This window comes from Durio zibethinus, chromosome 1 (genome assembly GCF_047325235.1).
Source record: "Durio zibethinus cultivar Kanyao isolate XHJ-2024 chromosome 1, ASM4732523v1, whole genome shotgun sequence".
Classification (NCBI taxonomy): Eukaryota; Viridiplantae; Streptophyta; class Magnoliopsida; order Malvales; family Malvaceae; genus Durio; species Durio zibethinus.
In genome coordinates this window covers 10,848,597-10,917,742 of record NC_143162.1, presented here as the reverse complement: position 1 = coordinate 10,917,742, position 69,146 = coordinate 10,848,597, and the positions used below count along the sequence as shown (strand labels likewise).

Genomic DNA, 69,146 nt, shown 5'->3' with positions numbered 1-69,146 from the left:
CTACGGTTAACTCAGAAAATAGGGTTTGAAAAAGAGCAAATTGAAGACAGCACAACAAAATCTAGTGATTAAGGTGGGGGCAGCGCCGGTCTCTACCATCAATTCATGTAATTAACCCCACCTTAGCCCAGACCCTTGACATCGATAGCTTTGTACATTTGTGAAAAAACCAACCAGTATAAGGCTTAGCATATCGAACCAACAGTCTAAGTCCAATTGTACCCTCCTAATCAGGACTTTGTTACATAAACAGGTTCTGTACTTTATTAGAGGGCTACCAGAATGCTACATCGATTTTTACAAAAAATGCAAATGTGTTTGTGTGTTTAGCACTTGAACGTAGATCTAATAGCTAAGCAAATAAGGCAAAAGAAAATGTGTTTTGCTTTCGAATGCATACAAGTAGTAAGGGAAAAGGTGGACAAGTTGTTAGCTGCAAGATACGCAAAAGAAGTTAAATATCTTGATTGGTTGGCAAATTTAATGATGGTAAAAAATGAATAACGAGAAACGGCTTATATGTGTGGGTTCCACCGAAACAAAGCTTAACTGAAAGATAGCTTTTCTTTACATTCCATTAACAGATTGGTAGACTTCTCTGCGAGCCACTAATATTTGAGTTTTATGGATGCCTTTTCAAGCTATAATAAGATTAAACTAGCATGGTCGGATCAGGAAAAGTCATTTTTTATCACTGAGAATGGTTTCTTTTCTTACACTGTTAAGTCATTTGGGTTGAAAAACGTTGGGCCACTTACCAAAGGTTAGTGAATAAAATTTTTAAGGATCTGAATAAGAGATCTTTAGTTGTGTATGTAGATGATATGCTGGTGAAAAGTCTTTCTTTACAACAGCATATATAAGACTTAGCAAAAGTCTTCTCCATTTTTTGCCAATACAATATGAAGTTGAATCTTGCTAAGTGTACTTTTGGCATGGAGATGGGAAAGTTCTTAAGTTTTATAGTGTCCAATATAGGTATCGAGGCAAAATCAAAGAAAGTCGGGGCCATATTGGAGATGAATCGGTCAAAGACTACTAAAGAGATGCAAAGGTTAATAAGGCGAGTGGAAGCCTTTAACTATTTTGTTTTGAAACTGGTGAATAAGTGACTCTCATTTCAAAGTTATTCAATGTGCCACTAAACTCAAGTGGGATGATCAATGCAAAAGGCCTTCAAAGAACTCAAGCCGTACCTTATTTTACCATCCTTGCTCGTTAGTCTTGTACCTGGTGAGCCCTTGTACGTATATGATTGCACTAAAATTCTAATGATTTATCATATCTTTTTATGGCATTTTTTAGTGAAAATTTGCTTGATCCTTGAGAAAATAAGGTTAAAATACTATTAATTGCTTAAATATTCAATGTGTAGATTAAAATATGAAAAAAGAGAAAAAATGCTATTTTGGAGTCATGTTAGATGCATTTTGGTGCAAAAATCCACAATTGGCCGAGCTTAGTGTTAAGCATGCTTAAATGGCATACTTGGGAGATTTTTCCTAACTTTACTTCATTACTTCCTTTACTTTTTTGAGCTTTTAAGTGAACTTCAATTCAAGCTTTAATCATCATATTTTTCTTGTTTAAATGTGCTTTTTCGCTCATTAGTGTTTTGTCATTTTTGTAGTAAAGTTACATAAACTAAAATGGATGTAATGCATAGGTATGGTATCAAGAGCTTGAATTGGAGCTAGAAATTTCTAGATTTTTACAAGGCTAATTTGGCAATTAAATTGCTCTCAATTGGCTGAAAATTGAAGATTAAAGGAAAGAGGCTTGGTGCCCAAATTTGAAGACAAGGAGTAAGTCTCAACCGTTGGATGCATTTAATGATCCAATGAGATGGGTGCCAATTCTTGGATTCAAAAAGGAATGCCAATGGGTAGCTACTTATGTGGCATTTTAGAGGCTTCTCATTGGTTATAATTCTGACTTTTTGAAGCTTAATAGATCAAAGGAACAATGCTTGAAGTGAAATGAACTAAAGTGAAGCAAACTAGGAAGCTTATGAAGTAAGATGGGATGACATGGAAATATCTAGTTTATGTGGTATCCTAGCTAGCTATTTCTTGTAATTTGATTAGTTGGAACACATCATCCTTGACCTATAAATAAAGATAGTGGCTGACCAAGGAAGGGAGTTTTAGGAAGTTTTAGTTTTTTTCATTTCTTGTATTTTACTTTCTTATTAATTTTCTTGCTATTAGTTTCCTCCTTATTCATTTAAAGGGTTGTTTAGGAGAAAATTATTTACATTTTTCAGCAAAATTTATTTTTCTTGCATTTGATTTACATGCACTATAAGATTTAAGCAATGCAATTTACTTTTCTTTAAATTTTCTCGCACAATTTTAAGCTTTTCCATTATTTACTCAATGTTGTTTGACAAATTCTTTCACTACACTACTTTTGATTTTATCATCAGATCTTAACAAATTCTTGTGATTTTTTATCTCAATTTTTTCTTGTAAACTCTCGATTCTTAGTAATTCAAATTTGAAAAGTTTCACTTGCAAATTCATTCTACAAAACTTTCTAAAATTCTTGAAAGTTTTGACTAGAAATATGATAACAAAAGTGGCATCAAGTGGTGATAATACTTGAGAAGTCTTATCTCATTTCTAGGCCTTCGGTCCACTTTATCCTTGATTTGGTCTTGTTATTTCACTTGGTTACTTGCTTTATCTCGTTTCCTTGTTTTGAATTTGTTGTTTTACAAGATTGTTTGGCTAATTTTCTTCCAATTGCTTTGTTTTTACATTTTCTGCACTTGTTTTTTTGTTAAAGTTGATTGAGCTTGTTAATGCATTATTTTGATTGGTTTCTTTGCTTGATCTTGTTGTTAACTTGTAGATCTATGTTGCATTAGCTTATTTCAAGTTCAGTCGCACTCTAGAATTGTAGATCTAGGTTTTAATTCTAACATTTTTACACTTTCAACTTAATGATTAGTTTTAATTTTCAAAGATTTTGGTTTTCCTTTGCATTTTCAATTGAGAAATTTTAATTCAATTACATTTTAAATTTTGTTTAATTGATTTTTTATATTTAAGATTATGTTTTAATATGAATTCATTTAGAGTTGAAGTGCCTTTTCATTTAAAGTTCAAGTGTTAGGTAGTTTCGATTTATAGTTGAATTTCATATTCAAGCCTTTAAATTCCTATCTTGTTTTAATTCAAGCTTTATAATACAAGTTAATTAGTTTAGAAATAATTTCCTTTAGTGTTTGATTTCAATTAATACATTTGAGCTACTGTTTTGGTTAGAATTACATGTTATGCTTTCTTTGCACTTATTTTAGTATACATTCAGTTTGGTGCATTTTAATTCCTTGTTCTTACTTTCTTCTTGAACTTAGATAATGATACTTCTTGTATTCAAAAGAATTAACTTTAGATAAAGTATACCAACAATAGTTACTTATCTAGGATCTCTTACTAATCCTCGTGGGAACAATACTTTGACTTCAATCTTTATTACTATTTGAACAATCTGTGTACTTGAAAAAATCTCCAATTAAGTTTTAAAAGATTGCTAGGGATCAGGTGTCAAGATTTACTTTAGGCTAATATTATGTTTTGACATACTCATCTATAGATTAATTCATCCTTTAGTGTACATATGCTAGGTTAGTTACTAACTTACTTTGAGTTTGTTTCTTTAAGGTGTACAAAAGCCAATTTTCTTTGTTGTCTCATTTCATTAGTTATACATACTTAGATCCTCTCTTTAGAATTCTTGCATTTGATCTAGTTGTTTTTATGGCCAATGTAAGCAATCAGTTAGGCGTCTTGAGTTAATCCCTCTAGACCCTAAGATAGAAAACACACTTAAAAGAATTAGAAGGGAAAAACAAGCCAATCTTATTCCAATTGCCGAACAAGCTAACATTAAAGCCCTTAGAAACTATTTTGTTTATAATCTTAATGATTTCCAACCCAACATTAAGAGGCCAGTTATTCAAGTCAATAACTTTGAGATTAAACCTGCAATCATCCAAAAGATTCAATCTTCAGTGCAAGTGAGGACCATAATGTTCACCTATGAGATTTCTTAGAGATATGTGATACATTCAAACATAATGGTATTACTGAAGATACCATTAAACTTAGGCTCTATTTATTTTGCAAAAATTGACTTTCAAAAATATTTTGTTGTTTGGATAAATTAATGAAAAATATTTTATATTGTTTGGTTGTTTAATGAAAAATTTGTTTCTTTTTTCAAATAATACTAATATAACTATTAAAATATTAAGATATATTTATTATTAAAGTATAGTGAAATTATTTATTATTAAAATTATTAATATTTTAGAATAATTATATGTTAATAATATTTAATATTAAAATATTATATTAATATAAAAATACTTAAAATAAAACAATTTATTTTCTTATATTAATATTTTAAAATATTTAAAATGGTATTACTATTTTTAAAATATTATTTTTTATTAATATTAAAATAGTAGTTTTTATTATTAAAATATTTATACTATTAAAATATTTATATTTTATACTGAAAGTATTTATTATTAAATCATAACAAAAATCTTTTCTATTTATATTTATTATTAAAATAGTAATATAAACACCACATTAAATCTATTATAAAATTGATTTAACCTTTTCTTTTGTTTGTTATTTTAAAAAATTACGCTCTTATATAAAGAGATTTGCGTACCCATGCCCAGTTTCATCAATCTCGCTATAAGATACATATATATATATATATATATATATATATATATATCCTTTTTCTCCTAAACAAAGGGGTAGCACAGAATTAAAGCTTGAAAGTGGTATAAAAAGTGGCTTTACTGTGTGATATCCGTTCATTGCCATGGATAAAATTTTTTTTTATCATTTTTATTCTATTGCTTTTTTATAAAATTTATTTAATTAAACAAAAAAAATTAAAATTAAAAAATAAATATAAGTGACATGTAAATATTTAAATTGATCTTTTATCCTCATAAAATTTATCTAATAAAAAATAAAAAATTAAAACAAAAAAATGAAAGTACATAAATGAAAATAATAATAAAAAAAACTCATAAAAAGCGTCATTAAATATTTTCATTGAGTATAAAATATTAATTTTTTAAATTAAAATATCAAATAATAATTTTATTAATAAATATATAATATAAATATAAAATAATAATAAAATATATACTTTTATAGATATTCCGAAATAGGTCAAAACAAAACATCCAAAGCATACCTCCATTCTAATCTTGTATCTTATAAAAAAAAAAATTCAATCCGTTCCTACTTGATCTTGATTTTAAAAAATCTCTTCTTATTAGATTCCAATTGATCAAAACCCGTAAGATAATCAACATATTTTGTTGTAAAATTTATCAAATTAAAATATACAAAAAAATAGGAAAAAAGCCAAATAAGGTACCATATGGACATTTCTATTTATTTCATTTTTTGCGACAAAATTAATTTAATAAAAGTATAAAAACAAATAATAATAATAATAATAATAACAAAAAAAAAAGCACATATCAAATCATGTCGAATAAAAGCATATTGGATATGAATTGTTTTCTCATTTTTATTCATTTGCTCTTTTTGTTTTTAAATTTATTTAATTAAAAAACAAAAAATCAAAGGAAAAAAATCAAATTAGAGTGTCACATGGACACTTAGATTATATTTATTTAACAAATTTACCTAAACTTAAAACCAAAAAAAGAATTTAATAAAAAATAGACAAAAGAATTAAAAAAATAAAAAAAAATACCTCACTTCACACCTTAAATGAAAGTCAAATAAAAAATAAAATAAGTAAAATTTATATAATGAATAAATGAATTGATTGATTACATCTTAATTATATATAAATATAATATTTTTATTAAATTAAAAAATTAAATAATAAAGTTATTAATATAATAATACATATAATGAAATATATAATTAAAAATATAATTTTATATATTTACTGCAGCAAAAAAAAAGACCTTAAACCCACTTTTGATTTGATTTTGATTTTGAAAAAGTAAAAATCTCAACTCAATCTTAGATTTATTGATTTATTTTGTTATCTCTACATCTATTAATTTATTTTTTACAAAATTTAACTAATTTTAAAAAATTAAAAAAAATTTTAAATAAACAAAAGAAATGAAAGAAAAAAAAAAGAAAAGAGAAAAAGACTAAATAAGGATTCCACGTAGATTTATTAATTAAGATATTAAATAATAATTTTATTACTGTAATAGCTATATATAAATATAAAATCAAATAAATAATAAAACATATACTTATATATATCCAAACTAAATAATACACACTAAACTCGTATCTAACTAACCCCAAATTTTTTAAAGAAAAAACTTGATCCAATCCAAAATTAAAAAAAAAAAAAAAAAAAAACCTCTCCTGTTGGATCCAAGATGAATCGAAATTGATTGAATGCAAGGTTGTTTTGTCCTACATATTTTCATTGACATTTTTCTTTAAAAATTTATTTATCAATTTTTTTTAGGATAAAATTTATCCAATTAAAAAACAAAAAAGGTAAAAAGCATGGAATAGGGTGTTGTGTGTACCTATTCATTGGTCTTTTTTCAAAAAAATGATTTAATTTTAAAAATAAAAATAAAGGAAAAAACTAAAAATAAAAGAAAATAAACGACAAAATTAAAAAATAAAAAGAGAAAATAGTTGAGTTGCCACACAATATTACTGATGATGAAATTTTCTTGAAAATTTTATATCATGAATTTAAAAAAAAAAACTTAAAAAAATCAAAGTTCGATATGATGTTAACACTTCTGCTAATATTCTTTTTTTAAATTATCAAATTTTTAAAACAATAAAAAATGAAAAATATATATTTTTAATAATAATATCAAATTGATCCATATTAAAAGTTTTCAAATATTAAAAAATACTTTTAAATATAAATAGAAATAAATAAATAAATAAGAAGTAAAAACAAAAAATGAAAAGAATGAATCAAATAACTTAACACATGATATATTTTGATATCAACTAGGCCTCACAAAAAAATAAAATGTAAAAAATTGCTTATTAAATATATAAAAAAAGAAAAAAATTAAATAAAAAAACACATCATATATGGTCAATATCAAGTGAATCTAAAAAAAAATTAAAAAAATAATTAAAAAAAAAGAAAATTTTTTTGGTATAAATAGATGCCACACACTAAAATAAAATTTTTAAAAATTATTCATTTATTTATTTATAATTTTTAAAATAATTGATTAAAAATTAAAAAATATGTGAAAAGTAAAAAAAAGGAAAAAAAAAACATAAAAAACCATTTGACGTAAGTGGATCCAAAACAATAAAATTAAATCTTTTAAAAATATTTATTTTTTTAGTATTTTTTTAAATTTAATTAAATAATAAAATATATTTAAAAACCTTAAAATTTTCAAAACGTAATTTCTAGTCCAACCGTACTTTAAAACTAAATAGATAGATTTGGTTGAGGGCTTGAAAATTGAGTTGAAACAGTTGGGATATGGCTGTGGGCTGCGGCTTATTCATTGGGCTTGCTTTCGTTGAGACAGGCTTACCCTCTGGGCCTCTACTCAGCTCAGAACTTTGAAGTCTCAAGTCAACGGGGTTGAAGTGATACTGTCATGGACGGAAATTAACCTTGTGTTGCATTCAAAAGTTGTTTTTACTCAATTTTAACGTTAAATAACAGAAAATATAATTTTTTTAATTTAAAATTTAATTTTGTAATTCAAATCAAAAAGTTATTTAAGAATTATTTTTAACCTAAAAAATATTTTTAGGGTAAAAAATTACTATATAATCTTATGTTTTTAATATTTTATTATTTTATACATATCATTTTAAATATTTAAATTATTCACTCACTTTTTCATAATAATTTTAACATTTAAAATTTTTAACCATAATTTTTTTTTTCACTAAACTTTAAAAAGGCTTGTAATTTTTTTTTATGCAACACCTATAATAGAGGTATCAAATAAGTCAATGGCCCATGACATGATATAATTCGTTATGATATAAGTCATGTTTGATACGATTTATTGTTAAATAGTCAAGTTGAGCCAAGCATGATAAACATATATGTACTGTGCTAGATTAGAAGTTTTCAAGTCCATTGGTCGATGTAACTCAATCCATTATGGGACAATGCCAACATATAGTATGTATGTTGGTACGACATGATACATAAATCTAAATATATCGTGTTATATTAGTTCATAACTATTATCAATGGGCTTATAGCTTTTAAGTGTATTTTTGTTGTTTTTTATATCCTAATGAAATTATATTTATTTTTTAATAATTTATAAAATAAAATTATATTAAATAAATTTACTTTTAAATATTTAAATTATTGATAGATAAATTATATCTAACTAGTTTTCAAATCATTTTATGCATGCATTATTTTTATTCATTTAAATTTGATTATAAAAACAATTTAATATTATTTTCAAAGTTATATGATTGAAATTTTTAAATTTATAACATATATATATATAATTTTAGTTGTAAAATAAAAAGGAAGGATTGATCATCGGCAAGGTTTAAGGAAAAACATAAAGCTTCGTCTACCACTTCTAGTGATCTTTCACAAACTATACTCAGTCAGTATGTTAATGAATTTTTAGGTACATTTTATTTTTTACAATATAATTGATGTAATCAATTAATTAAAATTATAATGCAATTTATGCAACCATTTGTTTTGCAAATAATAAAAGTTTTTAATTATTTAATTAAAAATGATATATTATCTAATTATAAAATAATTTCAAGAAATACCGTTAGATAAGATGCTTTTAAAATATTTTCTCTTATAAAGAAATTTTAATATATAATTTATCAAAAAAAAAAAATAAAATTTCACTTACTTTCTAATATATGAATCAATCAATAAAACTTTCACTATATGCATATTACTAGATATTAGATAAATAATGTGCGTGTACCTCTTTTCAAAAAATATTAGAATTATAATTTTAATATCTTTATGTAGTGAATTTTATTATTCATTTTTTGAATATAAATATTTTATTATTGAACCACATAAATTATGTATTTTTTTTTATTTTATTATATATTTATTATCTTCTCAACACAACCCATGAAAATTATTATGTGTCATATTAGACCATTACCTTAACCTTTATAAGCGATGACAGCATACAGTAATTTTTATAGTTGGATCATCATGATTAATTAACATATAAGCTAATATTAAATGACACAATTAACATATAAACTAATATTTAAATAGACTGTGCGGGTCCGCGTCCACCTATTTGACACGTCTAAGATGTAATGTTAAATTAGCCCTAAACCAACCCAAAAAGAAGAATTTAAGAATCCAGAGGCAGAGGAGTTGAGTTGCCCGCCGCGCGAACCATCACAAATGTGGAAGAGAAGAGGGACAACATATTCTCCAAAGTCATATAAATCCAACGACCCCATCCCCATCCCCGTCGATGTTGCTATTCCTCTCGCTAATCTATCCCTCAACTCTGTGAGTTTTCCATTCTTCTTTCTTTCTTTAGACTCTTTTTCATTCTAATAATAATACAAGTCAATTAAAAGATTATGTTCTGTGATAATTGAATATTGGGGCTACAGGTGCTGTTGCATGATTGGTGGCTGGACATGGCGCATCCCAGTGGTTTAGCTGTTGGAGGATTTGAATGCAGAGGGTAGCCTCTAACTCACCTTCAATTTTCTTTGCTTCATACATTTATTCACGCTTCCCCAATTTCACAAAAATCCAAAGAAAGGGTTTTCTTTTTGCAGCATGATTCCGAGTAATCATTTTTTTCTTCTTTAAAAAAAAAGTGGAAGATGATCAAGTTCAAACTCTGACCACATTTGTGAATTTGTGATGAACATATAGCTTTTTCTTGTTTTAGTGCTTTTATATGTATATTGGGTTATGAATGAACAGGAGACAAGGACAAAGGGTGTTTTGCTCTGCAGCCATCGCCAAAAGACATGATGCCACCACTCTTGAGACTACAGATGGCATCGCAATTGCTATCAGCGGCTTCATCAATACCTCTCGTTCACTTCAAAATGGATTTCCACCTGAGGTATGTAATTACTGCTTCTATTCATTCTATCCTGTATATTAGCCAACAATATTATCATGTCCTTAATTATTATCTTCGTTGAGCTGTGCGTTGCTGCCTTGTTTATTTAAAATGGATCTTAGTGATTTAACTTAGGGACAGATAAACCAAATTGATAGACAAAACACTACCAAAACAACTACAAAGTATAAGCTGATGATTCGCAATGCAACTGTTCTTGTCATGCACATTTGTAACTCCTTGCTTTTTTCGCAAGGATTGGAGCTCAAATTTCTCAATCTTAATCCTTGCAGGTTTGCAGTCATTTCCTCTTTGGATTTCCATATGATTGGGAGGAATATGCTTCACAGTTTTCTAATGAAGATCCTTTTAGTCTACTTGGAGATAACAGGTCTTCTCACAGCAATATGATTTCTTTCCTGCCAGCTTCTTTAGAAAATCTCCCTGCTACTAAGATACGTGATCTACTAATGTTTTCTGCTGGAGATTCTCAAAACTCTATTCTGAAAAGAACTACTTTTTCTCACTTGCTGGAAAAACTCAGTACCGATGCAATAATTTCAGTTGATTCAAACATGGGAAACGAGCATCCAAAGGTCTGTCCTTATTCTGCTCATGCTGATAATTCAAATTGTGATAAGAAGGTTAAGGTTATTCAGAAGCATGTAGATGATAACATCTCATATTCAAGGAGTAAAAGAACAGTGGATTCCCAGAATAACGGTCAGTCAAGGATGGGTGTAAGCATCCTTACCCCAAGTACAGGTGTTACCACCAGAAGCATGAAAAGGCTGAAGTTACTTACAGAAAAGCATGAGTGAATTTCGTCAAAATCTTCTATAAAGCATATAAAACTCATTCAACTTTCATCATCAGAGACCACGGAAAACAATTACGGAGAACATTGATAACACAAGCAGGGTAAGAGTAAGAATCTCTCAGCCAAATCCATCGTCATATCTAAAATTAATCCTCAGCTTTCAACATCAGAGCCTTGCACAAAGTCTTCCAGGGAGATAGGAACTAGAAGTGCTTTAAGAGGGAATCGTGCAACATCACTGTCAATCACCAGAGGCCATTGAAAACCAGTCTGAAGAGACTCTAGAGAATAAGCAGGCTGAGAATCTTTTTAGCCAAATCCTTCATTTTGCCTCATAATACTGCTCAACTTTCAACATCAGAGCCCTCCAGGAAGCAACCTATGAAGATAGGAACTTGAAGTGCATTAAGAGAGATGTGGTCAACTACATAGCTAGACGGAAAGGTAAAGTGGGACTTCCTTATAGATCACTAGAGAGAAGATGCAGAGATAGAACTGCTTCATGTGGCCTATCTTGTTGGTAAGCTACATTGATTAGCTTATGAATCAGCATTGCTGTGAGAAACTACAACTGATTAATCATTTTCCTACTTCAGTTAGATGGGCTAAAAATTCAATAATGTTGGGGTGCTTAGCAGTAGCTCATTGGAACTATGCCAAGCTTATTTGAAGGGCTTAATCATTGTGAATCATAGTAATTTGTTATGCATTTTGCTTATCTTATATCATTTATATCAAAATTTTATGTTTAGGGAGAACTTCTTGTGGCTTGCCAAAGATGACTCACTATTTCAAGTTTCACAGTGGGCTTTTTTAAAAGATAATGACTTTCTATTAGCGGAATCCACTCTTCTGATGACCTCTTCCGTTATATTTCTCTTGACCAAAAAAGAAGAATGAATTCTCTTCTAGCCCTAACCTCCGTGGAGAACATAACTGGCTGGTTGGAACATGATGCTATGAGCTACGTGCACGGTTGCTAAAGGGGTTCCCCATGTATGTAGCGTCTGGCTTGCTGAAAGGGCATTGTGCATGCGCTTTGAGTGAGGTATTATGAAGGTGCTTATCTGTTATTCACACTGCTTACAAGTTACAACAATAAAATAAATAAATAAATAAACCGAAAATGAGGATAATTTTGACGGTGCATCGACTTAAACCGCCTATAAGTTATAGGCTTTCACAAGCAAAGCAATTTAAAACAAGAAGAAAGCAAATACTAATATTTACTTTATTTTCATTTTAAAGCAAAATGGCTGAATTATCGAAATACGCTTGAAGAAAGTCATGTCACCTGAAATTTTCCATATTTGAGCATCTTTTCTTCCTCTCCTAATTATTCCCAACACTGTAGTAAAGCATTCTGTTTTTCTAAAAATAAAAAGAATTTAAGCTATCTAGTCTATTGGGTAAAAAAAAATATATAGAGGCTTTTGGCTGGCAACAGAGAATATGTCAACAGGCCAAACCCAGAGCTTCTGCCGCACTTCTTCGACTCTCTCCGCTACAAACCCCTACCAGCATACCCATCAGCAATTCCCTCTGCTCCACCTTCAAAATCTTCTCCAATCCTCGAGCCACCATCTCCATCTCAGGCTGTGGAAATAATTTAAACCCCAAACTTAATATGGGTTAGCAATCATCAAGAAAAGCCTACAAATGGCAGTTTTGAAAAGTTCAAGAAAAACATTGCCATAACTATCAACGTGAACGGTAACTTTAAAAGGTAAAACAAAAATAAGAAACAAAAAGTAAAACAAAAATAAGAAATTCCCAAAAAAACTTTAAACTTGATATAGCAATTTAGCAACTGACAAAAAAAAAATCAAATTACATACCGAGGACTCTTCAGGAGGAAAGATTTGGTGTACAAGACATATCTTCATAAGTTCCAAAACTGCTTCAGTATGTTTACCTTGCATTTCAAAAGCCTGCAACCAAATGGCACCATGAAAATCAAGAATTCAACAAAGTAGCCAAAAGGGTAAGATCATGGTTCTCTAAAGTTATATAAATAGGAGAAAAAGGGGGTGAGGGTAGGAACCCTGTAGCAAGCTGCAATAACTCTATTAAAAATTTGTGACAAAACTGATACCACAAGTACTAAGCATCATATAAATTTCGCAAAGCATGCTGTCAAGAACTTGGATGATAGATTACACAAAATATAGGCTTCTGGAAAACAGGACACCACTGCCGATGTTAATCAATAAATTTCAACAACAAAGTTGCTAATGCTCTTGCTTCTCTATTGATGTGATGATCCGGGCAAGTACGGCCTCATTGGTTTTCAAGGAACACTCAGCTTCAATATTATTCTTGATACTCTAAACAAATTCCTATGAAAATAGGAAAGAAAATCATCTAAATGTGCAAAAGCTAGCACATACAAGAATAAGAGTATGAAAAATTACCCAAGCCTGCAAAAATCCTAAACGTGTTCGTGCAGCGACACCAGCAGATACCATTCTAGAAGCACGGATATTGTCAAGTCCAATATTTTCAGCTAGCCCAGAAAGAAATTGCCGAGCATCTTCACCATCAATCTGAACACAGGTAGAGTGACTTGGCACCCTGCAAAAGTTCTAAGCATGTTACAGGTTTACTGATATCGTAGCAGCACAAGATTATCTAAGTCATGCAAAATATTTAAACAAGTTAGAAGATAAAGTCTCATACATTAAAAAAAAAAAAAGAAAGGAGGAAAAGAAAGAGAGAAACAACACAAAAGTGTAGAAATTTTGCCAAAAAAAGAAAAAAACTCTATACCTGCAGCAGACGTTTAAAACCAACTCAATAGATGCACGATAGAATGAATCCCGTGTGTTAGTTGTGTCAATGGAGACCCGTACACCAGATGTCCTGCATATTTGACGCAACTGCTCACACATACAGGCAAAAAGAAAGGACAGTACACATAGTTCAAGGATCAGCTAATCCAGCAAAGGAAGTGCAATTGCAGTAGAACATCAAATCCATTAGAAGTAATTTGGGAATTTTGTCCAAGGTCAAGAGAACACTAATATCTTCCATTTCCAAAGAATGAAATAGTCACTAGATGCAGGTTAAAATGAAGTAAGTACATATTATGCTGCATAAAACACAATCATCAATCATATTTTTGCATGCATATTAATATCGTAGAAAGAGTACAACATTTGCAAGGAATTTAGTATTCCAACTTGCGGTGACTCAGTTAACTATTCTACATAAAAAAAAACGAAACCTCATAAGGAATCCTGAATACATCATTTTCTAAGCATAACACTGAGATAATGCGTGAATGTGGGAAATAAATAAATAAGGTTAAAAAGGCACTGACTTGAATTATATCATCCTCTGTAATGTCTTTTCCACCCAATCTGTTTTCGATGATTGCTGGAAATGAAGTAGATAAGTTGCCTTGAAGATGTCAAACATGAGTATCGAGTATATATAACAAGTAGAGAAATTTGAAAAAAAGATCAACTTTTACCTGCAAACCAAGGGGGATAATGTTCAGTCTAATACTGAATTTTCAACCAAACATTACGTAAACAAATATGAATTGAAATTAGTTAATAAAAAAGAATGGACCTCTGATCAATCTGTTGGCCTGAGTTTGGTAATACTCGGAATTGAAGACAGAACCCCCTTTAGGCATTGAATCCGGTTGAGGCCACCATTTTGGCAACTTTTCCCTAACCTGGAGGCGTGGAGAATGGGTCTTATTGGTAACAGTGGGAACGGTGGACAAGGATAAGGGATTGTGCAAAGCCCTGCAATTAGAAGGGTGATCCTGGTCCCTGTTTGTCCCTACAATCACCTCTCTTCCTCCAAGACTCCTATCCCTCCGGACAATAACCTTGTGCTTAGGCCTAAACCGAGCCTTGAAGGCCAAACCCATCTTAACAAAAACCCTCAAAGCAAAAGCAATGAGGAAGCCACAAGTGAGGAAAGCGGCAAGAAATTGAAGGGTGGACTTGCGGCATGAGAGTTGAAGGGTGCGAGCTTGAGTATTGATTTGAATCAAATTTTGGAGGTCTTGGAAAGCGTCAGTGGAGAAAGAGACGAGGCGGTTTACGGTGGAGGAGGACAGGGACGAAATTTGGTCAAAGTCGAGGACCAATTTGACATTGTGGTTATATGGGGATGATTCGAACTCGATGCTCCGTCTAAGGCCGAGGCTAAGGTTGTTGTCGTTGTCGTAGTTTCGATTCCTTGGGAAGCGAGAAGAACGAGAAGAGCGAGAACGGCGAGAACGACGCGGAGTGGGGAAGGATAGCTGCGGGCGATATGTTTTAGATTTGGTGCAGCCCAATAGAAACAGAGGAGGAGAAGCAGATGGAAATGGAGAAGGCAAGGACAAGGACAAGGGCAGGCCGCGGCTCTTCACACACTTCATCTAATCTAAACAAAAAATAATAGTATTAACAAAGAATTAAGGAAGGAAGACTGCTTTGCCACTGCAATTATACAAATAAATTTCCAATGAAGCAGCCAAAGGTACTAATAACTAAGGTTTCATTTCTGGTTGTGGTTAGTTACGAGGAAGGAATGAAGACCGCCACACAGGGCTTCACCTGGCAAAGGGAAACACGGTTTCGTCTGTTCTATTCTATTCGTTGCTTCTCAGTTCCGCTTCTGGCTTGTACTTTCCGAATTCAAGTAGTCTAAGGTACTAAACTTCTAATCCACACCTTTCCGTTACCTGACCTATCTATCCTACGTGGCAAAAATAAATAAAATATATTATTAATCTTGTTTCTAAAATAATCCCTTAATTATTAAATTTTTTAATTTAATTATTAAAATTTAAATAAATATTTTTTATCAGTCAATCGTTTAATTTGTAATGATCATTTCACTTAATTATTAATTATCACATAATAATATCACATCATTTTATATAATATATAATATTGTTATCGTGATATTATAAATTTTTAAAAAGTAAATTTTATTTATGTGATAATGCATGTAATATTTAGGAGTTGATGTAAAATTATAAAAATATCACATTAATATATCGTAAAAATTAATGATGAAATGATAAAAAATATTTAAATAAAATTTAATAATTAAATTAAAATATTTAATAATTTAATATCATATTAATTTGTCATTAAATATTAACGATTGAATGATAAATTTTATTTAAATTTTAATAATTAAATTAATAAATTTAATAACTATTTTAAAAATAAGATAATAATTAAATGATGAATGATGTAATTTATTAAAAATTATTTTATTTTTCTGTTTTATTAAAAGCCAAAAAAAATTCATCACTTTAAGTTCTTGCTTTATATTGGCCAAAAAAAAAAAATTCTTGCTTTATTCTATTTTTTTATTATTATTATTTTTTATTACATCATGAAAAGAAAATTCTAATATAAATAAAAAAAATTAACTCAAAATTAGACTTTTAACGTCCCCTAAACGTCAATACAAATGGAGAGCTGGCTGTATCTATGTTTTCCACATAGCTAGCTTGCGTAGACATGGACATAGAGGTAGAATAATAGATATTACCCACATTCAATTCAACCTCAAGAAGACCCATCCTATCATCAATTGCCATGCCATGCATCCACCTTACCAGTTGAGGAGCTTCCTATCGTCTGACCACAGCTTTTTTTTTTTTAAATTGCCCAAGTTCCGCTGTTTAGGGTGAAAAGATTGGACAGGATCGAATATAGATTCAAAATTAAAATATTTAATTTTGATTTTTTATTTAATTTAAATTTAATTTAAATTTAATTTAAATATTAAATATATATTAAGTTTAAATTAAATTGAAAAATAAAAATTTAAAAGAATTGAATTAAATTGAATTATATATTTTTATTAATTTTTATATATTTTTAAAATTTTTGTAAAATAAAATTAATTATTTTATATCTAAATTTGTTTAAATATATTAAAAATTATATTAAAATAATATATAAAAATTTAAAATTTAAAAATTGATGAACTAAATTAAACCGAATTAATAAAATTTAATTCAGATTGAATTGAATTAAAAAAAATAATTTAGATTTTAATAATTTATAAAACTACACATTATTTAAAAAAATCAAATCAAATTTGATTTAATTCAAACTATTATCACCTATACCTCTATTTGAATCACTATATATATTAAATATCTAAAATGAAACATGACTAAAATAATCCAAAATAATCAGTATATTTTTTAAGTTACAATCATAATTAAGTATTATATTTATATAATTAATTGAATAATAAACTATTACATTATAATTAAATCATAATAACTGAATAATTAACTAACAAACTAAAAATAATTAAACAATCAAACCCACACATGATAGAATTTGAATATAAAATCTAAAAGTTCTAAGACCTTTTGCTACTAAGTTAAGACCTCAATGACAAATAATCATTATACTTAATTGTATGGTAAATTTTTTTAAAAAAAATTATATTTTAAAATGCACAATTTGAAAAAATTAACATTTGTAATTGAATTGTTTGAATAAATATTTTTAAAAAATAAAATATTAGAATTTGATGCAATAAAAAAAATTAAAATAAAAAATAACGATTTTTATAGTAGAAAAAGAAAAATATTGACTTAAATATGCAATTCAAAGATCATTATTTGTAAAAATGCATAAATTAATAAATATTACTAATAATATAAAAAATAAATTTTTTATAGTTAGAATTTAAGAAAATAAAAATTGCTTAAAAAACATAATAAATGTTTGTATCTTATTAAACAAAAAAAAAAAACAAAGAATTTGGTAAATTTTTACTTCTTGAAATAAATTTGAACCGTCTAAATTTTTTTTTAATTTAAAAATTTTCGATAATTATAATAATTATTTTACCAAATAAAATAATTTTATTTTAAAATTTTAAAAATATCACTACAAATAAATTCCCACTTTGAAATCGAGGTAGGTATGATGAAAGATTATACCATTCATTGCTCTCCACACCAAATTACAATTAAATAGGTATCAATCCATGACCAGAGGAAAACCAAATGTTTTTCCATTAATAGTTTTGTATTCTCATTCTCATGTCAAAATAAAACGAAATTTAAACCCTATAAAATCAACTATCTAGAAAAAGAATAATACTTGGCAAAAAGAAGAAGAAAAATTGTTCTCTATACCTGCTCTTATGATAATAAAGAATACAAATAACACATAAATCTTTGCATATGGAGGGAGGGAAGGCAGAGGAATCACTAGGGACTCACAGCACCAAGCCAACCGCACTTCTCTTCTCTAACCAGTATCCCAGAGCAACAAGTACTGGATGGCTCCAGCATCTGACCCGAGTAAATTATAACAAAAAATAACCTCATTTTTAAGGTTTTATTCGATTAAATGTTCCAAAATCTGGTTTATCTCTAGCACCACCCAACATCACCTGCCAAAAGAATTCCTTCTAACAAATTTCCTGCAATCAATTACAACAACTGTGTCACATTCATTTGTAATACGCCAATAAAGTATAACTTGGTGAGGGCATATTCTACATCTAAGATACCGCTAGACTTGCGCAGTTCAATCAGAAATATCTATCATACTAATACAAGGCTTTCCATTTATTTATTCAGCTCTTAAGGCCTTATAATCCACTGAGAAGGACGAGTTTGGTCCAGGTTCTAATTTTGAAGAGAAAAAGATCAGAGAAGGAAGTAGTTAATGCAAAATTAGCAAACACAATTCACCATGATAACCCTCTACTTCTTTTCTAAGGAACTTGGTGCAATAAAAAAAAAACACAGAAACATTTCAAAATTAAGAAACACCAAGAAATAAAAAGGTCGTCACATACTCCAAGAAACTTCAAGTGGGAAGAAGTGGTTGTCTCTCATCAGATCCAACACGATGACTAGCCTGGAAAGAGACAAATTAAAAACATTAAGTTGGAGAACAAAAGACCCTCTCCATGGGAACAACAAACACTTTCACAGAAAATTCATACCTCTTCATTTGCTCCTGCTGCCATATTAATGAAAGATTCTTTGGACCTGAATTTACATAATAAAAAAATGAACAAAAATTTGTAACCGCAATGCAGGAGCTAAGTTAATTGAAACACTTTTCCATATATTGTACAGATAAAAATATTTGACTCAGGCAAAATTCTAGTTAGAATGCTGCTAAATCAGGAGCAATCATTATCCCCGCGGAATTCATCTGAAGCATGAAGCAGGAACAGTCTAACTTAAACCATCAAGGACAGGTAAAGTCAAATGTACAAAAATTAAAAATAAAAAGAACACCAACTTGAAGCAATGGCACAATCACTATACTAAAATTCATCTTAAAAGATTTGTTAGGAAAATGGAAAAGAGGGGTATATTTATAAACCTGTGGTTGTCCTGATAATCTACCAGTTCCAGCTTCCCATTCTGTTGTTCATCCTTGACTTTGGAAAGAGGTGAAAAGAACTACAAAGGAAAGTAGAACATCAAACTAAAACCACAAACAAAAGGTAGAGAAGCAGAATGCCCTAATTTTCAGAATAATGTTAGCCATAAATAAGGCAGCATCCTTACTAATTACCTGGTGCATTGATATGAACACAATTGAAATTCCTAGGATGAAGTTCATGGTCAAAGCATGGCCAAATAGTGCAGCAGATGCTATGCCAGTAAAGATTGTAGCAACCGTCGAAGAATACTTCTTCAAAATTGTATCTGAATGCACAGAAGAATAAGTTGAAGAAGACAAGTTATATGTCTGGAAAACATAACTGGTAGGATGCCTCATTGAAGCTATCTTTTAGTAAATTCTAATTCCATATTAGCTTAGAACAGTCCATGAAAATTAATGAAATTAAAAAATTACCAGCATATTTGAAGAAAAAAGAGGATAAAATTCCTTGGGCTGCATTGTTACATATAAGAAGCATGGTAGCTTTTGAATGTCCTTGTAGGATATCAAAGCTGCTAGGACCTGAAATAATAAAATGAGAACATCAGAATAGCAGATACACAAATGAAGATTTCAAACTGGCTTACTGGTTGCTTATTCAGACAAAAAATTATGGAGAAGTAACCAATAAAGTTTAATCATGAGTAAATATACTGAAGCATAAAGCTTGTTCAAAATTAAAGTAATTAAAGATGCATCTGAAGAAAGAAATTTAAATTTTAACTGTATAGCCAATAGCTCTTCTGTGTATACTTTTAGGTTGCTTTGCAGAATCGAATATCATAATGCTTTACCATACCTTTAACAACAGCTGTTCCCAGTATTGCCAGAAAGTTAAATATAGCACCATAACCATATAAAAATAAGTTCTGCAAACCAAACAAGAGAAAATATTTTAGAGGATAACCATATAAAAGTAAGTATTCTTAAGCCTTTCTTTAGGAACCAGACCAAAAAGAAAAATTCTATTGCTTCCATTAAGAACTCATTCAATAACCATGCTAGATGGCTGCAAATATCTTGTAGCAAAGAGAAACTTCAGTACATTTCCCAGATGAGCAAACTTCCTAATATCTGAGCAAACATAATGTCAAGATACACTACACAAACCTGAAGGAAGAAAAGAAACTAAGCTCTTGTACACATAACAGGTACAAGGGCTGCAATAGTTACTACAATTCTAACAAACCAATCACTCCCTTCGAAACTAACAAATCATAGCTATAAAAGCATTTCTCAAAACAGAAGAGAGGCCCGCATAGCTAAAAAGTCTAAAGATCACCTGAAGATAGATGCTTGTCTCATACTGACTCTTCAGAGCATACTCATTGAAGACAGAGGCCAGAGATGGAATGGTTACCTGAAAGATTATATCCAATGTTAAGCTTCCAGAATGTGTAAAAACAAACAATAGGGAAAAAAACAAAGATACAAAAGAATGATGAACACAAAACTACTTTCTGTCAATAAGACTAATCGCATGGCCCATACATAAAAGAAGACATCACCAAATATAAATAGCAAATAACCAAAAGCACTTACAAAGATCAATGTGTAGATGTAAGCACCCGTTGAAACCGGAAGACCCAATGCTGTAGTACCCTCAGGTAAAGAACGCAGCTGATTTACACTAATTCCAATGAGCAATAGAGCAAGAGCTTCCCACTGTAAAATAAACATGAATTAGCTACACACCTATCATGCAATAAAGACGTCAATGATACCACATAAAACCACGAATCAGATGTGCACTCAGTGCATACAAATTACTGTATTGATGTGTGCTTTCTTCTAATTAAGCAGTTGATACGTATCAAGTCTAACCTGTATCACTGAAAATCTGCGTCTCATTATCATCTTCAGCAAAACAGCAATTACCAAAACCTACATGTTCACCAAGCAAAAATAGAGAATTTTACAAGGAGCACAAGCAATTTTTTAAAAGAAAAAACTATTTCGAATATCTCAGAGGAATGAAGGAAAAATTCTTGCAAGTGGCACTGTGCGAAGAAGTACCAGCATTACTTAATTGGCAATAATGTTGAGGTTAATTAGAGGCAATAAATAGTAAGAAATTGTTGAAAATTAGCATGTCCAATTTCAACCAAGCTCTCTATCCAAATTCCAAATACCATACAATAAAAGAAAAGGAGGAGCACAAAAGAGGCATAATTAAGCAATGAACTACCAAGCAAATTGTAACCCCAGTTAAACTCTCATCAGGAAGGAAATTATAGCTGCTGAGAAACAAGAATACCGAGAACTTGGAAATTGTCTGATTGAGCAATAAACTAGCCAGCAAATGTTAGCATCAGTGGACTAATGGTACTACAGAATAACTCTTGACTGTTGAAGCATCACCAACATAAGATAAAGAAAAGTGCCAAGAGCTAATCACACAAATAAATTGAAGGTAATAGCTGCCAATAAGAACCAAGGTTAGATAGATTATTAAAAACAAAAATTACCTTGAGGTTGCTCAGCATCTTCACAGTTGCAGGATTGAAATAAAGCTGCCAAAAAGCAGTTGACACTAATTAGTTATGTATTATGCCTACATCATGCTAAGAACAGACCCAAGGAAAAAGACAATGCCAATCAGTATATAGATAATCAAGAGAACAGACTGCAGCAAAACTACCTAAAAGCGTTCATAAAATGCTAAGAGGATCCTTGTGAAGAAATATACCTGCATGATGAACTTGAGATAATTATTGATGGCATACAGAAGAGCTGGAACAGCAAGAAGAACATTGTTCCGAGCTGCCTGCAAGAAATGATGCTTATTGCTAAGATTATATATGAATCATGTCAAAATTACACCTCTTGGTGCCAAGAATAGTAAAATGTGTTTTGTATCCAGTAGACATGTTTTATGTGTAAAATCATACTGAATTAGGCAATCAGTAGCTTCAAATAAAAATTTTAAACTTATAGACTTTTACTATTACCACTTATCCCACTAATCCAACTCAAGTATAAATCCTGCATGTCGTTAACAAATTCGTACCTGCATAAATGTGGAAATTGACAGAAGGGGCTTTTCGCCAACTTGCTGACGTCTAGACTGTAGGCATGTAAAAATGGTTTTAATGAGATTGCTAAAAGGATCATTTATTGCAAAAAAAAAGAGATCATTTATGTCCTACGTCCAAATATTCCCCCCCCCCCCCTTTTTCCCCCATCAGCACACATACAACATGCACTCAAAGAATCTATTTGCGGTCACATTATAGAACCATACAAAGTTCAACAAGCATTAGGTCAATTTAATGGGGGCACACCCTATTCACCTTATAAAGCTCAACCCCAATAAATCCAAGTAGAAAGGTTGAATCAAAGGAAGAAAAACAAATTAACCATTGAAGAAATAATTTGCATGTACCTGTAAAATAAGCATAACAACTGCAAATAGAACCTTTGCAGCCTCCGTCAAAAAGTTAACACTAATGGGGCTAAACATGAAGCGCCCATCCACCTTGGACATATAAACCAAAATAGGCTGGCAGAAAAAGAGAATATTATACATGTGAAGAATCAAGATTAAGTAGAGTTGCAAGCAAACCATGACAAGCTAAAATGCCTAATTGCAGAATAGATATTGCAACAAATTGATGAAGGGGTCGGTAACAGACAAATAAGTATGATTATTAAAAAAAATGAAATAAAAGCAGAAATAGATAATGAATTACCTGGAAACCAACCAGAACACAATCACCAACAACTAAGAGGACATTAAGGGCATGTTGCTTTGATGATACCCTGCTTTTGTGGCGGTCATAAGCCCTAGACACACCTCTGGTAGTTGGGGAAACCAACTTCGAATGGCAGACACTGCATTCTATCATCCCGTTTTGCATTGGTTTGCCCCAAAACTATCACAACTATACACAATAAAATAAGGAGACAACAAACAGTAAGGCAAGTCCAAGTAATTTAGGCACGGAAACATCATACACTAACACCCAAACAAACAAAAAAAAAGGGGAAATGCAAAATCTAGTTCACATTTTGAAGAAAAGTTGAATGTGGATGCCAAAGTTCGGTCATAATATAAAAATATGAAAATCAGCAGAACTAACTAGGCATAGATATAGCTTATTCTGATTGCCGTTAGCATAGCCAGTTAAGCCATGTAAATTGTTTTCCAGATAGATCCGATAGATTCAGGCAGGACCCTAGTAAAAATTGCATTCCAAATTTAATGGTTATCATTAATATAATAACGGCGGATCCACGCTCAACAATGATTAGCTGAATTCTTATAACCTAACAAGCAAATTCAAACAATAGAAGCAAATAACATCTACTAAAATAAATCAAAATTCAAATCCTGCCAACTCAAGATTAACTTTTATTTCTTCACGAAATAATTAAATTAGGAATTAGGAAACATAATCGGATAGCAGACAGATCAGATCAGATCAGATCAGATCTTGGAAGTTGAGAGCGGAAATGACGCTTAAAAAGAAGAAAGAAAAATGCAAAATAAAAAAATGTGAATGATGTAATGAGATCAATTAAGCCAACCAAATTAGTGTGTCCTAATAAGGCATCTCCAGATCAAGCGCCGGCCGAGCTCGAAATTACGCAGCTAGATCGGTTATCCTACCGCTTAGCTCAGTCTCTGTCTCTATGAGATTGAGATTCGTATCAATCAGATTTGGAAAAGAAATTAAATTCAATAAGAAAAATCCTTGGCAATTGAAATCCCAAAAAGCAGCAGCGCTTTGAAGATGGGATCATGCGAAGAATATGCAGAGAGAGAGAGAGAGAGCTATTTTAAAGTTAAAAAACAATAACAATTCTTGCTTTGAATGCAAAACACGGTTTTTGGAGCGGAAAAGGACGCAACTCTCACTCACACGATACAAGGGGTAGTAGAAGCTGACAGACCAATCAGGTGTAGGCGTTGCGTGTGAAAGAGGTGCAAGTCAAAGTAAAATACTAGTAGTACTAATATTATGGGTAACAGAACTTCGCTTCGAATGAGGGTGACGGAGCCAATTGGAATCCCCAACATTTCATGCCTCATACCTGTCTTCGAGGCTTTCGGTTTCGGCTCACCTGTATCTTTCGCTTTGTATTTGTTCACTGTTGTTGTACTTTTTAAGTAAGGCTTTGATGTCGAATCAACCATATGGTTTTGAATTTGATAGGATGAATTATCTAAGTTCAGCTAGTACTTATCAGCATTTCAATTTGGCATTCTTTTTTTTCTTCTTCTTTTCTCTAATTATATCTTGCTTGATATCTTAGTCAAATTGTCGTACTTCTTTTTTCTTTCCATAGATTAATGGGCATTTTAATTAATGGTAAAAAAAGTTGAAACTTTAATCAAATTCTACTCCATCTTAAATGTCCTCAAATTATTACTCCTTTTATCTCAAATATATTTTAGGTTTATTGGCTTTCACCAAATTTTATTTGTGTTATTGATTTTCACGAAATTTTAAAAAAATTTTGACTTTAATGTATTTAATATTAAAATTTTAACTTTTTATAAAATTAAAATTTCATAATTTTAATGTCAAAAAATATAAAAAAATCATAAAAATAATTTTAAAATATAAAAAATAAAAATATTAAATATTAAATAAAACATAAGTTTAAAACTTCTAAAAAATAGATGAAAGAATAAAACAAAAAAGTAATAATCTTTAAAGAATATTTATGAAATTTTTTAAAACCAAAAAGCAAGTTTGTTAAACTCACTTCTTATTAATTCCACTCCATTTTGTGTTTTCATTGAATCAACCCACCATATGCTTCTTCGAGCTGTGTTAATATAAATAAATGCTTAATATTATTTGAAGATATGTTCAATTTGTTTATTTATAAAAAATACAATAATTTTAGGCAAAAAGATCTAAAATGTCTTCAAACAAAAATTTAATAATCATTAAGCCTATGATATTTTATTATAATCAATCAAATCATGAATTTTTTATTTTGAATCAACTGAATTTTTAAATATATGTTTTCATTCAATTAAGCTCTCAATTAGATAAAAATAATTAATTTTTTTTTACTTTTTTTTAATAAGGACTCAATTGATAAAAATAAATATGTAAGGTTTAATTGATTAAAAAAAAACGATAAGACATTGGGTAATTATTAAATTTTACCTCAGGAACTTTTGTGACACTTTTGCCATATTTTTATTGGATAACAAAGATTTTTCATGAAACTTGGCAAAGAAAAAATTTTCATGAAAAGTTGCTAATTGCTATCCAATATTACAAATTCATCATGTTTTCTTTTTATCCTAGAATTGATGGTCATTTACCTACTTTTTAAAAAAAAATGATAATATAATATATCATTTTATAATTGCATTCTTTGTTAAGATACCTAATTAATATGAATCTAAAAAAAAAATCTAACTAATATATAAAATGGACTACGAAACCTTTTAGTGACTAACATCTATAATTTTTCTTTTTGTTGCTAAGATGGAAAACAAATTTTACTTCAATTTCTTTAGTTTTGTTTTTTTTATTCTTTAAAAGTTTTGTTTTCCTCTTCAAGATGAAAAATAAAATGGACTATAAGGTCTTTTAATGTTTGACACTTATAATTTTTCTTTTTGTTAGTAGGGTAAAAAATCATATTTACTTCATTTTCTTTAGATTTTTTTTTTAAATCTCTTTCCTTTAAAAGTTTTGTTTTACTTCTCTTTACTCTTAGATGAAAACAAGTGAAGGGGTTATTAAGTTTTAGAGATGGACAAAAAAATGAGCAAAAAATTTGATTTTAGAAAAAAAATGATAGAATTTATTGGTAGCCAATGAAAAAGAAACTTGTTTTATTGTTATTACTTTATTATTTCTCAATACATTAAAGTGCCTAGAGTGAATAGAGGATGTTTGGAAATGGATTGATATTTGGAAATGAATTATTTTTCTATAACAACATTTTTACCAGGTTGGACAATTTTAATTATGAAAACTTTTAAGAGAGTGGGGTCAAAAAAGTTTACTAGGTTTGGATGATAAAGTTTTTCTTCCTTCTTCCATTTGTTGCTCTGGCTATTTTTTTTTTTTTAATCATGGACTTTTCTTTTGTAAAAATGATATTAAGTTGTTAGATTTTGAGATTGAATAAATGAGTTCTAACTTGTTGATGCAGATATATATATATATAGTGATAAATTTATTTTAATAAATTTGGTTTTTTCCTTCCTCATTATATGAAATAGAGTTTACTTTTCTTTATGTGCGAAATGTATTATTATGAAATTTTTTTTTTGCTTTTTTTCATTTATTTTTTTAATTATTCAATGATGGGTTTTTTTTTTTTCTCATTTAGCTTTGGATTTTCTAATGGTTGACTTGGTTTTACTTGGTTGGAACAAACTAATTAAGTGATTTTTCATTATATAAGATTAATTGGCTACTTAGTTAATTAGATGCTATGATTTTTTTTTTTTGCAAAATTAATTAGTTTCTGTTTTGGTCATATCAATTTAAGGTACTCTTTGAAAGTATAATTTATTCTTATTCTCATCCGTATCGTTTTCTTTTACTTATCTTTTTAACATTTTTAAAACTTTTTTCTTATACTCTGTTCTATGGTAGTTTTTGAGTGAATTTTTAAAGGGATGATGTTATGTATTTTGTTTAATTTTGATTGCTTTAAATTTTTATATGAAATTTTTTTGTTTTAATATTTGTTAAGTTATCTTTACTGCATGCTCTATTTTTTCCTTATTATTTTGTAAATCATTTTAATTTTGAGTTAATTACGCTTTTATACTTGAACTTTAAAAAAAATACAAATTGATACCTAAAGAAATAAAATATATAATTTACATCTTAAACTTTTAAATAATGAATCATTTTAATCTAAATTCTAATACTATTAATTTAACTAGCTTATATAGTATCATGTTATTTGTTAAATAAAGTGTTAAAATATTTTGTAAAAATATCATGTAGATACCATGTGACAAGTAATAATTGATGGATCTTAAACAAATTTTACAGTTTAGGTAAAAAATTATTTTTAGATCTTTTTGTTGAAAAAAGATGTTGATAATATATCTAATGAACACATAATTCAATATTATTTGTCAAACACCACATATATAAGTTGATATGGTTAGCAAAATGGAGTTTAAATTAACATAATACATTTTATGAAAAATTCAACATGCAAGTTATACATTTTATTTAAGTTCCAGTGCAAATTGTACACTTTGTTTTTTTAGATATTAATTTGTCTGTTTATCCAAATTTTAGGTACTAAAAATGTAATTAAATTTTTATTTTTTGTTACATTCTATTTTTGCAAGTATTTAAGGTTATGATTTTGCCTTAATTTTGTTTTTATTATTCTTGAATTTGGTGTTAGGTTATTAGAATGGTTAGTAAATTTTTTTTTGTTTTGTTACTAATTTCAATTTACTCTAAATGTTTTAAAAGTTATTGTTGGTGGAATTATTAATAATTCATTTGTTTTTGTTGTTTGAGTTTTTTATTTTTATTAATGAGGTTATTTTTTTCTTTTTTTATTTTTTGGTGGATTAAATATGGTAAATGAGAGTTTTTTTTTTTTTTTTACAAATTTTATCCTCTAATTAAGAAGATTAAATCTTTGATTGTAGGTTCTTTTTTGCATTTGACTGTTTCTTAATAAAAGTTAAGAAATGGCAAATTTTATTTAGTTTTCAAATTCATTTATCATGTATGCTTTTTTTACAACAAAATATTATAACTATATTTCATTTGTAGTTTGTTTTTTTTTTTTTTTTGTTATCATTGACATTTAATATTAATTTGTTAACTATTGCAGACACTTGAGTTTTTGGTTTAAAAGTGATTTATTTGCTTTGTTGGGGTTTTGATCTTTTAATATAATTTATCATGTATTTGTTGATTGATTTGAGCTATTGTTCTTTAATTTGTGTTTCATACTTCAAGTTTTTGATTATTTTTGTTTATCAAAAAGAAGAGTTTAAGATGTTTTAAGTATTCATCACATGAGATGTTGTTCACTTTATTGTTTTTTGATGGAGGTAGCAATTAATAACAAGTTTTATATAGTTTAAGCTTTCATGATTGTTTTAGGGGAACGTTTTACCCTCACTTTGGTTATTGTTTCTTATTGTGAAAGATTAAACATTATCTTTTATATATTACTATACATTGTGACTTGTGTGATGTACAAAATCATTTTATCTACTTAAATATATGTAAACACATAAAATTAATATTTTATGCACATTTATATTTAAACTTTCAAAATTTATAACATAGTTAAAATTTAAATGTTGAAATGACATATCATAAAAAAATAAATTTGTCTACAATATAAAATAACAAATATATGATAAAACATGAATAAAAAATTGCATCTATACTTATATGTTTATATCATTAATAATAATAAGTTATGTTTATTTTAAAAAGTTATGACATTATTGCTACATTGTTTTTTACTAAAGATTTTATCTACTTTCAAGTAAATAAAATTTAACTTTTGTTTCTTTTCAAAAATATTTAATTTTTATTTTGAGTCAAATAAAAAATTTTCATAACTAATAACTTGAGTTACAATCAATAGTGATAATGTTTGTAATACTTCTTTAGGCATTATTCTATCTAAATTATATCATTGGTAATGCAAAGTTGACATTAGTCAACAGATTCATAATTTAAAGATTTTTAAAAGTTATGCATCACTTTAAATATTTTACTATAGTTTAAGAATAATTCATGATAGTAACCATTTTTAATAGAATCCAACATATTTACTTTATTTAGTTAATACCCTCCTATTAACTTTCACATATTTTAAAAATCAAGTAAATAAATATACTTGGAGGGTTGTTCCAAGTTGTAGTATTTATTTTAAGCCTTTTGATAGAAAGAAAAAAAGAACTTCTAATTTAGTATTTCCAATATTATATAGTTTCTTTAAGATTGTATTCCCTAAACTTTGTATCTTTTTGGTAGATAACTAGATTTCCATTAAACGGTAAGTTATTCAGTTATGTATCCTTGATTAATATCTTTTAGGTGGTAATTTTTTATATCTATTAATGATTTAATTTTGGTAGTGAACTTTTTATATATTTTCTCAAAATATCAATTAAGAGATAATTTTTGTAACTTTCCGATCTTTTGATTATCAATTCCCATTTATGAGTTGTTTGTGTGTGTTTTTTCATTGCCCAACATCAAACACCTCCGAAAGTATCAACATAATTTATTGTTTAAATTTTTGAAAAAACATAGCAATGGCAAATTTGTTACATATACATTGACTATAACAAAATTATTCTTCAGAGGATGAAAAAGTTTTTAGTCAATAATTGACTTAAGCTTAGAGATCATTGATTTTTTTAGATGACTAAACTAATAAAGTTCAATGTCATTATCAATCGTAAATGTAGATCAAAGCAAAGTTGCTAACTTCTAAATTTAATTAATTCTTTTTATGTTTTGTAAGAATTAATTTATTATCTTTTTGATATGACTCTAAACCATATAGTTTGAGCTACATCTTATGTACCTTAACAATAATTTTGTTTAAGCTACTATTATGTTTATATTATCCAAATTTGCAACTAAACAACAAGATCATTGTTTTATATAGTTGTCTTTACCTAAATTTGTATATTCTTTTTACACTTCAAACAGTGTTATCTTTTTTTGAGAAGTCACAAAAAATAACATTCCCAACGAAATGTGAGTTTATTTCTGGTAATACATAATACTGTTACAATTGCACAATAACATAATAGATAAATATGCTATTACTATCAATATGTAAATGGAATTAAAAGCAATATATGAGGTAAAAAAATCATCACAATGTAACATGCATTTTCAAAAAGGTACTTAGATTTGTAAATAAAAAAAAAAAAATCTTTTAGACTTGATTTAGAGTTTGGATAATAATAAGCTCAAGTCTATCTCAATTCTTTCTACCCAAATGGTATAGTATAGTATAATACTACTACTTAAATGTAACAAAATATAATACTCTATTCCAAATGTGTTTGAAAAAAATTTATTGTATTATATATAACCCCTATATTAAAAGGATCCTTAAAAGATTAGGAAAGTGATGAATGTATAGTTACATGAGTTTATTAGGTTTTGTGGATTATAAATTTGTAAAAGATTTTTTTTTGTGGGCAGAGTTTATATTTCTTCTATGAATTTATAAGACAATTTCAAGCTAAACTTATATTTAGTTCAATTTCTAAATGGTTAGCCTAATTATATAAAATAATATTTTACTTTTAAGGAAAACAAATTTCATAATATATCTCTAATAAAACTTACTAGTGGGGCAATGGTTGGATCAAGAATAGAGCTGAAGTCATTATTAGGTGATTACAAAAAGCCCAAAAGTTTCAAAAACTTAAAATGTTAAATTTGAAATACATGAAGGGATTTCTATCATGATGTTGGTTTTTTCAAATCCAAGGTCAATAGCACTTAAAAAAGTAAACTAAACCATATAATGCGCCATAAAGTGAAAAAAAAATACAATAATAGAAATGTTTTTTTAGATGAAATGTAACAAAGATGCTATATAACTAAAGGTATTATGAAAAACCATCAAAAGAGAAATGATAATTTTCAAATATTTCTCTCTCTTTGAAAGAAAATGTTTAACAAAAATTGCCTAAACATAAGCCAAGTTGTTGGTGAAAATTGTATGAAAAGAAAAGAAGGCATACGGTTGAAACAAGATCATATGTCATTGCTAAAATAGACATGAAAGGTAATCACAACAATATTCCATAGTAAATAGAAGAATAAAAAAATAAAAAAATAACTTATTAATTGAATAAATTGAATAATCTCATTCAATAATAATAGAATTAGTATATAATTGTTTTCAAATAATTAAAAATATTTCAAATAATTAACAAAAAATAAAAAATTATCAATTAATTATTATATTTTTATAGACAAGTTTCAAATTCAAATAATCAAATCAAATAAATACATATACTTTCTACTAAAAAACTTAAGAAAGCATTTAGTTGTGATTGCTTTTCACAAGATCACATTTTGCAAAATCACTTTCCCTCATTTTGTTATCTGACTCCTTAGTTTAGTTTAGAAAGTCTCTCATATTAAGAATCTCTCACTCTTTATAGTGTCAAAAAAGGAGAAGATAAAGAGAATAAAAAACTCTCATCTCTTTTTTTTTTTTCTTTTAAGATTTCAGAGGAAATGCAAAAATTTTGCTCTATTTTTACTCACTTAATTGTATTATTAGACTATATAAACAATGTTATTGACCTCAGAAATATTGTAATTTTATATGTTGCTTTTTATTTAATCTTCATAATTCAATAAAGACAATATTTTAAAGATAAAAACACAATTGATATTGAAAATATAAAAAAAAAATTATTTTTTAAAATTTAACAAAAACTATGTTTTTAAGATAAATGCATGATTTTTATAGAAAATATAAAAAAAATATTTTTAAGAATTCTTAAATTTCAACAAAAACAACGTTTTTAAAATTAAAAACATTATCTTTGTTGAAAATATGAAAAAAAGTTATATTATGATAAAATTTTATTATTACTTATAAAATTTATTATTACATATTTATATGTGCAATAAAACTTAAAATTTTTAATTAAATAATTCAATAAAAATATTAAATAAATAATTTACATATTAAATAAATAAAAATTTAAATAAATTATTTATTTATTCACTTGTCATTAATGATAATAATATAGTAAAAGACTTTATTAAGTAATCTTATATTCTTTTAACTAAATAAAAAAATTTACATGCTATAAAGTGAAAAAAATTCAAAAATCACACTCTCTTTCAATATTACTTTTCTTAATTTTTTTTCCTTCAAAATCTAAAATCCATGAACTACTGCTTCTTGGTTAATTTCTGTTTTAAAAATAAAAAATTTTAACCTAAGTGTGGTAAAATGTACGATCAAGCCGAGCGGGTACATTAAAATATTCGAACTTAAATTTGACATAAAAATTAAAACTTGAAACTCGATTTGAATTCGATTGAATATTATTTTTCAAGTTTAAGCTTGATTCGAAGTATAGATCAAGCCAAACTTGAATTCGGTCAAATCATAATAAAAAAATTTAAATTAAATTAATATATTAAAATAAAAGAGAAATCATAAGAACTAAGGAAAAACTCAACAAATCTAAATTTTTGCATTAAAAAAAAAGCATAAAAACTAATCAAATTCAACAATTAAGAATCAAGATTTGATTCCAAACAAAACAAAATTACTAACTTTCTTGAAGTAAAGACAACAAATTGTGAATTGATCCATTATAACAACAATGAAAACAACCAAACCCATAAACTAAATTATTCTTAAAAGAAAATAAACCAAAATTTCAATTAGAACCTATAAATATAGCAATAAGAAACAAGCATAAAAAGGAAAAAAACTTTTTGGGTTTTAATTGAACACAAAATGGGTAACTAGATCTAAGAAAAAGATGCTTTGATTTTCTTCCTATGAAAAAACCAAAAGAGTGAGAGGGAGAAACAATTTGCCTTTTAAAAAAATTTATATTTTTATGGATTTTTCTTTTATAGTGTGATATTTTAAGAAAAAGAAGAGGGAAATGAAGCATAGTGCCATTGTGAAGGCAAGGGAGGAACAACAATAGACGGGGTTTTAGGTTAGGATTTGGTGTATATATATAAATTTAAGGTTAGAATCATAATTTTATAATTAAAAATAAAAATATATATTAAAATAAAAAAAATTAGATTAAGTTAATAAATTAATCGAATAATATTAAAATGTTGCAATTTAATTGATTTAATAAGTTTAATTGTTCAAATTCAAATTTAATTAAATAATAATTTAAATGAATTTAAAATTTACTTAAATTAAATTAGAATAATTTATAAATAAATAAATATATATATATATATATATATATATATATATCCTCGGCTCAGCAGAGTCAGGACTAGTGAAAGGGCTTTTCTTTTAAAGCATGATAACTAGTAAAAGGGCTCGGCTGCTGTAAGCGCAGCCGAGCCCTTTTACTAGTTATCATGCTTTAAAAGAAAAGCCCTTTCACTAGTCCTGACTCTGCTGAGCCAGAGGTTGTCAATGTGTTCTAGGCTACAAAACACGAATCAAACTCATGTCATGTGTGAAATCCTACAAACAGATAGAGAGCAGAGACTTGTGCAATCTGCAAATCTGCGTACAACAGTTAGCCGATCCCTCCTTCTCTTACACTTGGCAGCTGCGACGGAGAAAGAAGCCGTCTTCTATTCAAACAACTAATTTTGCCTATCCGATTTCCTTCTCTATGTAAACTGCAACATAAAAAAAAAAAAAACAGACAGGTACTTTTCCGACATCTCTCCAATTCCATAGATTTGATTTCTTCCGACATTATACTGGTTTCTTAAATTTTTTATACTATTGCTAGCCCAGGATTAGTAATTTATTGTTTTGGTTTCTGCCCTTCACCTTCATCGGAGTTTAGGGTTTATGTTCTCCCTTTGAACAAGATAGTTTCTTGTAATTCATAACTGATTCAAATTGAATTTTGGCTTCTCCCTGTACCCTTTTTCATTCAAGTAAAACTAAAACAAATGAAAAATTAGGAAGATTGCTCTATTCATTCGACTCTCTCTCTCTCTCTCTCTGTGTCTGACCATACCGACAATATTAGTGTTAATGTGCAATGGCCTTTGCGTTCTTCTATAAGCTACAATTTCTATGGCCCTTTTCATTGTTCAAATTCGACGATTTAAGAGCATCCCATGACTTAGTCCGCAAGCTTTCAATACCCGACCACACTAAAAATTTCGTTTTTGCTGTTAGCCATCCTGATTCTCAGTCAGTCATTTACATACTCTCCACTCAAAATTTATCTGAGAGGTCAGCTGCTGATGCGGAGTGTCTTATTGGGGAACTTAAACCCGATGCTGTCATAGTTCAGATTGATCACACAGCTCTCACTGATATTCAATCTGAACACAACCTTGTTGATAACGCTGTTCCCACTTCCTCTTTTGGAGTGCTTAAACGATGCTTTCTTGATAGGATTAACAAGGACCAGTATGAGGATGTGGCTGGCAAATTGGTTTTGAGAGAGATATTTGGGGTTGGTTTTCATGGCCATTTCTTGGCTGCCAAGAGAGCAGCAAGGGAGGTTGGTTCAACTTTTTTGGTGCTTGAATCATCATTTACCAACAAATTTCTTGTGCATGATCCCTCCAGGGAAGTTGAGGCAGGGAGCAAAATTCAAGGTCTGGTCAGTAGTTTGGTTCCAAAAAAAGGCACTTCAGTTCTAGTTTCCAGTTTTAGGAGGTTCTGCATTACCAGTGATGTTCAGTCACAGATGGTGAAGTTGTTATCTTCACATATAAATTTATTGGAATCAGGTTCTGCTTCTGAGGTGCCTTCAAATGAAATTCAGCCAAGAGGGAGTTATGAGGCTCCACCATTTGCACAATCAATTTATCCACTTCTTGTGGATCTACATGATATATTTGTTGATCTTCCTTCAATTGGAAAAGCATTAGCACTTTCACAAAAAATGCTTTTGGATGTAAACAGAGGGGAAGTTGTGGATACCGGGATAATATCTGAAGTTTGTACCTTTAGAATTGCAGTTGAAGCATTGAGAATTGCACTTAACAATGCTGGCCAGCTACCCATTGACAAATTACGAAATGCAAAGACATCTGAGATAGCTTTTGCAGAGCTCCCGGTTGAGGACAAGTCGCATGCACTACTTGCACAGGCTCTTCAAAGCCAGGCTAAGAAGTTCAAGACTGTCGTAGCCATTGTGGATGCTAGTAGCTTGGCCGGTCTCAGGGCAAATTGGAACACTCCCGTTCCTCTAGAGGTCAAGGATTTAGTTGCCCATCTTGTAACAGATGGTGTAGGTGATGGAGATAAGGAAGCCTCAAACCACACTGACAAGAAGCGGTTGTTATCCAATAAACCTGTGGTGGCAGTAGGTGCTGGTGCAACGGCTGTTTTGGGAGCTTCATCTATCTCTAAAGTTATTCCTGCATCAACCTTCATGAAGGTTGTGACATTGAATGTTCCTGCTTCAGTGAAACTAGTTATGACTCAGACCCAGAAGGTAGTAGCAATTGCGCTTGGTAAAACTCTTGGTCCATCAAAATTGGTAGCCCCTGGACTTGCAAGTTCTGGAGCAAATTCATCTCTCTTCAAGGCAGTTGCTTCTGCTGAGAAAATCAGGACAGTGGTCCATGGCGTTATTGCCTCAGCTGAAAAGACCAGCTTTTCAGCCATGAGAACAGCTTTCTATGAAATAATGAGGAAAAGGAGGGTGCAGCCAATTGGTGTCCTGCCATGGGCTACTTTTGGGTGTAGCATTGCAACTTGCACGAGCTTGCTTGTATATGGAGATGGTATTGAATGTGTTGCTGAGTCTCTTCCTGCTGCACCCTCAATTGCCAGTTTGGGTCGTGGGATTCAGAGTTTACATCAGGCGTCTCAGGCATTGAAGCAGAAAGATGGCAACAGAATACAAAAATCCATAGAATCCTTAATGTACAGGTTGAAGAAAGTAAAGATTCAATAGGACTTGATAATTGTCTTTTTAATATAATTGTATACTAATTGTTAAGTATTTGGTAAAGTGATGCCTGAAGTAAAGGTTAGAGAATAAAAAGTCCATGGTACCGGTTGTGTGTAACACTCTGAGTGTTTATTTTTATTTCTGGCTAAGAATTCATTCGAATAATTAGATACTTTAAATGCATTTCAATTTTGGAAAGTATTTGCACTTGTTTTCCATCTTTGCTTATTCCATTAGTCTCTTCTTTACTCCTTGCTTCCATTTTGTTCTTCTGTATCCTGAATTTGAAACGTGTTGCTTTGAAAGCCATATGTTGCTTGTGGACTGGCAATTAGAGTACTTATATTATGTAAAATATTAAAAATTTGTGTATTTATGTTATGTTTTTTTTTTTTTTTTTATAAAATTTGTCACAATTTATGTTAACAGAAAAATATAAAATATATATTTTTTGTTTTGTTAAATTCGTATATAATTTTATTAAAATTTTAAATCGTATTATTTTTATATTATGTCATTATTTTATGTTTTAAATTATCAAATTTAATTATCTCATTGCATGCTACAAAAATGGATATGGCTTCGGAATTTTGAAGTCAAAGGCTTGTATGTTAAATCTATTTGTGTTTTTGGTTTTCTGTTTCCTACTGCAGCAGATATCACTCGAAACCTTAGTGACTGGAACAACTAGTAAGGTAAACAAGAAGCGGAAAGTTTAAAAAGAGTGTTAAATATATATTTAACCCTTGAATTTTATAATTTTATCATATTGGTATGTAAAAACTTTTTTTGCTTTGGAATTTGAATGTTCAAATCCCTTATCATGGTAGCTAAAGTTGGCAGCCCAATCCGTTTCCAGTAGATTTTAATTTTACTCGATCTCATAAGATTAATTTTTTTTTTAAATCGAATAATATTAAAAAAAATCAAGGTTGAGTCAAGGTCAGGTTTTAGATAAATCCAACCCGATCTGTTATGTATAAAAAAATATTTTTTAATTAATTATTTAATTTTATATTTATATTAAAATAATATTTTATTAATTTCAGATTGAATCGAGTCGAGTACGATTTATACAATATCTTATCAGGTTTAGGTATGAAAAAAATAAAAAATTCCTCAAGTAGGATTGGGTTTAGGATGAGCAAAAATTCATCCGACCTGACCCATTGTCATCCTTAATAATTGTATTTGAGGCTAACGCATTTAGACAATTTTTTTGATACAGTATGAACATCCAATAAAATACTGAAATGTGTTAAACAAGACTAATTAGTACCACATCATTAATGTCATATTATCTTTAAAAGAAAAATTTTTTAAAAATTCTAAAAAATTATAAAAAATAAAAAATTTAAAAAGTAAAAAAATATAAAAAATTCAAAAAAAATTTAATAAAATCTAAATTTTTTTTAAAAAATTATAAAATAATTATAATTTTTTTTTGAAAATTCAAAAAAATTAAAATTCAAATAAAAAATCTAAAAACTTCTAAAAAATGTTAAAAAATTCCAAAAATTTTTTAAAAAATTAAAAAAAAATTCTGAAAAATTTTAACAAAATTCTAAAAACTTTTAAAAATTTAGAAAAATTGAAAAAATTTTAAAAAGTTTATAAATTTAAAAAAATGTTAAATGTGCTAAAAATTCTGAAAAATTTTAAAAAATTCAAAAAGAGTTAAAGAAACTTAAATATTTTCAAAAAATTTCAAAATTTAAAAAAAAATCCAAAAAATTCAAAAGAATAACAAAAACAAAAAATAACAATTTTAATAAAATTTAAAAATTTGTTAAAATAAAAAAAGAAACTTGAAAAAACTAAAATAAAAAATAAAAAATATTTTGAAAAAGTATAATACTTTTTAAAAAATTTTAAAAAATTTTAAAAATTTTTTCTTATATTTTAATCTTACAATTTGAAATTTTTTATATATTTTTTTGAATTTTTAAAATTTTATTTTAAAATTTTAGAATTTTATCAAAATTTTAAGTTTTTTTTTTTAGTTTTCTTTTATTTTTAAAGAATGTTGCAAAATTTTGAAATTATTTAATTTTTCAAATAATTTTAAAAGTTTCTAGATTTTTTCTTTTTTTTTCTTCCATTTTTTATATTTTTGTATTTTTTTAAACTTTAAGAAAATTTAATTTTTATAAGTTTTTTTGATTTTTTAAAAAATTTTAGAAAATTTTAAAAATTTTCATATAATGATATTTTGTATAATTTATAAAAATTTTTTAGAAAATTTTAAAATTTATAAAAAATTTTAGAAAATTTCAAAATTTTAAAGAAAATTAAAATTTTTTTTGAACATTAATTTTTTTTAATTTTAAAGATTTTATTAATTTTTTGAAATTAAAACCTTTTGGTAAATTTTAAAATATTTTAAAAATTTTTCAGAATTTTAAAAAATAGTTTGGAATTATTTTAAATTATTTTTATGGTTTTTGAATTTTTTTGAGGTTTTAAATAATTTTTTGAATTTTTAAAATTTTTTACAATCTTTAAAAAAGTTTAAAAATTTTTAACATTTTTTAAAAATTTTTAAATGTTTTTTGAAAAATTTTCATTTTTTTAGAAATAATTTTAGAATTTTAAATAATTTTAGAATTTTTAAAATTTTCGAAATTTTTAAAAATTTTTAGAATTTCCTTTAAATTTTAGAATTTTTAGTATTTTTAAAAAATTTTAGAATTTTTAAAATTAAAAAAATATTTTTAAAAATTTTCTTTTAAAAATAATGTGGGATTGATGATGTGATATTGATTGAATATTTTAGAAATATGTCAATATCTTATTAAATATTAATGTTATGTTAATAAAATTGACTAATGATATTAATCTTATGTATTAACATAATAATGAATTTAAACATTCAAATATTAATATAACAATAAAATTCTTTATATATTAATACGATAGAAATTATAAAATTTAAAATTCAAATATGTATTTAATCTTTTTAGAAATGAAAAACTTGTGAGCCCTGTTATTATTTATATATATTTTTAAATTAAAAAATGAATTGATAATTTTTTTATATTTTTAATAAATGAAACAAATAAAACCATAAATTTTTAAGTGAAAGACATAAATAGAATAAATAGATATTTCTGTTAATTACGAATAAAAATAAATAAAATCAATTAAAAATTAGATCAAATAAAAATATAAATGTAAAATAATATAAAATTTTTATAATATTATAAATTTTTGAAAAATAAAATGAGAATGTAATAAAATTTTATTTAAAAAATTAATTTATAATTTTATCTAAAGAGTGTAATAAGCTTATAATATAAACTAAAATGTTAAAATTTTGATAACTATACACGTAATTTCTGTAGAGAAAAAAGTTCGTCCAAAAATTAATCCAAACACCAATTAAGAGGACTGAAAAGTTTCTCACGTAAAAGCGATCAGAATTCGAGCACGCCGCGCTTTAGTTTTTACTGGGAAAGATCGAACATTAACACTTTACTATTTCATCCTAGGCTAATCTCACTCCTACCATACCCAAAAAAACAAAACAAGAAAAATCCAGAAGACAACATTACAACTCTCTTTCGCTGCAAACTGTAAAACGGCTGTTATTATGAGTATGTCAACTTCAGCGTCCAAACAGCAACCAAAGCCGTCCAAAAACCCTAATCCCATCACATACACCCACTCCGACGCTCAAAACCCTAATCTCCCCTCCAATACAAAGATGTCGCTTGTTAGTAATTCTCCGACGCTTTTCCAGGACGTGGTTTTGTCACGGGCCTCACACCTCACGCGCCAAGAACTCCTCAAGCGCAGATTGCAGCACCTCAACCAACTCTCTAAATGTTACCGAGATCATTATTGGGCTTTAATGGAAGACCTCAGGATCCAGTATAGAGAATATTATTGGAGGTTCGGTGTCAGTCCTTTCAAATACGACCATAATCAAGAGCCCGGTGGAGGGATTGATGCTAATCCTACCAATAACATTGAGGGCTCTGATGATAACGTCAACAACAGCATTAACGTTAACGTTAATAATAGTTCTAGTTTGGATTTTAAGATTAATCACCGCTGCTTGTTTGTTGGATGTAAATTCAAGGCCATGGCTTTGACTAGTTTTTGCCATCTACATATTCTCTCCGATTCAAAGCAGAAGCTTTATAAGGCTTGCACATATGTTATCAAGAGGTATGTCTGCCATCAATTTTGGCCTTTCCTTTCTCTCTTTTTTTTTTTTTTTTTTTTTTTTTTTTTTACAAAATTTGCCCTTTTTCATCAAGGAAATTAGGTTATTTTTTTAGAACTGATGTATTGATTTATAAATTTTATTATGAATTTGTGTAGTGCTCATGCCGGACCTATAACATGTGGAAAGCCCATTCTCAGATCCACCATTCCTTCTCTCTGTGCGGTTCACTTCCAAAAGGCTCAGAAACATGTTAACAGGGCCTTGAAGAAAGCAGGTCTAAACGTTTCCTCCTCAAGTAAGCTTGCTTCTAAGTTTCATGTCATAGTGGCAGAATACGTACATCAAATCCAAGCCAAAAGAAGAGCTGCCCCAAAGGGAATCACAAGTAAAGCTACTATCGAGGAAGAAAGTGCTAGCTAAACCTTACTCTCAGCTACTGCAGATGCGACAACCATTAGTGAGGATCAACGAAAAAAATCGAAGGTGAGATAATTTTTGAGCAAATTTTGGAAAAATTTATGAGGGCTCTGTTTACGCACCTTATAGCCTTTTAAGTTCCTCTATTTTCATCTCATATTTGATGCTTCCTATTCTTGTGCCAAGACTTAATTATAAGTTTGCTATTGATGCTTCCCGTCCCTGCTTCTAAATTTTATTGTGTCTTTTGGTGTCAAGATGCAGGAATCATTTTCTTTTGTATCTTTTTCATAACAAGCTTCTGGTGATCTTTTTCGATGAGAAAAAAGAAGAGCTACACTTTGAAGTTGAGAGGATCATTTGTGGAAACTTGATTTGAACTGGTGATCTTCATATGGAAAGCTGTCTAATAATTCTTACAAAACATAAAAAAGTTATCTGAGTAGGTAATGTAGCCAGGAGAGATAGTCTATACAACAAAACCTGGTTATTACTATATTCTTTTCTTACTGGCTTCTTTAGTCAAGTAGTAGTGCTTAAATCTCTGGAGGGATAGGTAAAAAAGAAAAAAACGTCAAACATTTCAAACTTCTGAATTGGTTATGGCTCATTTTTTATTTTCCTTTTTCCTTTTCTACCAAATAATTTAACAATTTTGTGATTTTCTTTTATAGTCATTTGTATTATGCCACTGTTAACCACATATGCTGAATTGTTAGTATGCATTTTGAGAAAATGAGTGTATGTATGTGAAATTTCTTCGTGGACTATTTCTTTTTGTGTGTTTCCTTGAGTGTAATTATTGTTATCAACAACATTATTCATATGTATTCTTCCGTTAAACATAGTATATTATCAATTTTCTGTGATGCATTTGGAAAACATAAGACATAATAATATCTTTTGTGGGTTTTATAATCAATGTCAATTTTCATTATCTGTTTGTTTACTTTCTTCTTTACTTTTGATCTTTTGATCATGTTCTCCCTCAATCCAGGCGTCAACTTTGCTGCCTGAGTGACAATGGAGCCCAAATCGAACTGCGTCTTTCAACATTGACATATTAGTGCTGGCATGAGAATCTGACATCAATGAACTAGCTGTTAGTTGTGGGTGCCAGTCACAAACAATCTGCTTCAGCCAATATCCAGGCCTTTGCTGCTTGATGAGTTTGCCGGAAGTGGTTAAAAACTGGGCACTGCCAGCTTGCTTGTTTAACTGAAGATTCATACTGATTTTATATAGTATTTGTAGTATGGAGCCTTGGAAAAACTTTAAACCCTCGCAGGTTGTAGGCTAGAACCTCTCTATCAAGTCTTGTATAGCATAACGAATTCAAATAGTTTCAATTGTACACTCCTGGGGCTTTGCTGGTTCCTCTTTTTCTTCGTTAATTTATGAGCAACTCTTATCAGACAAGAGATGGATCTTAATGGTGAATTTCGTTGATGAGATTAGTTTTTGTAGAAATGAAGAATTCAGCTTTCAAAATGTATACATTTGTTTGATTCCAATGTGTATTTCCCCCTTTTCTATTTTTGGTGGTTGGAATGGGGTATTGTCAAAAAACGCTGTAACTAGTTGGACCACCTGTGAAGCCATTGATTTGATAATACTTTTTCTTTAGGCCGTGTAAGTCGCACTTCTACATTCGTCCCCATTTAGTTAATTATTTCTAGTTGCTTTGTTCCTTCTTTTTATTTTGTGAAAGGTATCAGTATCAAAGAAGCATCATTGACGAATCTCCATTTGTGATAGAAACAACAAACATGGAAAACGATTCAAGGAAAGACATCGTCTCTCTGTTTTAATCAATCGTTGTCTATTGGAAATTGGATTTGGTGGTAGCAGACATGAGCTTCACTCATCAAATAAAATAGCATAGAAATGGAACTTTATTTTACAATGCAACTAAAATGCATTCTCCAAATGCATCAATAATAAGGGAAACATATTTTCCTTGGCATCCTTGAATGGGAGGGAGGACACAACTACAATAATTCGCCTTAATACAAAAAACTTTAATTTGCAGTCAGAACAATTCTTGTATTTCAGCTAGTGATTAGAAAACAGCAAAAAACCTCATCAGCAGTTTTAAGTCAACAAAAGCAAGAATGATCTTTGCATCGGTACCCTATCTCATGTCAACTGGAGCAATTGGTGTAGCAGCAGATCTGCAAAAGGGGACCTTGTTTAGTGATTGGACCGGCTGTGATGTCTGTGGCGCTTGCTAGGGCGTTCTTCGTTATCCCTAGAGCTCCTTTTCCGAGAGATTTCTCCCCCTCCTGCAGTGTTCCTGGAGTCAGAGTGCTCTTCTCTGTCCACAGAACTCCACTTATGATGGTGGTCCCCCCTCTCTATAGGAATCCTTTTCTGAGAAAACTCTGACCCATCCATAGAGCTTTTTCCATGTCGGCATTCTTCCTTCACACAACTCCTTTTGATGGAGTCTTCTTGCTGTCCCCCTGCTGTCCATTTGTGTTCATCCCTCTCCATAGAGCTACTTCTTTGGGAGAATTCTTCTCTGTCCACAGAGCACGAGCTCCTCTTGTGAGGATATTCTTCCTTCTCCATTGACCTCCTTTGTTTTTGAGGGGGTGATGGGACCTAAAAGCACATGTGGACAAAATCATATCATTAATGAAAATGTTCTCTCAGGTTAGGCTGGATCTGCCAGGTTAATGCCTCAAGGGTCTTTCCAAATATAAGAACAGGGATCGCAAACCCCCCCTCCCCAAAACAAAAACACATAAAAGTACGTAAACCAGTTGGGAGAAGATTCAAGACCCTAAAATCTTTGTAATTTGAAAGCAACAAAGAAAATACAATAAAAGTTAGCAACACCAATAACTCTAAACAAATTCAGGAAGCAAAGAGAATTTACGAGTAAAAAAATCACGCATGGTAGCAAGACTCATGCAACAATGTATTTCCAATACATATTTTGGCCCACTTTAGCATGTGCCTTTGCAATATGTGCACAGGGTTTGAACATTTTGTACAAAAGTAAGGTGAAAGGGACTACCTGAAAGCGGGACATGTATCTTCCTTCAGGTGGAGGAGGAATGCCAAGTTTTTTCAATTCTTCGTAGGGAATCGGTCGCCTGGTTTTCAAGGGGGAATAGAGAATGAGCAGTGCCATAGCAAACAGAAACTTTTGGATAGAATGTATTAGTTTGAAAATATATAGGAATATTAGTTTTTCACTCTAGCACCATAATGAACCCAAAAACTACATAAAAATCCTGAAACTTGGCATAGAATGTATCATCTAACCATTTGCTTATTTAACTGAAATCCAGAAAAAACATAGTAAACAAAGATAATGATAAATAGGAAGCAGTTTTGATGATGAAAATTCAAAATGTACAAGAACCATACAGTGTAAAGACTACCAGATAACTTAACACATCAAAATATGCACAGAACTGATGGGAAGGATGGTGCCTACAAGGGAGCTCTAAATGGTCTTTCTCGTCCTCCAAAACGAAGTTGTCCTGACTCTTTTTTACCACCAAGACCTCCTCCTGTTGGGAATTATGAAAACCTGTTATTATTGGTGACCATCCACACATGCAAGAAATGGAAAAAGAAGAGAAATTTTGGACTGACCTAATCTTCTAGGAATCCACCCAGGCATTAACAGTTGCCTGTTATAATCAACTATAATTTCAGCGCCATCAATAATTGAATGGTGAGCATCCTGCAATGCAGTAATCATCACTAGTATGGATTTCCAAGTAGAAAATCAAGCAGTGGCATTAAGATGACTTCTTCATACTTGTTCGCACTTTTAATCTATAAAATTAAAATTAAAGATGTTATGGATGGTAAATCTCTCTGACTAAACTAAAACTATTGATAAGACATGTTTTCAGAGTACAACTTGGTTTGCTTGTAGTATGTTATGGAGGCCAGCTACATTGACATATGAAAGAAATTAACTTGAAGCATGAAATAAAGAATGAGAGCAAAAACAAAGTAGTATAAGTATACTATAGAGGCAAAATTACATCCCTGGAAGATAAGCATAATAAATTAGGCTAATAAAGAGAAGGCAATAGAAAATAAGCATTTGTAACTAAGAAACAAGAAAGAACATGAATATTGAGTACCTGATATGCACGACGCATTTCTCTCTTAGTGTCAAACTCAACAAAAGCATAACCCCGGGAGGCACCAGTTACTGCAATGAAAGAGCCAAAATAGATAAATTAATTAAATGCCAATGCATCCCTCAAGCTGGAATTTAAAGAACAGAGATGCCAATTGCATGAGAGTGTATAGATAAAGGAAAAAAAAAAAGTTAATGTGAAGAAAATAGAAGGTTTAAGTGTCGTTGAACCATTATCTCATAATATATGCAAAAACTAGTAGTATTTCACAACTAATAAGGATTAAAAGAAACAATGTAACTTTCATGCGATGTTTAGCTAAAGAATGATCAAGTAAAAATAGCAGTAACTAAATTGGAACAATGAGAAGATAAATAAAAACCCGAAAATGTTACCGATATGGCGGATTAAGCGCAAGTTTTTGACTCGGCCATATTTGCTCATAGCCTGAAACACCCAAACACATACAACAACGCAATCACAATAAGTTTATCGGTTGAATCGCAAAACCAAAGAAGAAAAAAGGGTTCGGGACCTTGCGGAGAGCGTATTCGGTGGTTAAGTGAGAGAGACGACCGACGAAGATGGTGCGGTAAGGATCACCAATGAGCTTGGGGTCACCCACAGGGTCATCTGCAATTAATTAATGAATAAACCAAAAAGAAAGGGAAAACTTTTTGAAAAAGGATTGGGAAAAGTGAGAGAAATACAGAGGGCAGCATTGGAGCAGAGAAGAGCTCGATAAACGGCGTTATCGTGGGGGAGGATGTCGGTGCCGTCGATGCTGCCCGCTTGAATGGGATGATAGGACCCCGCGTAGAAAACCGAGTTTATGTTGTTGCTGCCGCTCATCCTCGTCGCACTTTTGCACCTTTTGCAGACTGAGAAAACACGAGAATGAATAAGGAAAGCCCTTTGTTTTCTATTCCTGATAAGTAAATAAATAAATTTATTCATTAATTTAAAAAGTCCGCGTAATTAGGAAAGTTTGATTAAGATATGACATGGGCCGTTGGATTGGTGGGTCCACCAAAGAAGCGGAAATCCCAACGTTAACAACAATACATGACGTAAGTGAAGTTAGGTTACCTGACTCCTCCTCTGTCTGTGTGAGAGACGAATGGTTGGTGGTAGACCGTAGTGGGAAGGAAGTTGTCTAGTGTGAAGAGAAGAAGAGAGGAGTAATAACACGTCTGCAAAGGAAAGGCCTCGCCTCGGTCCTTCATTTTCCTTCTTCTCTTCCTTTTTCTCCCCAAAAGGAAAGGAAAATCTACACTTTTATACGACAACTATCGAACTTCTTCAACTCTATTAACTACTTGACCCACAAAACCAAAGACAAAAATGTTGTCCATTCGATCCCCTACTTCTCAGCTGCTGCTTAGAAGTTGTAGTTACTACTCTACTACAGCATCGGCTGCGGCTGTTGAAGCTGAGAGAACTATCCGACAAGGTCCTAGAAACGACTGGACACGCCAACAGATCAAGTCCATCCACGATTCTCCTGTTCTTGATCTCCTTTTCCACGGAGTCTGTTTCTCTCTTTCTCTCTCATGCATATACCGCTCTCTTTGTTGCTCCCAATCACTAAATCCAATTTCATGACATAGCTTCATTTGTAGCCGGATGTTCTTTTTTTTTTTTTTTGTTGTTTTTTAATTTTTATCGCAATTTTACTTGCATTTACTGTTTCTTATCTTCACCTATCACATGCGCCTAATCAATTTGACTAGAGGATATATTTTTGCTATTTTAGGCTCAAGTTCACAGATATGCTCATAACTTTAGAGAGGTGCAGCAGTGTACCCTCCTCTCAATCAAGACTGGTGGATGTAGCGAGGATTGTTCATATTGTCCTCAATCCTCTAGGTATCATACAGGGCTAAAGGCCCAAAAGCTTATGACCAAGGAAGCCGTAATGCAGGCAGCTAAACAGGTTACCAGCTTTGTCTCTCTTCAGTCTTTGCGTTCGGTTTGAGCATTCTAAATCTGCTTAAAAATCTTTCTAATTTGAAACTAGTCGAGAATGGTTAGTTTTGACTTGATATTTAGGGATTGCAATTGTTTTTCCTTTATGCATAAATTGGTACTGCACTGCCGCAATGATGGTTAACAGTATATAACTTGTGACACGATATCTTTATTGCAGTGTAAGTTGTAACTTTGCAATGCAAGATGTTATCACCACTGTTTAACTGGAGAATTCATCTGGTTTAGGTTTAGATGCTTCCTCTAATTTAATTCTTGTGCCGTGCAGCTGAATTATGTGTGCTTCACATTATTTTGCAGACCAAATTTGAGCTTCTTCTCCCACACCTCACCCACGCCTTTTTCTAGAGAAAAGCACTGGTTTCCACTTTTGTGTTATTTCATTGGTATTTAGTCGAGTTATTAACTGATATAACTGGCAACTTATTAGATGGAGAAAATAATAGAATTCCTCTACCTGCATCATGTTAGTTAATTACGGTCTTCGGCTACTATAAAAATAGTATGTATAAACTACTATCTAATATACCTTGAGCTGTGATTCACATGTTATACTTCTTTTATCATGATTTGCAGTTATTTGTATATTTTTGGCAGGCAAAGGAGGCTGGTAGTACACGTTTTTGCATGGGTGCTGCATGGAGAGACACAGTAGGAAGGAAAACTAACTTCAACCAAATTCTTGAATATGTAAAAGACATTAGGTACTAAAGCATCATTGATGTCAGATTGCTTATTGGAGAAAGTCGGAGCTTGTTTAATTGATTTGTATAATATGATTTTTGTGGCCTGGCTTATATTATACATTTCAAGGTTGGATTTGGTTTTGTGAATTTTTAATTCTGAAAGTTTTGAAAACAATTGGTAAGATGCTTGTCTTCCTCATGAAAGTTGTGTTTTCTTTAATCATCTGCTACTGATTGATTTTCTTTACATTTTTTTGTTTTAAAATAATTAATTTCTGTGCCTATGCATTCTTGCCGTAGAATTCATGGTTCCTGGCCCGAGTAATAATGTGAAGTTAAGTCCATGTTGGATTAACACTTTCAAAAGCCAGAACATCATCTCCTTTTGTTATTTAAATCTTCCTCAAAAGCGAGAAAAAGCAAACAATCTCCATTGAAAAACATTTTTCTGTAAATTTTATTTTCTCTTCCCAATTTAGTATATATATACTTTTGTAGGATGCTGAGGTTAGTATATTGTCAATGGCATTCTTTTAAGGATTTTCCTTCCTTTTTTCTGCTATTTTCTGAATAACATTTTTACAATTTTTGATCACATCGTTGTCTAATTAACATTTGTTTCTAAAGTGTTTCTGCTTGTCGATCAAATGTCTAATGGTATTTTAAGTGTCTACTCTGTACCAGGGATATGGGGATGGAGGTGTGTTGCACTTTGGGCATGTTAGAGAAGCAGCAGGCTCTTGAACTCAAGAAGGCAGGTCTTACAGCTTACAACCATAATCTTGATACCTCAAGAGAATATTACCCAAACATTATTACAACAAGAACTTATGATGAGCGGTTGGAAACCCTTCAACATGTCCGTGAAGCGGGAATTAATGTCTGTTCAGGTTGTTGGTTAAACTTTGTAATATATTATAACTGAAAGCATTCACTCAACGTATGATTTGTTATCTAGTCATCTAGCCCTATATACGTTAATAATATCCAAACATCTTTATCTTCTTTATTATCTTCCTCTTGAGAAAGTTCAACTGATGTAGAAAGGAGAAAAACTGATTTATTTGGTCATTTTGTGGAGGTGGTGAGAAAGATCAACTGAGTTTCTGGTTTGGCAGATATTTGTTTTTTCACCATTTAAAAGATAAAGTTTATTCTTGCTGGAAAACTTTTGCTTATTGAAAGGTCTCTTTTTGAAGCTGTCATATTCTTAGATATATGTGCAGAAGAAGGTCAATTCTGAAATATCTTTTTGAGTAATTTTAGCAATGTTATCCCAACCTCTGGATGATTCATATTATTAAGCTTCTATTTATCCTGAGTTTTATCTCATAAATTTTACTTTTGCATTTTCTTCAAGGGGAAAGAATGATAATTTACTTCTCTGTTAACAGGTGGAATTATAGGGCTTGGAGAAGCAGCAGAGGACCGGGTTGGTTTGTTGCACACATTGGCAACGCTCCCCAGTCACCCAGAGAGTGTTCCCATTAATGCCTTGGTTGCAGTGAAAGGCACGCCTCTTCAAGATCAAAAGGTAATTCTAACTTTGACAAATAACACATACCACTAGCATTGACAATTTTTATTGATACTTCATCATTCTTCTTGTTTTTCCTTGTTTTTCTCTTTATTGCTTTAATGGTTCAGTTAATTTTTAGTTGCCTAGTACAGATCTAGTACAGATCCTATGATGTATGCAACAGAACTTTTTGCTAAATTATTGTGATACAGATAGAAGTAAACAGCTTGCAGTCAATAAAACTTTTATTTGGTATAGGTTGTTGGTTTTCTGTTTGATTCCTCGTGGTTTTAGCATTTTTTGGTTGATACCCTAGGACCAATATATTAATAGGACCTTTAGTATCTGAGGCATAGCCTCTGCAGTAGCCATGTTTCTCCTCCAGCATGGTGTTTCATATCCCCCCTCTCCCAACTTTAGATATTAGGAAAGAATACTTTTGTAGTATAAATTTCTTCTCGTCCATATTCTGTTGCTCTTGCTAAAACTTATTTTCTCTTTCTACTCTATTCAACTTCTTTGTTCATGTTTTTAACAAACTCCATGTTTGATGAGAACATTTCTACCATAAGAGAGAAAAAAGGAACTAGAACATTTCTAAACTGCATGTCTAACCATTGTCTGGTTCACTCTAAAGCTCTGCCTCTGGACTCACTATGAAATATTACTGCAGCTGCTCCGCCGTGTAGTTGTTTCTTCACTTTCTTGGTGTTTCTATTTTTGGCCTGACATTTTCTTGGTTTACATTCAGTACTACTATAAATTTTTTCTTCATTAATAAAGAACATTGCATATGTATAATTTTGGGGACCATGTCCAGTTTGACATTATTTTCTTTAGAATGCATCATTTGCTCTGGTTTTGTATATGCTAGGACCTATGTTACTGGACTCGGGGGTAAGTGTCGGATAAGGGTTTGTGTCCGACACGGGTACGTTCAACTTCTTTTTAAGTTTTTCCATATATCTGGAGGGTTGGACCTCCATGCCTGTATCCGTCATACATTTGTTGGACAACTTCATGGAAAATGAAGAGCTGGAGTACATGGCAATCCCGGCTGTAAAAATAAGTGCAAGTCTCGATGCAAGCATCTTATGTTATTCTGATACTTCTTATGGATTGTAAATATGCTGAAATTGAAATATATTGAATCCTTAAGGGTACACCCTATATTTAGGCTAGATATCCTTTGCGTGTTTTAATGACTCAATCAATGCATTAGCATTTCTTAGCGAGTTTGAGAATCAATGGCATCCTTAATATTTCTCATCACTTGTTCAGCCTGTCGAAATATGGGAGATGATTCGGATGATTGCCACTGCTCGTATTGTCATGCCAAAATCAATGGTTAGGTTGTCAGCTGGCAGAGTTCGTTTCTCCATGCCTGAGCAGGCATTGTGTTTTCTTGCTGGCGCCAATTCTATCTTCACTGGTGAGAAGCTGTTGACAACTCCTAACAATGATTTTGACGCTGATCAACTCATGTTCAAAATCCTTGGATTGATTCCAAAAGCTCCCAGTTTTTCTGAGGAAGAAGCAGAGGGTTCTGAAGCAGAAAATTGTGAGGAAGCTCTGTCAAGTTCAGGTTGAGGCTCCTGATTCGAAGCAGTGCCTTTATTTGCTAGTTATCAGTTGTAAGGGATTCCTGGGGAATAAATGGTCATTAGATTCTGTTCTTGAGACTGTCAAAGGTCCAAGGCTTTGGATAGTTTTAATATCATGGGATGAAAATATGCTTAATCCGAGGTTTGGTATTAAATGGCCATTGGTGGTGGGACCTGCACCATGGTCTTGCTTTTTTACTGGAACCTTAACTACATCAGTCTATTCAATTTCGGTATAATCCTTATATCAGGTTATCGGAAATTATTAAATTGATTGAAAGAAAGATGGGTTTCTTGAACTTCCCTTTTCCTAGGGTTTTCCCTAATCACACTGCGTTAAAGTAAATGCGCTTCCCATTACTTTCTTCTCATACAATGCATGGTAGATGGTGATGCATTTTTCTACATACTTCAAACCATCATCCAAAATGGTTCCAACTAAGATCTAAAATCCTTCACAGCAACCATGCTTATAATATTTTTCTGATAAAAAAAATTAAATTGCATTAGTTCTTTTTTTTCACTCTAGTATCAGTACAACAAATAAGTAACTATCAGCAACGGCACATGCTATGCTGGCTGCATGTTTGTGTGAAATTGTATGATCCCCTGTATTGGCCAGAGGAGGCACAGAAAAGTAGAAGGAATATCAACCGGCCTTTTTTTCTGTCAAGTAGTAATCACCCACCGTCAAGAAGACGTGTTCTCCAAGTGTCACTTCCACAGCAGGCTGATTTTCAATGCAATCAACTTTCATCTGAAACGCAAAATAAGGAAGGAAGAATAAAAATTGAGACAAAGTGCCACATGTGACCAACCATGCTACAATGTCATTGATTTATATTATAGATTCATAAGGAAAACAAACCTTGCCATGTCCTAGTTGAAACCCGGATTTCAAAGAGGAATGGTCCCTTGATAGGAGGTAAATCTGCAGACTTTTTGCAAATTTTGTATCTCCTGCAACCATTCAATTAATGCAGTAAGAGAAAGAGAGAGAGATTTCAGCTGGGTAACAACATGATGTGATAAAACGCAGCTTAACCTGCATATAACGCCCGAATAGCATTTGACTTGAAATATAGGGATGGTCTGGCCAAGCTTATTTTAAATGACGTGTTAGAGATGCCTTTGAAATTCTCTTCACAAAGCACAGCCTGCAATTTTTGTGAAGTAAAATGATAAAATAAGAAACCCATACATTCTACAAGCACAATCACTGACAAAAAGCTGCCATCATGCAAATGGAAAAAGGGTGGATATTTTTTTTTGGGGGAGGCAGGGGGCAATATCTTTCTAAAAATACATAGCAAGGTGTGTTCACTACAGATTTGATCTCATTTCAAACATAGTACCAATTATATTATATACAAAAACTGCAAGCACAGGTCTCCAATTACTGCCTATAAAACTGCAAGCATTAAGCTACAAGGTATAGGATAGGAAGTTACAAGAATAAAGCCACAGGAATCCTATCAATGAGAACAGGAACACTTGACTGTTATTTGTTACCACACATCTGATGACCATACTGTTTATTAACAAGATAGGATTTGAAATGAATGAGCAGCTAAGGCAAGCTTAAGAAATTTAGTCCTTCAGGAATATGCATACAGCAAATTACCTCATCAGATAACACTATCGTAGGAAAAGACGCTTTTCACATCATCTCAGAAAAGTAAAGATCATGAACACATTGGTTTGCTGTTATACTTTGTAGATCAAAATTTTAAGAAGCTAATTCAGAATTAAGGTATTTCAAACTCGAACTGATCAAACTTACTGCATGCAGCGGCATCATATCAGAAGAAAGCAATGTAGATCCAATTGCATCCCTGATGTAGTTTTCCTGCCATGAGATACAACCTTAAGCTATTAAATACAGCACAATTCAAATTAAGATTTATGAGAAGCTGGGAATCACAACGCTGGTCAAACAATGCAAATCATGTGCATTATTTGGGGGGACTTGCACTGTCCCTCAAATAACAAAATCTTTCACAAAAATATGATGCAAGTGCACAAAAACTCTCTTCTCAAACAACCTCTCTCATACACAAGTGCAAGGATGCAGACGCAGCTCCATTTCCAGCAAAAAAAATTCTAGGAAGAGATTTAGCTGTAATTGGTATTTAATAATTATAGTATAAATGAGGTAAAATGTCCTCAATATTTCACCAAGTGATCATTATGTCCTCATAAAAATTGTTATTAGATTCTCATTCAAGCAAACTTAGGAAGTAAGAACAGGCAAAGTTAATAAATTGTTTGAAAAACAAAAAAAGGCAAACTACCTGTGAGTTCAAAACTTGTTGGATGACTGACTTATCTTCATCCAATGACTCAAAATAGACCTCCACCATATCCGTCGGTTCAAGGCCAGCTTTCTTTCGTAATTTTTGAATTCTATTAACAACCTACAATAAATTAAGTTAAAAAACTCCAATTCATCAGAAATAGTTTTAAAATATTGGCATTTCCAAAGAATTAAGTACCATAAACTTTTTTAAGTAGCTTTCCTCATATCAAAGAAACAAATTTAGTTAACCATAATCTGACATCATCAACCAATATAGATCATCATATTTCCACAAACTCAATTGCGAATTGATAAGAACTGAAAGAAGACAAAAGTACCACATTTTTTTGAACTAGAATAAATGGTGTCATTAGCATGATGATTTTTTTACCTCACGTGCAACACCAGCTTCAAACAATGACTCATCAGGACGTAAATCCAAAATCACCAAAAGATCACCTATGACAGAAATATGAGGAAAAATGCATTCAGTCACATCAGTTTATGGGAAGGGAGAGATTTCTTTCCATTTCAATAGGAATAAATCACCAATCAGAATATCATTAACAGTCCTCACCATCTCCAGCAGCATCCATCTCGTTAACTGTCATGCCATCAGGATGTTTAAATTCCCACACAAGCTGAAAAATTGTAAACAAATAAAACAATTATTTACTTAGCATATCTTTCATCAAACACCACTGCTAGGCAAAGAAATTACAAACAGCCATCATCAAATGAATGTAGAAACTTTAAGCAATCCCAGTGGAAGTAGCCTCCACATCTTATTTCAAGAATATATAAAAGCATTAAAAAAAAAAAAAAAAGACAGCAGCTCAGGAAACGGCTAGCCAATTATTTCCATGAAAATTCCACGAACTATTCCTATTTGTCCACTTTGGAAAACATTTATCCTTTCAGAAAGTTTCAAATGATGCCATCACTATAAAGACTAAACAAAGAGAGAGCAAAACAATTTTAACAAATACATTAAATGAAATTTAGTAGGCTAAAGGAAAGGGTCAAAAAGTCCTCGAACAAAAATTTAATAATCATTTAAGCCCACAACATTTTATTGCAATCGATCAAGTTCTGAATCTCCTATTTCGGATCAGTAGAACTGTTAAACATCTATTTTCACCAAATTAAGCCCTCGATTGTACAAAAGTGGGTATTAGTGGTTAACCAATTTTCGTCTAATAAGGGCTCAATTGGTGAAAATAGATGTTTGGAGGCTTAATTAATTGCAATAAAATGATAGGGGCTTGGATAATTATTTAATTCTAGTTCAAGGGCTTTTTTTATACTTATGCCAATTTAATAAAAAGCTATGCTAAACAAACCTACTAGCATAAGTTGGCATACCTTAATATCGGTAAGCTTCAAACAGTGCGTAGCAATAGTCACCTCCCCAGCCTTCTCAAAAGCTAATATATCTTCCTGAGACATGGCCTTGACTTCCTTGGCAACAACTCCCATAGATTTCCCTAGTCGCTTACCTAATATGCTACAAGAAATAATAGAATAAGCAAACAATATTAGATGAATGTAGTTCTGTACCCATCCCCTGCTCCTCTCAAAGGAAGGGAAGAAGGGGCAGTGGGGAATATTGCATGAAACAAGAGACCTCACAAAATCAGGCTCTGCACCTACAGAAGCATAATGTTGCCTAAGATAATTCCATACATACCTAAAATCAGGCTCTGCACGTACAGAAGCATACTTCTCAGTGTCTTTGCATGGAACAAGAGACCTTATATTGAGCTCCTCCAATACATACTACAGAAAGAGGAAAATCAGATACACAAAAAATAGCGAAAATATTGCCCAACAGTAAATTTATATTTCGATTGGATGAACACACCACCCAAAGGGAAAGAAAAAATTTCTGGGAAGGGGATCGAACTAAGTGGAGGGTATTTAAAATAATATTAACTATAACATTGCATCAACTCTAATTTCTTAATGCCATTAAGCTAGAGGAAAATATTGTAAACATTTTACTCACTTCCTGGCTCCTACTTAAAGAATCATTCTATAGCAGCATACTGCATCATCTCCTTAGAAATCTAAACAAAATAAGGGCTGTCTATCAATTCGGCAAGTTTCCCAAAAATTTAAGATAATAATTGAAAAGTCACTAATGATGACAAAAAAAAAAACCTTGCAACAGCTAAAATGAAATTTACCAACTTGAAATGAACAGCAGAAGGCTTGTATATTAACTTTTTTGCCTTTCTTCTCATTTTTCCATTTGATATCCACAAAAACACATAGCAGTAATTTAGGAAAAAAGCAGCTCCTATCAGTGCTACAAACTACAAGGATATTTAAAGATTATTACAACTCCAGGAATGACAGGAAGAAATGATATTGATAATTGGCCTTGAATGCCTCTTTGAAAACTTGAAGAATTTTGAGTATAGATATGAACCCCATGGGATAACAAGAGAGAACAAGTAAAAAGAGGGGCCCTCATTAAACTAGTATTGGGAAAAGGACTAAACTAAAGGTTCCACACTGTTCACGCACCTCTCTTAGTTTGCCAGATATGTCACCAAGAAAGCCTTCATCTTTATGAACAACTATCATCTCCCTAAATTACAAAAAATGAATGGGCAAGAGAGTAAAGAAAGAGCAGAAACATATAAGTCAGAAAAACATGAGGCAAGAAATAGCTTATAAGCAGACCTGAGAGGTGTTTTGAGTGGCTTGTTGTGACGCTCGCGAATGTTGCGGGCAAGATCAATTATCTTCATCATCCTTGCCACACTTTCTTCAATTCGCTCCCCTCTCTAAGACCGCAATGGCATTTAATTCAATAAAGTAGCCAAATAATTAATTTAGAGTTGTATAATACAGCTTTATAATTAAGGAAATAAAGTGTCCATACTACTCAGACAACTCCAACTAGAATAATTTGCAAGCAAATAGTAGTTAAAGACATTGAGCAAAAAAGCATTAACGAGTTGTATAAATCAAACAATATTAGCATAATTACAAAAAATTATTAATAATACCTTTCCTTCTTCTTGAGGAAAACTACAATAATGAATGCTTTCCTCTGCTCCATCACAAACTTTTCGCATGTTTTGATAAAGAACCTCAGTGAAGAATGGTGTAAAGGGGGCCATAACCTTACATGAAGTTAGAAGCACCTAAAACCACAGTACAAATTCCTAAGCATGTAAATAATGATATGACCGTTGCTTAACACAAGATAGCAGCTTAGAAGTAATGAGTTTCCATTATGAAAGTGAGATGCTGGGACATACATTATAAAGAGTAGAGAGTGCTGTGAGGCAGTCTTCCTCTCCAGTACGGCCTTTTAGTCTCTTTCGGTTGAATCTCACATATATATTCGTAAGGTTATCAAGGAACTTCAAAAGATATGGAATCACCTAACAAAATTTAACAACATATATGCTTATTAGTTCTATTAATGTGTCACATAACATATGTACAGCAAACTGGAACATAGCATCTATTAGAAAAAGGTATCTCAAACAAATTAAGATAATGATATTTCCAAGAACCAGTAGCATACAAGTCACAACTTACAAAACCGATTTAATCTCTTTAAAAGTACCACATATCAGCTCTACCAGGGTATTCATCTCATCACTATTGTAATACACATAATTCTTAAATCTTAAAAAGCTGATATGAGTAGTTAAAGTTGCCAAATCTGTATGCTCAAATTATACCTAAAGCGTGCAATCTATATCAGAACCTAGAAAAATGTGACCAATTTTCCAAAACTGACTTTGGAATTAAGGTTTCTCATATCAATATATATTCAAGGAAATTTGAAAAGGTTATGTTGGTTTATAGACAGAACTGTATAAAGTCGATATGCATCCATTTCTTCGCGAACAAAGTGAACAAGACTTTGAGTTGCAGAGTTTATCCACTGGTCGAGCACGTTAGATGACTTCTGAAGAACAGTGAAAACAATAGGAACAAATGGGGCAGAACCCTCATACTCGAGTCTTTTTGCGTTCTGAACAAGGAACCTATATGCATTATACCACGGTAGGAAGACATCTTTGACCTGAGCAGAGATCAAGATAAGGGAGTAAGAAAATTCAGGTCTGAAAAATGCAAAAAAACACCAAAATAAAATATAAAGAAATGAAGAGATGATACAAAACTATCTAGAAGCAAAAGCCAGTATGTAATAATGCACCTAAAATACTCACAACACCAAAAACTCCATCCTTTTTAAAACGTAAAGTCTCGGCCCGAACAACTGGGGAGTTAATAAGGTACAATCGTAAAGCATCCTGTAAAATTAAAAAAAAAAAAGGGATTTATGTGACTGATGAGTGAAACAAAATTCATGCAACTAGTAAGAAATAAATAAAGACCAAAAATGAGAAACTGGCCTGAATGTAGTGGATAAAAACCGTAAAAGATTAAAACAAAGATATACTAAAAATGACTTACAGCCCCATAGTCATTAATGACTTCCATGGGTGAAGGATAATTTTTCAATCTTTTACTCATCTTCTTTCCATCTTCAGCAAGGACAAGCCCATTGCAAATGAGATTTCTAAATGCAGGTTTCCCAAATAATGCAGTTGACAAAACCATAAGAGTATAAAACCTGCAAGGTATAATGGAAGAAATAAAGTTCTAAAACCAAAATTCATTCAAGAAACTTCTTTGAGAGCTAAACCGGAGGGAAGGGGGGGTAACTGATTCACATAATTGTTACCTAGAAATGATTACTCATTCAAAAACCACAACAGATTACACCATTACATGATACGATTAATAAACAAATGTATCCTCATGAATGCATTCCGCAAGAAATGAAAAATTAAATTAATTTTGAGATCACTGCTGAAAAAGTGTAAAAGTAGTATAAAGAAAAACAATAATTAAAAAGAAATGGTCTGCCAAAGGAAGAGAATGAAGTTTGCAAAAAGGTTATCAATTAACAAGGTGATTGAAGCATTGACTAACTGGAAGAGATGGCAATATAAACTCCATAATTGCTTGACACCCCCTCCCCCTAGAAGAAAATATTAAAGGGTTATAACAAAATGAAACTGCTTTGGCATTAACTATGCACGTCAAACAAATCTAATAACGACAGTTCAAACAAATCTCAAGACAAATTCAGATCAGAGTCTAGTTCATTTTGTTTGCAAACAGTCAAAGTGCAGAAAAGATCAGCTAAGATCCACATTCACTCTAAAACCTCGTAATTATCATGAATAACAGATCTAAAAGTAGAGAACAAACCATCCACGAGTTTGATCTAGCCCCTCAGCCACAAAATTCCCAGGAAAATTTTTCTCAAAAAGTTCAACATTCTCAAATGGATAATGGATGTAAGCATAAGGCATTGATCCACTCTCGAACCAACAATCAAATACCTGCCAAAATAATTCCATGCAACTAAACCGTGTTAAAAACTGATCGTACAGCATAAAGGCAAAAAAGTAAAATGAACTGACAGATGAAGATGTTTACCAGAAACTACATCAAAAAGTTTAGATCTCCAACCCAAGAATAAATGCGCAACCAGCTCAAATTAGCATTAATAAAATTTTAAAAATGGGATTGGACATTAAATAAGAAACATTAATCTGAGTTACTGATAATAACAATAGCTCTTCGCATAAAAACAACCAAATCGCAAGAGGCTTACATCATCTATACGTCGTAGCACACCAAACTCTGGACCGCGGGTAGAAGGTACAGTGATATGATCAATATTGTGTCGATGGAGATCAAAGACCTGAAATAATAAATTAAATTACATACAAACCCATACATATTGCTAGGCCCAATTATCTTCAATAGTGGTATAAAAATAGAAAATGTAATATTTCAAAGAGACCTAAATAGAAAAAAATTTTGAAAAGTGATAATGAATTCAATACAAAAAGAAATTTACAGGCTCCCAAAGCTAAAATAAAAGTAGAGCCAGCACAGACACAGTGAAACAAAGCACGATCCACCATTTAGAATTTCAAACAATGCTTGAAATCAACCAAATAAGAAGGTACCAGATGAATGGAACATATATGTGCGACCTGCTGAAAGCACAGGGATCAATCAATAAAATAATATCATTTTCTCTTTATGTAGGAGGATTTAGTAAATTCTTAAAATTTTTCACTGGCCAAGAACTGCGCTGAAACAACCCTGCAACCCATTGTTTGTCAAGTACATGAAATAAGAGAAGGAAAGTTTTAAATCTATTATGAAAGCCCTCAGCCAAGGAAACAGGAGGACCAAATATAGAGAGGAAAGGGAAAAAATTAATTAGAGAGAGGCCAGAGGCATCTGTCTTCCTAAAGAGAGTAACATCCTAGCCATGGGAAAAGTGAGAAGAGAAAAATGTCAAACCTTAGCACCAGAAAGTCTTTCAAGTTTTTCAACAGAATCCATGACTATTACTTCCTCACCGTCTTCACTAATCCACACAGGAATTGGAGTGCCCCAAAATCTACTTCGACTGATAGCCCAGTCTCTTGCATTTTCCAGCCAATTGTGAAAACGTTTATCCTATGACAAAAAGCAGTGAGAAGGTGAGAATCTAAAAGATACATGAATACAACATAAATTATTTTCATCCGCCTCTTAGGCATTATTCAAGCTCTTCACAAAGCTAAAATCCAGGCCCATGTAAACAGAATCACTTATTACCAGACCGATTGAGCTTGTACATACAAGTTAAAAAAAAAAAAAAGAATATCAATAGGCGGTGAAGAAAGTCATTTAACCTTCACGTGATCAGGTACCCAGTAGGTCTGCTTGTTATTATCTAATAATTGCTCTTTCAGCTGTTCCACCCGCACAAACCTAAAACATATGATACAGGACTTAACACAACTAGAATAGGGTAGACCATGAAAGCTAAGAAGCAAAAGCATGACTTCCAGATCCTTGAACATACAGACATCAAAAGTTCTTCATAAGTATACAATGTAAAAACTAGTAAAGCAGGAGCAAAAGAAGAGCAGAAAATAAAGGACATCAAATAAACTAGTTAATTGATAGCATTGCATCTTTATGCACATGTCTTCCTCTACTAAATGGAGTACATGGAACTTTATCAAAATTATACATCCTTCAATGTCTACAGCAATTTTTCCTAAATCACACAGGAATTAACTTCTGTGTGATTTCTTTGATCATTAAAAACCTTCACACATCTCAATTTAGACTGCCTTCCCTCCTTTTGCACATTCTAACCAACTTTTGAGGTCCCGTATAACTGCCAACTATGAAGCACAAACACCCACCCCCTCGTACCAGTGTCCAAATGGACACGTCATCAACACAGAAAAAAAAAATCAAATTGGACACGGTCCCAACACGGTCAATACGTGGATTAGGCAATGGGAAAATGGTAAAAGAGGGATGGAAGCCGCAGGTTTTTTTGTAGATCTAGGCTTTTCTAGTTTTTTTTTTTTTTTTTTTTTTGGGGGTGGGGGGGTGGAATCTAACTAGATAGGAAGAAAAAGGAGGCTGAGATGAGTTTTGGGCATTTTTTGGTTGAAAATGGACGCTGGGGGACACTAGCCGGCAGCGGATAACGGCGACTGGCGTGGTGACAGCATGCTGGAATATGGGCAACAAGCTGGTATCTGGGCAGAGCTTATAGAGAAATGAGAGGATGGAGGGGGTAGAGAGTGAAAGGAAGGAAGAAATGAAACCAAAAAAATGGGTTATTTATAATAGCACCTAAACAGTGCATTTGGGAGAGAAAAAAGGGGGAAAAAAAGAAAAAAAATAAGAAGAGGCGGTAAGGAAACAAAAGAAAAGAAAAAGAAGAAAAAAAGGAGGAAAAAGGCAAAGAAAAGGAAAAAAAAAAGGAAAAAATTATATTAATAAATTTAACATTTTATAAAGTATTAGCATTAAAATTTAAATTAATTAAATTGTAGTTGTGTTTATTAATTTTTTTTACACAAATCTAATTGTGTTTATAATTTTATTTTATTTTACTTTTACACACATAATTAGTTAGTTTTTACTTGTATTCAATTTATATTCATATAAAAAATTATGGATAAAAATATATTAAAAAAATTTTATTTTTGTGTCCTGTCATACCGTGGCTTCAATTTTTAGAGTTGTCGTGTCACTGCATCCTTATATTATCATATCCGTGTTACGTGTTCGTGTCTATGCTTCCTAAACTGCCAATCACTACCATTAAATAACTATTCAGCACCCAACTCCAACAGCCGATATCAGAACTAGCAAAGCTTATGCCTTGTTCTATAGGAACATCAAACCTCATCCAGGGAAGGCAATGCAAAAAATGCAGCATATATAAGCATCAAAACCCGCAGCCTACTTGTCTATCCCATATAGAAGTGAAATGCTTGCACCAATTAAAAATTGCTTTTTTATGCACAAATTGACATATAACTCACCAACCATTCATAAGAAAAACTTCCATTTATAGAAATTAATGATTATTTTAAACTTAAAAGAATTTTTAATGACCAATTAAGTACATCATTGCATAAAAAATAACATGCAACAGCACAGAAACAATTCAACTTTCATGAGCTTAATTAGATAAATGTGTTTTGACATGAAATAACCTAGTTAACTAATGCTCCTAGAGGGATTTGCAAGCATTTTCCTCATCCGTAACGGTTCCAGAAGAATCAACCAAAAGCATATGTGTTTAGCTACATTCCCACAACAAAATAAGCAGAAAATGGAATTTTCAAATTTGAATGATAAAATTAGTGCTTCTCTCTAATGTATTTGAGAGTATTACCATCAAAAGGATTGATATGTAAATGAACCAACAACTTAAGTTAATATATTGGTTGATTTTGGCAAAAACATTAAAGATGAATCCTAGTAAAACAGCCATTAAAGGAGGGTAAAACAAAAAAGGTTCAGCCAGTCCAAAACTTAATACGTTTATGTAGCAAAGGTAACATTAAGGTTCTCATTCTTTCTGAATAAAAATGATAGAATCAACATACCAGCTTGGAACAGCTCTATAAATAAGAGGAGTATCAGATCTCCAACAGAAGGGATAAGAATGTGTATAAGTTCCAAGCTTAACAAGCCTGCCTTTTGCCTGAGAAATTAAGGAAAAAGAAAAGAAAGTATATGAACATAGTGAGAAACAAACCTTAAGACATCTCAACTAGATTCTTTTCCTTTTTTGCTTATGATGTTAATAACAACTATTAGCTATAACTTTAAATTTGCATACAAAGCCATGGATTCAACAGAATATCACTATTATGAAGCTATCAGCAAAGCACAAGCACCCCCAAAATTGTAATAAACAATAATCTCAAGTTGGCCACGGATGCTCAACAATTTTCCTCTTTCTCTACTGCCATCAAGGCTTGGAATTAATACTTAGCCAAACAGAAGCAAAAAAGTTCGCATCAGTCTGACCTTCAATGTTTCAATAATATCCTTATCAGCATCTTTAACATAGCGCCCATTAAAGTCAGTAATTTTCCCAGTAAAGCAACCATCATCATCAACTGGTACAATCAGATTCTCTCCCTACAGGCCAAAATTAGATAACTTTATGTAAAAGAAGTAGAAAGAAGGGTGATGTTAAACTGAGGGATAAAACACAAAAAAAAAAGGAAATTAGTTCAGTTCAATAAAATGAAACCAGTATAGTGAATAAAAGAAACGAAACTAATACTTCAATTTATCCACTAAATTTTCAAAAATCAAGGAAATAACAAAATGCATTTGTGATAAAGAAAAAAAAAAAGGTAACACAGCATCTGAAAATATAATCAAATAGACATGGGAAATTTAAGCAGCATTCCTGCCTCAAGGACCTCAATTCCCTTAAAGTTCAATTACATTCGTGATGGCCAATGACAGAAGGGTGAGCTGCAACTCTCTCCCATTTTTCTAGAACTTAGCCTTTCTTTGGCATTAGACTTAGACACTGATTCAGATGAGCTAATCCTACATTTCAACATCAAAATGTAGTCAAAGAAATGAAATGATATGTTTAGAATCCAAGAAGACAGCCAGAGCACAAAGTTTGTGAGAAACAGTATTAGTCATGAGAAAACCATACCTAAGGCATGAGCACCAAATGAAAAATAAACATGTGACAGAACCTATACATCATAATAACAAGGATAAAAGAACATAACACTTGAAGAAAAATTCAGAGTAAGTATTTAGGGCAAACCTTATTGATTATTTGATTCGCAATGCAAACTCGGTAATCATCTTCACCAAATGCAGGAGCACAGTGGACAATTCCAGTACCGCTGTCATCTGTCACATAATTGTCAGAAATTACCCTAAAAGCAGCATCTGAGAACTCCAAGAAGTAGTTGAACAATGGTTCATACCTGCAACATATAATTCCTCTCAGTATTGCACTATAAAGAGAGTGCCTTTTAAATAGCTCAAAAAGCCAAAATCACAAACTTTAATGTTCTCTAGACGCATCATAACTGGCAGCCAACTGTTAATAGTCAGCTCTGCAGCTTATATTTTATATGTACTTTAGTACAGCAGATAAAATGCATCCACACGCTGCATTCCACTCCTACTTATGAAGTAGGTAGATTTATAATATAGCATACCTGAGATCACCCAGATGGGGATCCTTGAAGCATGGGCCAAGTTGCACAAAACTAGAGATCTCCCCATAATAATTTCCAAATTATTTTAAGTCCTCATTACAAACAATCCAAGATAAATTTCAATGGATAGCAAGGTGAAATATTCATACAATCAAAACAGTAATTTGATACTACCAACATACTTCCCAAAAAAGAACTGAGGGGATAAAGACCATATAAAGTTCTTTTATAAAGACAGCTAGGACAATGTGCAGATAACTATATGCATGAATACTCACTTCATGCCCACCAATGAAGCACCGGAGACTTTGTCTAAAACTTCATAGGAATCTGCTGCAGAATCTTTAGTCTTTTCACCAGAAGATCCCTTGGTCTTTGATTTCTTGGAATCACCAGAAAGTCTGTTAGCAGCATCTGACCTTGGTTTTTCAGTTGGAAGCTCAGACAACCTTGACTCAGCAACCACATAGATTTTTCCAGTGTACTTATTGCGAACCTGAAATTTAATTACAAAACCCAAAGTTTCGTTAGGGGAGAAAGAGTTAATCCTTATCTACATTATGCATGCAGCCGTACCCATATAAAATTTCTACACTCCATCAGATATATGCCGTAGAAATAAAAGAAGATGCAACTTATTTATGCCTCATGCATAAATCAAGAAAGTGTCAGTAAGAAGGCTAAAATATTCACGCATTGCAATATTATAATCCTGTTCATCTATAAAAGCATCATCAATTTGAAATGAAGAGCTATATAACAGCTTAAGGGTTAAAACATAAATTAAGCAATTATGAGCAAAGTAAAATGACTATGGCAAGCATGACGGAGAAGCAGGTTTGTTCTGTCGGGGTAACAAACTAACAAGTAGTACAGTATCACGTATTAGCTAAAACTAAGATAATATATTGCATTAACCCATCATACAGTGGATATGACATGATAAACAACTCATCCATCTTGTGCTAATGACCAAAATAAGTGGCAAGTGAAAACCAACAGACCTTGACATAGACAAAATTTGCACTGACACAAAGTGCAAGATTACTAGGAAGGGTCCAAGGTGTTGTTGTCCAAGCCACAAAAGCCGCATTATCTGGATCACCAACTATGGGGAAAGCGACCATTATTTCAGGATCAGGCACTAGCTGCATATTTAAGTAAGTGTTGTTAGACATGATTGGGGTAAAAGAAAAAAAAATAGTGTGTTGAACTTGGAACGTTTTCCAAAGGCCTGTTGGATAATAATAATAATAAAAAAAAAGAGAACTAAAAAGACGAACTTGAGTAAAATAATTATCAGTAAATTAAAATGAAGTACCTTGTAGTTCTCACCAGCTTCAAAGTTGGATAGTGGGGTCTTGCACCCAGTGCTGAATGGCATGACCTGCAACACAAAAGGAAGAAAATTTAAAGTAAGCAACAATTCCTTTGGAATTCGCACTGGCAATGGCAAGAAAAATGGAATGTAATTGTAAACAGACCTTAAAGCCTTTATAGACAAGTCCCTTTTGGTAAAGCTGAGCAAAAACCCACCAGACAGTCTCCATAAACTTCAAGTCCATAGTCTTATAATCATTTTTGAAATCAATCCAACGCCCAGTCCTGGTGATAATAATCTCCCACTCCTCAACATACCTAGTGACTATACTCCTACACTCCTCGTTGTACTTATCGATGCCCATTTCGAGAATCTGATCCCGGCGCTTGATTCCGAGCTTGCGGTCGATCTCGTTCTCGACGGGGAGGCCGTGGCAGTCCCAACCGAAGCGGCGGGTAACGTGGTGGCCTGTCATGGACTGGTAGCGCGTGACGATATCTTTAATGGTGCCGGCGAGGATGTGGCCATAATGAGGGAGGCCGGTAGCGAATGGTGGACCGTCATAGAAAATGTATTCAGGCAAGTTGTTCGTGCGGGCCAGCTGACCCTTGAAAGCGTCGATTTGGGACCAGTAAGAGAGGATGTGCTCCTCTTGGGAAGGGAAGGAGAAGTCCTTTCCCTCGCACACCTCCTCCATTTGCTTCTTTTCAGAGAGGTTTCTGTTTCTTTCTTTTTTGATTTGGGGAGAGCGTGGAGGCGGAGGATTTCTAATAGTAGAAATAGCAGATGAGAAAAAATGAAATGGGGGTTTTAGTTTTGGGTAAAATACAAGATAGTCATCCAACTATATGAATCTTGTTAAAATGGTTAGCAAACTATGAAATTTTTTTATTTAGTCACTAATGTGCAAGGTTATTAATATCGTATTAGATAATATTTTAACTTTTATAAAAAATATATTATATATCATTATCAGTTGTTTTGGCATATTATTTCAGATTTTTCTATTTAGTATAAATTTATATTATAAATATGCATGAACTTGTACATTATAATATTATTAATAAGCCACAAAATAAATATGTATTATATTTAAATCAAATAAATAAGTTTAAAAATATAAAAAATAATATCATAAATTTTTTATGATATTTTTAAACACTTTAATCTTATCATATGATATTTAAATAAATTTTATAGAAATATTAAGATAAAAATAAAGAGATGAGAAAAATTAATTAAAGTTTTATGATTGTTAAACTTTACAAAAGGAATATAATTTTTTTTTTGAAAAATATTGAAATACTTATAAACTTTGATTTGAAAAAATAAAATATAAAATTATAAAGTTTGGTTTGAAAAATAAAGTATAAAAAATAAGTTAAAATAAAAAAATAAAGAAACTCAATTTTTAAGGATTATTTTATCAATTAATTTTATTTTTATTAGGTTAAAAATAATTAAATAACAAATATAAGTTAAAAATTACAAAATATATTTTACATTCATGTACCGACTAAAATATGCTATTCCATCGAAATTCATTGAAACATGCCAAAACTAATAAAAATAACTGCTATTACTTGGTGCCAAATTTGGTATAAAAAATCATCCTTAGGTGTACCATATTTTAGTATAATCGGAGCATACTAACCAATACGACTGGTACTAAAATGAAATCAACAACTATGCCAACGTTTTATTAAATTTTTTTTTTTACCCAACAGTTAATTACAAAACTATAAAAAAATTTTATTTAGTCACTAACATTTTAGTAAATTTTTTTGTCACATAACCGTTACTTTCAATAGAATGCTAATTTAACACGTTAATATGATATTAATGATCACATGACATGTTCATATTAGCTAAAATGTCATATGACTAAAGTTGACATTGCAAATGTTAGAAAATATATTCAAAATATGAAAACATAATTGAGTAATAACTTAATTAAAAAGAAATCTAATTAAACTATAATATAGCTTAAGGTAAAGTTCAAAAAATCAAGATATGATTCGAAACTTAAAAAAAATCATATTAAAAAGGCTATATGTTAGGCAATCAATTGCAATGCCTAAATAAGATAACTACTTTAGGCTTCCAAGAAGAGCAATCGACTACCAAGGGTATGGAATTGACTACTTTGACAAATAAAAGCTAAACATAGCTTATGTGTAAGATAGTAATCAACTGGCAACTTAGAGCAATCGATTGCTATTGCCAGAAATGAGTGGAATTGATTCTTTACCATAATGGAATCGATTGCCAATATTTAAATAATCTTTTGGAAATTAATTTATGCCATAGTAATTGATTGCCATTGATGAGGAATCCATTGCTCTATATTAGACTATAATTGGAACCTTTTTAGATATGAAACAGTTGACTACTCAAGTGTCAAATGCATTCTTTACGATGAAAAAAGTTGACTATTCTATAGCAAAGTTGACTTTCTTACTTTAAAAAGTATTTTGGAAATTAAAAATACAAAGAGGCAATCGACTGCCTTCTAGGTGGAATTGACTACTTTGCATGAAAAGTTATAATTTCTAGAAACGTGAAAAATGATTTCTCTTTGTGTAAAAAATTTGATTATTCAAATGAACAAATATATCTGTGATCATTTAGAAAGACACATTTCTAATAAAAAAGAAGTGAATTTTAATTGAAACAATATAATAAAAAAGTCACAAACTTAGGATTCAATCTCTGTTTGATTTCATTTGAAGAACACAATACAATATAACAATTCAAAAACTTTTTTTCCTTTCTCTTAATCATTTCTTATTTAAAAGCAATTTCTTTAGCATTATTTTACTGTAAAAAACCTTTTTGAAGATAAGGTATTTCCATTTTTATCAATGAGTATTTAGTGATTTGTTTTACTAGTGCAAAATAAGAATAAATAAGACTTCATTATATCTTAAAGGCATTTCAATTTACCTCAGTTGCATCTATAACTAATTGCAGCAATATAATGTAAAAAAAGTGGCATTTGTAGCATACTTTAAAGTCATTTTGTTTGTGATTGAAGGTTTAAACTATTCTACTCTAACTACACATTAAGAAGGCTACAAGAAATTCACAAGTTATCAAGATTTTCAAGTATCCATAAGTTTTCTTATGATCTATACACTTATTTTTATCTAAGAGCAAGTGCCTATTTTTATCTATCAGCACTTCCTACAAATTTAAAGAAACCAATTAAAACCTAAAATTCTAACAACTCTTTTTTTTTTTTTTTTCATTTAGTGGCTAATACAAATAGCCAGATTAAAGACAACCAAACTTTTGAACTTTGATTATTCATTGTATAGAATACCAACTTTACTAGATCAATAAAAGGACAAACAAAAATATAAAAAGGACATTTATCATTAAAAGTAGCCCATTCTTACCTTCATCAATCCAAAGCACTAAATGACTGCCTAGATCCAAATTCTTATAGATAAAAGAGCAAGCTTATGGGGACATTTATTATCAAAAGCAACCCATTCGTTCTTTCTTTTATCAAACCAAAATAGATCAGACAATCTAAAATACGACACCGTGACATGATATGAAAATAACAAAAAAAAGACATAAATGATTTAAAATTTTAGCAACAAATATATATGGGTTTAACAAAACAAAAAAAAATGTATTTCTTGTTTTCATGTTAACATGCAATTTTTGTATAAAAGCATAGTATGAATAAATGCATTGTCAATATTTAATATGATATGAATATAAAGATTACCAAGTCTAAACAAAAGCACCAAATCACAACCCAAAAGTTGAAACTGAGTTAGTATGGCTAGGTCCAAATCTTCGACCAAAAAAATCAAGTACTAATAATCTTTCCATGCAAACTTAGAGTTTGAACTCTTTTCACCAAACTCATTACCTACTCTATATCATTTTTCTTGTTTTTTATTTGAAGTTGGTGTCGTTGTTGATGATGACAGAGGAGCTATCACGTTTAGAGTGTTTTAGGACTTAAGATTTGAAGAAAAGAATGGCTAGGATAAGGGAATGGACATATTAAGCAATAATAACCTTTAGAGTGATGGAAGTTAATTTTTTTAAGGTTTTAGGCTATGGGATTCAATTCTAAGTCTAGGTTTTTAGGGGCTTATTTAGTGAAAACTAATTGGATATAAGTGATTAGGAGACTAAAATGAGTTTTTTGGATTTTTTAGGACTTTTTGGCATCCATTAGCGGTGGCTAAAAGATAATGGCAATGGCTGATATGGTGAACTTCGATAAAAAAAATAGGTTTTTTCTATTTTTTTTATGGCTATTGCTAGGTTTTAGAGAGAGAAACTAGAAAGATGTATAGAGACTAAGGGAAGAGAAAGAGAAAAATAAAAAATAAAAATTTTGACTTTTATAAATGGATAGTTAATATGGTATTCGACAATTGATGTAATATTATGTCGTTAATATTTGAATGACAAAATAAATACTTACTAAGAAATTAGTGACAAAATAGAAAATTTAATAGTTTAGTGATCATTCTAAAAGATCCATATAGTTAGGTGACTATTAGTGTATTTTATCATTTAGTTTATACAAAG

General features: G+C 30.9%; 8 protein-coding genes across 19 annotated transcripts; 4 read left to right on the top strand and 4 right to left on the bottom strand.

The window, feature by feature from the left end:
- Positions 1–9,297: 9,297 nt before the first annotated feature.
- LOC111312117 (uncharacterized) lies at positions 9,298–11,677 on the top strand. Its single transcript, XM_022912132.2, has 4 exons — positions 9,298–9,525; positions 9,633–9,706; positions 9,955–10,099; positions 10,393–11,677. The coding sequence occupies exons 1-4, from the start codon at positions 9,415–9,417 to the stop codon at positions 10,918–10,920; spliced, it is 858 nt and encodes a 285-aa protein (XP_022767867.2). The 5' UTR covers positions 9,298–9,414; the 3' UTR covers positions 10,921–11,677.
- A 437-nt stretch (positions 11,678–12,114) lies between these two features.
- On the bottom strand, positions 12,115–15,623 carry LOC111312116 (phosphoribosylformylglycinamidine synthase). Of its 5 annotated transcripts, XR_002692790.2 has the most exons (7): positions 14,496–15,483; positions 14,242–14,321; positions 13,689–13,798; positions 13,334–13,493; positions 13,080–13,258; positions 12,758–12,850; positions 12,115–12,572 (listed from the first exon to the last, which is right to left on the bottom strand). XR_002692790.2 is itself a non-coding variant. In XM_022912129.2 (6 exons), exons 1-6 carry the CDS (start codon positions 15,301–15,303, stop codon positions 12,375–12,377), a joined length of 1,368 nt encoding a protein of 455 aa, XP_022767864.1. In that variant the 5' UTR covers positions 15,304–15,623; the 3' UTR covers positions 12,115–12,374. The 5 variants fall into 5 exon arrangements, 4 of the variants coding, with proteins under 4 accessions (XP_022767864.1, XP_022767865.1, XP_089619357.1 ...); XM_022912129.2 differs by lacking the exon at positions 13,080–13,258 and having other exon boundaries at positions 12,115–12,515; positions 14,242–14,297; positions 14,496–15,623; XM_022912130.2 differs by lacking the exon at positions 13,080–13,258 and having other exon boundaries at positions 14,496–15,538.
- Positions 15,624–17,898: 2,275 nt separating this feature from the next.
- On the bottom strand, positions 17,899–24,139 carry LOC149520349 (CMP-sialic acid transporter 3-like). Of its 4 annotated transcripts, XM_089763217.1 has the most exons (16): positions 23,855–24,139; positions 23,017–23,208; positions 22,710–22,826; positions 22,335–22,391; positions 22,014–22,091; positions 21,793–21,837; positions 21,149–21,208; positions 20,867–20,989; positions 20,607–20,684; positions 20,124–20,193; positions 19,739–19,846; positions 19,454–19,587; positions 19,259–19,338; positions 18,870–18,915; positions 18,720–18,781; positions 17,899–18,338 (listed from the first exon to the last, which is right to left on the bottom strand). In XM_089763217.1, exons 2-15 carry the CDS (start codon positions 23,182–23,184, stop codon positions 18,731–18,733), a joined length of 1,215 nt encoding a protein of 404 aa, XP_089619343.1. In that variant the 5' UTR covers positions 23,185–23,208; positions 23,855–24,139; the 3' UTR covers positions 17,899–18,338; positions 18,720–18,730. The 4 variants fall into 4 exon arrangements, with proteins under 4 accessions (XP_089619343.1, XP_089619346.1, XP_089619348.1 ...); XM_089763220.1 differs by lacking the exon at positions 21,149–21,208; XM_089763222.1 differs by lacking the exon at positions 22,710–22,826.
- A 9,233-nt stretch (positions 24,140–33,372) lies between these two features.
- LOC111312114 (uncharacterized) lies at positions 33,373–36,086 on the top strand. Its single transcript, XM_022912122.2, has one exon. The coding sequence runs from the start codon at positions 34,011–34,013 to the stop codon at positions 35,886–35,888; it is 1,878 nt and encodes a 625-aa protein (XP_022767857.1). The 5' UTR covers positions 33,373–34,010; the 3' UTR covers positions 35,889–36,086.
- A 3,224-nt stretch (positions 36,087–39,310) lies between these two features.
- On the top strand, positions 39,311–42,011 carry LOC111312113 (uncharacterized). Of its 3 annotated transcripts, none has more exons than XM_022912120.2 (4): positions 39,353–40,058; positions 40,215–40,542; positions 40,735–40,859; positions 41,474–42,011. In XM_022912120.2, exons 1-2 carry the CDS (start codon positions 39,478–39,480, stop codon positions 40,477–40,479), a joined length of 846 nt encoding a protein of 281 aa, XP_022767855.2. In that variant the 5' UTR covers positions 39,353–39,477; the 3' UTR covers positions 40,480–40,542; positions 40,735–40,859; positions 41,474–42,011. The 3 variants fall into 3 exon arrangements, with proteins under 3 accessions (XP_022767854.2, XP_022767855.2, XP_022767856.2); XM_022912121.2 differs by having other exon boundaries at positions 40,741–40,859; positions 41,474–41,612; XM_022912119.2 differs by lacking the exon at positions 40,735–40,859 and having other exon boundaries at positions 39,311–40,058.
- Positions 42,012–42,335: 324 nt separating this feature from the next.
- Positions 42,336–45,815, bottom strand: LOC111312112 (RNA-binding (RRM/RBD/RNP motifs) family protein). Of its 2 annotated transcripts, XM_089763198.1 has the most exons (9): positions 45,681–45,815; positions 45,302–45,472; positions 45,127–45,224; positions 44,987–45,038; positions 44,592–44,662; positions 44,089–44,179; positions 43,928–44,003; positions 43,502–43,580; positions 42,336–43,083 (listed from the first exon to the last, which is right to left on the bottom strand). In XM_089763198.1, the coding sequence occupies exons 2-9, from the start codon at positions 45,441–45,443 to the stop codon at positions 42,670–42,672; spliced, it is 1,023 nt and encodes a 340-aa protein (XP_089619324.1). In that variant the 5' UTR covers positions 45,444–45,472; positions 45,681–45,815; the 3' UTR covers positions 42,336–42,669. The 2 variants fall into 2 exon arrangements, with proteins under 2 accessions (XP_089619324.1, XP_022767853.2); XM_022912118.2 differs by lacking the exon at positions 45,681–45,815 and having other exon boundaries at positions 45,302–45,519.
- Positions 45,701–50,688, top strand: BIO2 (Radical SAM superfamily protein). Its single transcript, XM_022912117.2, has 6 exons — positions 45,701–46,121; positions 46,348–46,527; positions 47,178–47,284; positions 47,951–48,156; positions 48,661–48,800; positions 50,067–50,688. The coding sequence occupies exons 1-6, from the start codon at positions 45,936–45,938 to the stop codon at positions 50,373–50,375; spliced, it is 1,128 nt and encodes a 375-aa protein (XP_022767852.1). The 5' UTR covers positions 45,701–45,935; the 3' UTR covers positions 50,376–50,688.
- Positions 50,689–50,725: 37 nt separating this feature from the next.
- Positions 50,726–65,333, bottom strand: LOC111312110 (isoleucine--tRNA ligase, cytoplasmic-like). Of its 2 annotated transcripts, XM_022912116.2 has the most exons (27): positions 64,747–65,333; positions 64,584–64,649; positions 64,267–64,410; positions 63,541–63,758; positions 62,860–63,025; positions 62,091–62,204; positions 61,664–61,761; positions 59,432–59,510; positions 59,055–59,213; positions 58,351–58,440; positions 57,942–58,075; positions 57,138–57,297; positions 56,891–56,974; positions 56,530–56,742; positions 55,964–56,089; positions 55,709–55,846; positions 55,380–55,483; positions 55,221–55,284; positions 54,379–54,467; positions 54,054–54,195; positions 53,266–53,329; positions 53,080–53,147; positions 52,684–52,806; positions 52,173–52,238; positions 51,435–51,546; positions 51,258–51,349; positions 50,726–51,146 (listed from the first exon to the last, which is right to left on the bottom strand). In XM_022912116.2, the coding sequence occupies exons 1-27, from the start codon at positions 65,278–65,280 to the stop codon at positions 51,039–51,041; spliced, it is 3,555 nt and encodes a 1,184-aa protein (XP_022767851.2). In that variant the 5' UTR covers positions 65,281–65,333; the 3' UTR covers positions 50,726–51,038. The 2 variants fall into 2 exon arrangements, with proteins under 2 accessions (XP_022767851.2, XP_089619316.1); XM_089763190.1 differs by lacking the exon at positions 62,091–62,204.
- Positions 65,334–69,146: the final 3,813 nt, after the last annotated feature.

What these genes read in the sequence shown, in the direction of transcription:
- LOC111312112 (XM_089763198.1), bottom strand. Translation starts at nt 45,443, where the DNA reads ATGAGCGGCAGCAACAACATAAACTCGGTTTTCTACGCGGGGTCCTAT. An exon ending in GCGCTTAATCCGCCATATCG is followed by an intron (nt 44,663 to 44,986) that starts GTAACATTTTCG and finishes CTTTCATTGCAG; the next exon opens with TAACTGGTGCCTCCCGGGGT. An exon ending in AGACCATTTAGAGCTCCCTT is followed by an intron (nt 43,581 to 43,927) that starts GTAGGCACCATC and finishes CTTGAAAACCAG; the next exon opens with GCGACCGATTCCCTACGAAG.
- LOC111312110 (XM_022912116.2), bottom strand. Translation starts at nt 65,280, where the DNA reads ATGGAGGAGGTGTGCGAGGGAAAGGACTTCTCCTTCCCTTCCCAAGAG. An exon ending in GCTTCATTGGTGGGCATGAA is followed by an intron (nt 63,026 to 63,540) that starts GTGAGTATTCAT and finishes TATATGTTGCAG; the next exon opens with GTATGAACCATTGTTCAACT. An exon ending in ATATGATGCCGCTGCATGCA is followed by an intron (nt 51,547 to 52,172) that starts GTAAGTTTGATC and finishes CAAAAATTGCAG; the next exon opens with GCTGTGCTTTGTGAAGAGAA.
- LOC111312117 (XM_022912132.2), top strand. Translation starts at nt 9,415, where the DNA reads ATGTGGAAGAGAAGAGGGACAACATATTCTCCAAAGTCATATAAATCC. An exon ending in CTAATCTATCCCTCAACTCT is followed by an intron (nt 9,526 to 9,632) that starts GTGAGTTTTCCA and finishes TTGGGGCTACAG; the next exon opens with GTGCTGTTGCATGATTGGTG. An exon ending in GGAGGATTTGAATGCAGAGG is followed by an intron (nt 9,707 to 9,954) that starts GTAGCCTCTAAC and finishes ATGAATGAACAG; the next exon opens with GAGACAAGGACAAAGGGTGT.
- LOC111312116 (XM_022912128.2), bottom strand. Translation starts at nt 15,303, where the DNA reads ATGAAGTGTGTGAAGAGCCGCGGCCTGCCCTTGTCCTTGTCCTTGCCT. An exon ending in GTTTTAAACGTCTGCTGCAG is followed by an intron (nt 13,494 to 13,688) that starts GTATAGAGTTTT and finishes GAACTTTTGCAG; the next exon opens with GGTGCCAAGTCACTCTACCT. An exon ending in TAGGATTTTTGCAGGCTTGG is followed by an intron (nt 12,851 to 13,333) that starts GTAATTTTTCAT and finishes ATTTGGTTGCAG; the next exon opens with GCTTTTGAAATGCAAGGTAA.
- BIO2 (XM_022912117.2), top strand. Translation starts at nt 45,936, where the DNA reads ATGTTGTCCATTCGATCCCCTACTTCTCAGCTGCTGCTTAGAAGTTGT. An exon ending in TTGATCTCCTTTTCCACGGA is followed by an intron (nt 46,122 to 46,347) that starts GTCTGTTTCTCT and finishes TTGCTATTTTAG; the next exon opens with GCTCAAGTTCACAGATATGC. An exon ending in GGGAATTAATGTCTGTTCAG is followed by an intron (nt 48,157 to 48,660) that starts GTTGTTGGTTAA and finishes CTCTGTTAACAG; the next exon opens with GTGGAATTATAGGGCTTGGA.
- LOC111312114 (XM_022912122.2), top strand. Translation starts at nt 34,011, where the DNA reads ATGGCCTTTGCGTTCTTCTATAAGCTACAATTTCTATGGCCCTTTTCA.
- LOC149520349 (XM_089763217.1), bottom strand. Translation starts at nt 23,184, where the DNA reads ATGCAAAACGGGATGATAGAATGCAGTGTCTGCCATTCGAAGTTGGTT. An exon ending in ATCTCAAGTTCATCATGCAG is followed by an intron (nt 21,838 to 22,013) that starts GTATATTTCTTC and finishes GCTTTTTGGCAG; the next exon opens with CTTTATTTCAATCCTGCAAC. An exon ending in ACATCTACACATTGATCTTT is followed by an intron (nt 20,685 to 20,866) that starts GTAAGTGCTTTT and finishes ATAATCTTTCAG; the next exon opens with GTAACCATTCCATCTCTGGC.
- LOC111312113 (XM_022912119.2), top strand. Translation starts at nt 39,478, where the DNA reads ATGAGTATGTCAACTTCAGCGTCCAAACAGCAACCAAAGCCGTCCAAA. An exon ending in TGCACATATGTTATCAAGAG is followed by an intron (nt 40,059 to 40,214) that starts GTATGTCTGCCA and finishes GAATTTGTGTAG; the next exon opens with TGCTCATGCCGGACCTATAA.